General features: G+C 43.4%; 3 protein-coding genes and 1 pseudogene across 6 annotated transcripts; 3 read left to right on the top strand and 1 right to left on the bottom strand.

Annotated features, from left to right (window-relative positions):
• Positions 1-13,842: 13,842 nt before the first annotated feature.
• Positions 13,843-15,616, bottom strand: LOC147436433 (uncharacterized; annotated as a pseudogene).
• Positions 15,617-17,972: 2,356 nt separating this feature from the next.
• Positions 17,973-49,455, top strand: LOC147436430 (uncharacterized). 4 transcript variants are annotated; one of them, XM_086489336.1, is made up of 11 exons: positions 17,973-18,757; positions 18,907-19,026; positions 19,112-19,183; positions 19,322-19,697; positions 19,850-20,050; positions 20,141-20,190; positions 20,282-20,339; positions 20,465-20,620; positions 47,952-48,922; positions 49,020-49,121; positions 49,223-49,455. In XM_086489336.1, exons 1-11 carry the CDS (start codon positions 18,377-18,379, stop codon positions 49,265-49,267), a joined length of 2,532 nt encoding a protein of 843 aa, XP_086345462.1. In that variant the 5' UTR covers positions 17,973-18,376; the 3' UTR covers positions 49,268-49,455. The 4 variants fall into 4 exon arrangements, with proteins under 4 accessions (XP_086345462.1, XP_086345460.1, XP_086345463.1 ...); XM_086489334.1 differs by having other exon boundaries at positions 19,319-19,697; XM_086489337.1 differs by having other exon boundaries at positions 19,115-19,183; positions 49,223-49,454.
• LOC147436432 (uncharacterized) lies at positions 25,105-26,338 on the top strand. The gene is made up of 3 exons (XM_086489338.1): positions 25,105-25,389; positions 25,492-25,654; positions 25,747-26,338. Exons 2-3 carry the CDS (start codon positions 25,574-25,576, stop codon positions 26,095-26,097), a joined length of 432 nt encoding a protein of 143 aa, XP_086345464.1. The 5' UTR covers positions 25,105-25,389; positions 25,492-25,573; the 3' UTR covers positions 26,098-26,338.
• On the top strand, positions 33,552-37,749 carry LOC147436431 (uncharacterized). Its single transcript, XM_086489333.1, has 2 exons — positions 33,552-36,873; positions 37,429-37,749. The coding sequence occupies exons 1-2, from the start codon at positions 36,581-36,583 to the stop codon at positions 37,430-37,432; spliced, it is 297 nt and encodes a 98-aa protein (XP_086345459.1). The 5' UTR covers positions 33,552-36,580; the 3' UTR covers positions 37,433-37,749.
• Positions 49,456-71,871: the final 22,416 nt, after the last annotated feature.

Raw genomic sequence — 71,871 nt, 5'->3', positions numbered from 1 at the left:
ATGTGCATTCTTCTAGCCCTAAATCCAATAATAAGTTTCAAAGCCAAGTCGATGTGTCTTGTACTTTAAAGGCTCACTGCATGGACTTTGGGAGTTATTCGCTGACCAAAAACATTGTCCTTTTGAATTTGTCTGTAGCCATTTATTCATATCAGTTCTCGAGCGTGCTGCATGTATCCAACCACAAACAAGTTAGAACCAAGGGAGTGTTGAAAAATTGCCAACATGTAGAGAGGATTCAAATTGTCTAGACCAAAGGTCTCCCATCACTTTACGGTTTTGGACAAAGAAACCTAGACCAATTTGGGAAATCTTTCACTTTAGTAAGAAAATGTAGTGAAAATATTCGAATGGGTGACCTCTCAAAAGGTTTTCCTGATTTTCTACCAAAGGTCAAGGTATATTAAACCCAATTGACATACATATGTATATGTACTAAGGGGATTAGAAATAAGAACTTTGTAGGAAATTAGGAGAAAGAGGTAAGAAAACAACACAGAACAACAAGACCCCACAAACTTACACCTTGCACCTGAACATTTCAAATCCTATACCACAGAGGAACGTAAGGTTGTGTATACAAAGGCTCAAAGAAAACCTATCGATGGGAGCAATGGAGTCTATGACGGTCCAACGATAGTTAAGGAAATAGAGTTAGCAGATCCAGGAGAAGATTTTAAACTTGTTTTCATTGCCCAAGATCTAACCGAGATTGAGGAGTGTGTACTTAAAGAAATTTTCAAGGAATTTAGGGATATATTTGCCTGGACATATCATGATATGAAAGGTGTTCCACCTTCCGTGGTGAAACACACAATCTCCATGAATAGCATGGCTAAACCAGTTCAGCAACGACCCCCTCGATAACTTCAATCAAGTTTAATGGCGTGATCTTCGGTGCATTTGGATTATTTGGACATTGGGCAATCAAATGATCTATGCCACATCGATTATACATGAGTATCGGCATTGTAGACGTGCTCGCTTGATTGGTTTGCATTAGTGTGGCGTTCTTTTGTAGCCTAATAGGACACTCGGCTACACGATGTGGACCTCCACACTCATAGCATTGAAGAGGTGGTCTCTTAGCATTGTAATTGATATTTTGACCTCTTGCCGCAAGAGCAGTTACTTGATATACATGTTTGACTTGTCCCCAATAGTCCTCCATGTAGTATTGTGGACTTTCTTCAAGCACATCCATCCCATAGGCAATATTAGGATCTATATCTTCCTCATAGCCTTCCAAACAAGAAATAGATGACTCACAACCCACTTGATTCACAGAAGTGATTCTTGGATGTGGTGGTTGCGGTCCTAGCACTGGAGGTGGTAAGGGTGTTGTTTGAACAACATTTTGGGCCCTAAGGACCATTTGTTGTGTTGTTTGTTCAAGAGGTGGAGCCGGCATCAATGCAGGCACTCGAGGTGTGTTTGTCCATGCTAAGGTTGGTCTATTGGCCATCGCACCCTTAAATACTATGCAATCCTTAGCTTGATGACCATACCTTCCACATGCATTGCAATTCCCATTGAATTTTACTCTAAAAGTAGGGCATTCACTCGTACTATGCGGTCCATAGCATACTGAGCACCATTGTTGCTCCCTTCTTGGATACATATGATTGTTTTGCGGAGCACAATTGTCTCTAAGACTCTCTTGAATAGCCTTTGTGAGATCTGCTAAAGTTATCTCTGATATCTTTGGCTCCTTAGCAATAGGCTTTAGGGTCATGGCTGATGCCCTGATGCTTGCGAGCTAATAGATTTAGGCTCAACAGACACTCTTTCTCCTTGAATCATTAAATTATCCTCCAATTGGATCGCGTTGGTGGTGACTGCTTCCCAAGTGGTGATACCTCTAATGACTAAGGCATTGTAGATATCCTCATGTCGTAATCCCCTAATGAATCTATCAAGCAATTGGTTATTGTTGAAGAGCTTATTTGGATTACATCGAGAATTCAAATGCTTCAAGCGACTAATAAAGTCTCTCACCGACTCTCCTTCCTCTCGCTGGGCTTTCTGGAGCTGAGAGGCTACACCCCAAAGTACTCCCTCTCGTATGTATTCTTTTAAGAACAGTCTCCTAAGAGTAGGGTAAATCGTTTTTTCTTCCACCCTTAGGGTTTTATACCAATCCCCAGCCTTTCCACTTAAGGTTAGGTTTAAAGCATTGCTCTTATGTAGGTCATTGTGTTCTCCAAGAGAATCGCATATTTGTGTTCAAACACTTCGATATGCTTTCTCACATCCCCGTCTCCACTAAATTTTTGTGTGAGCTTGGTTATTTGTACTACCTGACTTCTAAGCTCTCTATCAGGTGTGTTACGCATATTTGGTCATTGTGTTCTCCAAGAGAATCGCATATTTGTGTTCAAACACTTCGATATGCTTTCTCACATCCCCGTCTCCACTAAATTTTTGTGTGAGCTTGGTTATTTGTACTACCTGACTTCTAAGCTCTCTATCAGGCGTGTTACGCATATTCTCAGCAATAGATCGACCAATAGCTTGAGAAAATGTTGCCAAGTCACCTAAGTGAGCAGGCACTGTGGGTGAAGGCGCTCCAGAGACTACATGTGGAGTAGGTATTGGCATTGGGATTGGCGCATAAGAAGCCCTTGGGTTCCACGTTGGGTACGATGTTGTGCCATGTGGTGGTCCAAAGTTCATATGTGTGGCCCTAGGCATAGCAGACGTCGGATTTGACATGCTAATGCTAGCCGGTATAGTCCCATGGAAATAAGAACTTGGGTGTTGTGGTTGTGGAGCATAGGTAGTTGAAACAATGGGAGGGGTAGGGACTACATGAGTACGAGGACCCATGGGTGTATACGATTGGTACACACTTGTAGGTACTGTTGTAGGCATTGAGCTACCATGTAGTGGTGCTTTACTAACAAATGAGGTCCATGGCGTGTTTCTCGGCATGCCCATCATTGGGGTAGGCATGGTAGCTGTGGTGTCATCAAGGGAAAGATGAGCTAGACTTGGAAAGGTAAAGCTATCACTTGTGGGCTCAGATTGCACTGAGATCCCTGGTGAAACAACGTATGGAGGATCCATCACACTTACCGAGGGAGTCTCCATTTGCGATAAGGTCGGTTGTTTAGCCTTTCCTGTATCCAAGAATCTCATGAGACCCGTTGAAGGCATGTTGATCCACTTGTTCTGTCTCTCTAACTCAATGACCCTATGGATGATCTCACAAACTCTTTGTTGTTGATCCTCCACACTAGTAGCGCCCATTGTGGATTGTAGGACTTCTAACCAACCCACGTGATAGGTGTGACCTGTGTATAGGTCTCTCAGAGTTTCCGTTTGTAGTTCGTACTCCCAGTTCTCATTTAGAAACACTCCATCTATGATTGAGGTGCTAGGAGTGTCCTTTGAACTAGATGCAATGTTGATTTCTAGCGGTTGGCCCTTAGCGGTTGCTAAGTCAGGAGCACTCGATTGCTCTCTTAGCAAAGATATTGACATAGGGGCTTTCGCTTTTAACTCTCTTCGTTGCTCCGCCTTACGTAAGCTCTCGACTTCCTTTTCCCTCGCTGCAAGTATATATCACTCAACCTCTTGCACTTCGGCAAGGCTTCTACCATCAGGTAATATGACCTCGGAGGAAAATAACTCTGAAGAGTCAGGAGGTGCAGTGAATGAAGTATTCACGTGCACATTCTCTAACGGTATAGAGTCTACGTTGTTCACGAATGGAGAATTTAGTTCCCCACCCCCCTCATTTATATCATTAGCTCCACGTTTGGAGCTAGTGGCTCTACTAAAGGTTTCCTTCAGGCGGCTAAGCACGCTCGGTCCGGACCGCGGGCCCATGACATGCATGTCTTGGCTTGAGCTATTGGGATTAGGCATTGGGAAACCCTCCATGACGTCGTAGTCAGAGGAAGAGTCACTAGCTGCTATGTTCCGGTCTTGGTTTCTACTACCTTGGGTCCCCGCGGAACCTAAAGTAGGTGGATATTGAGAACTCGCGTAAGTCGAAATTCTCTCTACCTGCTCCGTCTCTAGCACACGACCAAAGCACAGATGCATGTGCCTTTGACACCCTACAAGCGTCGGCGAATAACCTCGAAGGTTAACCGCTTACCTTTTTTAAGCGTCCGTTTTCACTCGTGTTTTTTACGTTTTTAATGTTTTTTAATGTTTGATTTTTTTAATTAAAGTGTGTGATAGCTCGAAACGAGCGTATCACTTAGAGGCTCGCCGTGTGCTTTACAGCACAATTTTCGGGCATCTGAAGTTCCGTTGGTCCTCAAAAAATCGATTTTTAGCTACGTGTGAAGCTAAAATTTGTAATTTTAAAAGGTGACTGAGGCCTAAGCCTGAGCGTGAGCTTGGGCTTGGGTATGGGCTTGGTTCTGGGAGATATTCCTGATCCCGGTCCTACCTTTAAATTTTTTTACTTTTTGATTTATTTATTTATTTTTTTAAAAAAGGATAAGGTCGTCGCGGCCTGCGCGAGAGCACACACACACGCTATCTACCTACTTCTAACTAATACACCTACTGTTACACACTAACACACTCTATTAGCTCTCACAGATCTACTTCCTATTTACTGTACACAAAAAACTAACAACCTTAATACACAGAGAATAAACACAGTACCTTTGAAAACTCCATGAACAAAGAAAACTAACAACCTTAATACACAGAGAATAAACACAGTACCTTTGAAAACTCCATTAACAAAAAAAATACACAGTATAACACAAAATCCTTCTTCTCAACACACACACCCTCCTTTCTTACCTTTCCTACAATTGAAATTGCACCACAAAAGAAGCACAGAGTGCCATTCAAGCTTAGTGTATGGCATTCCCCGACAGCAGCGCCAAAAATTTGTGTGTATGTCGCACGTGTCAATGCAAGGAACTTGCCGATACACCGCGTGCGAGCCACAAATGGCTCCAAGCACACAACAAGCCTAAACTAGTAAGCTCAAAGATGATGATGGTGTGTCACTCATCGCTCTACGCTTGCTTCGTGGAGGATTATTCGTCGCGAAGAAGAGGGAGACGCCGCTACGCCGCGCTCAACCGCCTCGCCGCCGTCGTGCCGTCGCAATGCTCGATCGCACTCTCTCTCTCTCTCTCTCTCTCTCTCTCTCTCTCTCTCTCTCTCTCTCTCTCTCTCTCTCTCGCTCGCTCGCTCGCGCGCGCGCACACACACACACACACACACACACACACACACACACAAGGAGATGAAGAAGAAGAAGATGGAGATGGAGCAAGAGCACTCTTCAATTGCACAAATGAGAGAATGAGTGAATTTTAGGTCTAGTTGACTTTTATATGAGCTCACCCCATTCACACTTGGGCGCCCATGCGTAGCCAACTAAACCCTTGAATGTTCCAGTTTGAGTGTGCCTCTCATTGGCGATCACTCTTACCCTTTTCCCTTTATCTTGAGATCTATGAGTGTCAACCGTCACGGCTCACGGACACCCTATCACCTACGACGGATGATTGTATTATTTACTTGGTAGAGTCAGGTACCGGGCTTGTCGGTCCCAATCATGAGATGCCAGGATTCTACACCATTCTCTATGGATCAGAGTTGTGTTGGGGGTTCGACAATGATGGTGCAGCTAAAGTTGGTTGATGCTATGAAGTGTGCAAAGCAAACCTATGTCTATTTACAAGTACATGCTAAAGTGGCAAAGAAGATATCAAAGTCAAGGGTAGGCGAAGGGCAGCGGATGTCTATGCTTTAGGTGGTTTTTAGACCAATATGCCTTGCCAAGGAGCCTATCAAAGGTGGCTAGTCAAAGTGTTTGAAGAGAAAAAAGAAAAGTGTCAGAGGTGGCCCTCAATGTGATCTCCAAGCCAATCCAGATGGCTCATCAATCGGAGCTACAAAGTGCAAGTTATGGCACTTTTGAATGTAAAAGTGGTTTGCAGATCCCTATCGAATCGGGTGATTGCAGATGGATGGCCAGAGTGGAATTGAATGCAGGGGTCTAAAGTGATCGATTGATCATGCATGTTAGTCTTTTCAGATTGGCAATGGAGTTTAAAAGACTGAATTATGGGCAATTAAACTTTTTTCAAGGGCTAGTTATGTGCCCATTTGATCGCCTTGGTAGGCGTGCCTTCAGGGATTTTTTTCAACCTCCCCACGAGGGTTTTTTGTAGGGGTACTATGAAATGTGAGAAGGCCACCAATAGTTATAGAGCATCAATTAGAGTTGAATGAGAAGATCTCATTTAAGTTGGTGGATAAGTGTGGCGATGAGGAGGCATATGGTTTGTTGCAAATTTTGGGTGCACCATACAAGGGCACGAGAAATTTCAAAGATGGAGCTGATGATGCAAGCTAAAGTTGGTGGTTGGGGCTTGCCATGGGATTTTACAGGAACTCCATCCGATAGTTATGCAGACATTGGGAGAAATTCAAAGTGGGGATAAAAGAATAATTTTTAAAAGCTTTGATGAAGGTTTTTTCTTATGTTTGGGGGTGGAGGCCTTGGGCAGTGCCACCTGGGGGTGCCAAAAAACCCCACATAAGGAGTGGGAATTGGAAGGTTCATAGTATATGTATAGAATTAAACACACACACTCCATAAGCATCCAAGGAGGGAGAGAGGGAGCTCTAATGGCTCCTCGCTTCACCTCCTCTCACGTGTGGTGGTGGCAGCTCTATGCGGGTGCTAGTTGTGGTACGTGGTTGTGGAGCAGTAGCACTATCGAAGCTGTTTTGTCATGTTGGTGTTGGAGCCGATTGCCGATGGTGGCATTGATAGTGATGACATGGCACTTTGAGCCCGCTAGGGTGCTTTCCCACGGGGGTGTCCTTGGGGCCCCTCCCTTTTTTTAATTAAGGATAAACGGGTGCTGCCCTCCAAAAATAGGGGACCTTATCCGTGTGAGACTATAAAAAAAAATTCCATACGCTAAAAAAGAAGTGGTTTATGTGCGACATGCAAAAAATTCGACACATGTTCGGAGAAGAAAGAAAGTGCTGAAAGAGCAACGTTTCGTCTCGTACAAGGAGCCCCCCTTTTTCCGTTCTAAACAGCAACGGTGCGAGCTCGAGGGAGGAGAGAAGAAGCATTGTACAACTTTTTGGTGAAGAAATCCATTTTTGTTTCCTCCCTATTGTCAATATACACGTCCCCCTTTCTCTTCTTCCCCTTTTCTTTACTCTATGGTGGTGAACGGCACCGTGTGTGTGGTTTTCAGACCGCATGTGGCGGTGTAGAGAGGGAGAGAAGTGTGTTGTGCAATGGTGGCATCTTTGATTGATGTATTGTGGGTATCATGCAAGTGTGGATCTATCATGGTGTACATATGCTCGTTTGTGTGCAGCATAAGGTGTGTGTTGTAAAAACCATGTCGTTTTAAAGGTCTTATTGAGTGGATTGGGGTGTTATGAATATTGTGGGTTATATAGAGGCAAGCTGTGAATGTTTTTGAGTGTGTTTGCATTCCCCCTCTCCAACGTGCACCTAACCATATGTTGCTAATATTTAAATGGGCACTCATTTGTATACACTTTGTAATGTTGTTAATTCATTTGTAATCATCCACGAAGCTTGAAGTATCCTTCCCTTGAATCATTCTAAATTTGTAAAGGTTCCTTCTAATGCTGATTTTGTTGATTTTTTGCTTGGTACCAAAACTGTCCTCTAAGATGGTCCATGCTTAGATGTCTATGGTGCAATTGTGCACATAACAATCGTGTAAAGAAGTGATAGTTATGCCAAGAGCTTGTTCATCTTTTGCTTGAATTTGTGCAATCTGAACTCTAATGAGTGTGCTTTCAAATGTAGATGGGTCAGCTACCCATGGTTTAAGAGCATACCACACTTGTTTGTGCATAAGGTAACCTCGTAGTTTGGCCTGTCAGGTGTGGAAACCCTCTCCATTGAAACATAATTGGTATATTTCCCAAGGGTCAAGGGCGAATCCCAAAGGGAAAGAGTGGCTCCATATAATGTGGAAAGCTAGAATACCTTTTTGGACTATTGTGCAACTCACCATGCCATGAGTGCTAGGCCACATGTCCTCACATGCTCACAGGGTGACGACTGTTGTTTATACAAGAGGTCATACCCATATCATTTGAGAGGTCTAAGCCAAAGGCCATAACCCAATAGGACATATGCTAGGCTATGTTCCCTCACATGCTCACTTGTCACTTCTGATTGTGGTAGAGGTGATTCCCATATTATTTGAGAGGTCTAATCCAAAGGCCATAATCCCAATAGGACATATAGTTTGTAATCTCACATGTGAGCATATATATGAGTATTCCACGGTCTAAGCATAGGAAGGTTGTTAAGAGGATCTTTCACACTAATTCAATGGCACTATGCATCTTGTGTTGTTTTATCCTAGGGGGATCAATGCCGCCACATTTACATGTTGTTTTGGGCTCAAAGTAGGCTATTTCTATGACACACTTTTGTGTCCACATGCATATCATGGTTGAGTGAGAAGCGGCCAACTTTGGCCACTTCTAGTTTGGGAGAGAGTGAGAAGTAGTGTTGGGCTTGCTCCCCTTTGTGGGTTGATCATAGTTTATGAGGCACGGTACTTACTTGTACATGAGCTAGCTATTCTTCATTACAACACTTACCAGGGGTATTTGCTATTGTACTATGATAGTGATATGTGTGAGCATACTTAGGACTATTGGGGCACAATTTTTCCTCACTAGGAGGTTTTTCCCTTTGCTTGTAAATAACCCCAAAATTCTAAGGCAAGCCTTAACTTTGTACATTGACACTAATAATACACTCTAAGTGTAGTGTGCTCTCAAGCTTCCCCTTCTCCGAGCTCCTGAGGTGGTCACTATTCTTGAGTATGCCATATCATATGCATTCAACACTCTAAAGATAACCCCCATATATATTTGTGTGTCATTAAATCTATGTCATATATATGTATACTTTTATTTAATAAATTACATCATCCATGATGTACTTGTACACATTTTAGCAAAAATAAACCACGATCTAGCCAAAACGTTCATGCAAACTACTTATGTACAACTAGAATATGCCAATGTTCTAATTGATACAATATCTAGACATGCAGGTCCTATGATCAAGCTCAAATGGTGCCTAAACTTAGACAATGACAAAAAAATAAACGATCTTGGCTTTGAAGCATGATCATAAAGAGACACGGTATCAATTGCCCAATCTCAGAAAAAGAAGAAAACAAGAAGGAAGAGATCGCAAAAAGCAGCGAAGTCAGACCCTAGTTCAAAGACCAACATAGGGACTGGGGACGACCCCGTATATATGAACGACGCTGAAGAGGATTTTGATTCAGGAGAAACCATGGAGACAAAAACGACCACTAAGATAGAAACCAACAAGGAAGATCTTCATGAGCCACAATGGCCAGGATCCAAGCAGAAGATAGGAACTTATCCAAACCCTACAAAGGACATTGAGCGAGTCAAGCAATTAAGGAGTTTGGTAGAAGATACCCAAAGGGATCTAGAACCAGCACCTAGGAAGATCCAGATTACAGACATCGCGTTCCCTACGCAACAACAACCTCACCAAGACCATAGACCCTTAGCCATCCTAGTGTCATCCAAGAAGAAAGTGACTTAAAGTCATGGGAAAGTGGGCGTACTCACTTCTTGATGGAAAGAATGTTTACAGAGGGACTACTTGATCCTATCGAAGATATGGAGATCCCATCTTCCCTACGTCAAGGGACTCAAGGCCAAAAGGTGCCGTTAAACATTGCGAAATTGATGGATTTCATGTCTTCAGAAGTTAGAACCAGCATCATGTCCAAACTATATAAAGACCCTGAGCTAGTCTCAGATCTTCGAGCCTTCCTCAATGGAGAACTAAAGTTTGGGCTACCACAATTTGCACAGATGGATGGAGCTGGGGAGATGCCAATAGAGGAAGAACACTTAGATCCACAAACCAACCTAGATGAGAATCTTGTTATAGAAATACTTGTTAACAAGTTGGGACAATACTTTGAGGGTGATGAATCCAATGCGACCATACCAATCACTACTAAGGGATTAATGTGAAGGGAATCCTTGATGGTGGCGCTGGGGCTAGCATTGTGACTAAAAATTGCTGGAAAACTATGGGAAGACCTCACCTTGCGACCACAACCATAGTAGTGAAGATGGCCAATGGGTCTATTGTTAAACCTATTGGGATGCTAGAAGATCTCAAGATCAAGGTCTTTGGACATAAAATAAGGATTACCTTCATTGTTATGGATTTCTCCAAACACACTATGGCATCGGAGATGATTTTAGGACGTCCTTTCATGAGGGAAGAAAAAATAGTGCATGACTGGTCTAAAAACCATGTCTACTTGCAGTTCCAAGATTCATTTTTACAACAGGAGAAAATATTTCATTGAAGTCAATACCTTTCTTTTGAGAAAACCCTTTTACCACAAGCCTAGACTTGTACCTTTTCTTCCCACCTTCTTCTTCCTTCAGCTTGTACACCCATTTGTTTTGAAGTGCCCGCTTACCTTTAGGCAACTCAACCAACTCCCATGTTTGGTTGCGATGTAGTGAATCCATCTCCACTTGCATGCTCTTCGTCCATTCTTCTTTGGATTCATGTTGCATAGCTTCTTCGTATGATTCCGGCTCTCCAGAATCTGAGATCAAGAGATGGTTGAAGGAAGGAACAAACCTTTTTGGAGGTCTACTTGCTCTTGTAGATCTTCGGGGAATAGGTTGAGGCTCCTCATTTGGTTGACGTTGTTGCACATTGTCACCGTTTGCAGTCCTTGAGTCTTCACCGTCCTCAAGCTCCATGTACTCATCACCTATTTCTTTTGTTTGTTTTCTTTCCAAGTAATCTTTGTACATATTTTGTTCGTTAAAAATTACATCCCTACTCCTTAAGATTTTACCATCTTCAGGATTCCATAGGCGATACCCAAAGTCTCCTTCTCCATAGCCAATGAAGAAACACTTTTTGGACTTTGCATCTAGCTTTGATCTTAGGGTTCTATCTATGTGCATGAAAGCCTCACACCCGAACACTTTGAGAAATGCATAATTCACCGGTTTACCTGTCCATGCCTCTTCTGGAACTCCCCCATCCAAAGCCGTTGAGGGTGACCGATTGATTAAGTACACAGACGTACTTACAGCTTCCGCCCAAAGCTCAAGCGGTAGGCCTGCATGTAGCCGCATGCTTCGTGCTCGTTCCATGATTGTCCTGTTCATCCTTTCCGAAATCCCATTTTGTTGAGGTGTCCTTGGGGTTGTCCTTTGCCTCCGAATGCCATTGCTAGCACAAAAGCTTTCAAAAGCTTGGCTGCAATATTTGCCTCCATTGTCGGATCTGAGGCATTTAACCTTGGTACCTGTTTCATTCTCCACAAAGGCTTTCCACCTTTGAAATATGGAAAATACATCGGATTTATTCTTCATGACATAAACCCATGTTTTTCTAGTCGCATCGTCTATGAATGTTACATAGTACAATGAGCCACCAAGTGATGGTGTACTTGCAGGACCCCAAACATCATAATGAACCAACTCAAGTTTTTTATTTTTTCTTTCATTTCTTGATTTTCGCATGGAATGAAGCCCCGGAATCTACTATCCAAGAATTAGACACATTGTCTAATGAGAGAATTAGAGCATCTTGCTCTACTTTACCTGCCACATTGGCCTCCGATGTTGGCTTGTTGTCTTGAGACTCTGTCTCCTTCTTCTTCTTGGACCAGCAATCCTTCTTGACGTGGCCCTTCTTGCCGCAGTTCCAACATTCAAGAACTGACTTTGTGCGTGACTTGCTCCGTCTTGAGCGATCACGACCCTTTTGGCTTTTGAACCTCTCCTTAGGCCTTCCTCTTGTTTCCACTGACAATGCAACACTTGATGATTCTCCTGTGCTTCTCCTTCATATTTCCTCGCTTAGGAGAACACCCACAACATCATCAAACTTAAGAGTATTTGTGCCAGAGATAGAATTATTTACAGCCATCACAAGGCTGTCCCAATATCTGAAAGTTGGATTGGGCAATGGACAATGTCCAAGGTGTGGGAACTAGGAAGATGTCATTCACCTCTTGATGAATTGTCCAAAGCTAAAGCCATTACAACTTAGTAAACAATGGATTTATAGGTTCAAAGCTATCTGGAGCTTGTCCATTCCAATTAAGCAATCAATGCTGAGTTGGCTAATGTTGCACCAGGGATTATGGATAGGGAAGAGAGCCTTGAAATCTCGATTGGGCAATTGACAATGTCCAAGGTGTGGGAATCGGGAAGATGTCATTCACCTCTTGATGAATTGTCGAAAGCTAAAGCCATTACAACTTCGTCTATTCAAAGCATGCTGAACACTACATCCACAACCCTTATCTGTTTTGGAATTGTTGATAGGATTCAAAGCATGCTCATATGTGAATTTCAAAGATCTTTGACTTGTAACAATTGGAGACCTAAGCTTCTCTTCCTGTACTCTAAGGAAAGGTTGGATATGGCTTACTCATGTAGCCTATTGTAACCCCTCTCGAAGGGATCGCCTCTTTCCCTACCTTTGAGGCCATGTGCTCTCCTCTTTCTCCTCTTTAATACAAAATAATTGTTCTTAAAAAAAAAACTTACATTTAGTTGAGCCGAAGCTCTCTTAGAAGGCACAGAGCAAAGGAAAACACTGCTAATACTCCCCTTGAAAAAAAAGCTAGGAGTACAAGCAGAAGACCTGCTTTAATCATCTTATCAAAATTCGTGTGCACAACAACGCCCCATTGCAAATGGATATGCAAGGAAAAGTTTAAAAGTGGCTTACTACTACATTGGGCTTCTACATCTACTAACATAATATGGTGAAAGGGGGAGCCCTTTACATGTCAGGTCGCAATCTGCGACCTGAAGGCTAAAGTCCAAAATGAAAAAAGCCCCTTTGCACGCGATAAAGAGGGAGAGAGGGGGAGAGAGAGAGGCAGCCTAAGGCTGCTGACTGTACTAGTAGATGTGTAAGGAAATAGGTTTGATCCTTGATTTAATGCTGAATTAAGAGAGAGAGAGAGAGAGAGAGAGAGAGAGAGAGAGAGAGAGAGAGAGAGAGAGTAAGAGAGAGAGAGAGAGAGCACCATTTGTGCTCCGGAGTCCGTCCCGACCAGTGTTCGGGAAAAATCAAAATCCCAACCTTACAAATCTCCCTTCCCTATAGTTTGCAACAGGAAAATCAAAATCTCAAGAGGGAGCTTCCCGTTTGTCCCAAAAGACATGAGTTTTTTTCCCTTTTAGCCAAAACAGATAGGGAACATTTCCTTTTTGAATCAAAGGTAGAGTTTCATTTTTAGTTGAACATTACTATAGAGTACTTTCACTTAACTTTCCAAGTGCTCAATTGGCAGTAGGAACTTATATTCAAGAAGCCTATAAAAACCTGAATCTCTTTTCATACATAAACCATTGGAACAAACCATTCAACATAACTTGAAGCTCCTAGTTGTTATAAAAATGCATTTACTTAAAAAATAAGCACCTTGTAAAATTTTTTAATACAAATCTTCATATCTTTTTTCATGCATTGCAAACCATTAAAAAATGAAGCACATAACATAACTTACAATCAATTTTAGGTACTATGAGAATGTCATTGCTTGCAAAGTAAGCACCTTACATTAATATGATATCCATGGGTATGCACATGTACAAAAAGAAGTCCTCCACCAAGAGCAATGTGCATAGGAGAGGCAAAAAGTTTGATGAAGTCAATACTTGGGCCCATTGGGCATCCACAAAAACTTACATATATGGGCTCGATGAAGCCGATATATCTCTTGGTCATCCACAAAAAGAGCCTTGCATCCACAAAAAGTGTCTTACATCCACCAATATTCATGCATCAAACATCAATGGTTGAGATCCCCTCTTGAGTGAAGAGGTGCCTACTTGTCCCACTTTTCCAAATCTCCATTGCATTAGAGAAGTCAAACTCATCTCTACCTTCAATGGAAATCACCATCAATGCATTCAAGCTCTCTATCTCTAATCGATTCCGCCATTTGTTTTTAATCTTTGTGCAGGCACTAAATCCCCGCTCACAAATTGCAATGCTACAACATTGCACGAGAGCAATTTGGCAAACCTTCAAGATGTTAGGAAAAACATCCTTCCAAATGGCATTATTTGCAAGCAATGAAGTCACTTCCATGAGGCTCATTTTAGCAAAATCAATACCCGCTTGGCGTTTGAAATTTCTAAACTCAACCTTGAAAGCCTCCCCATCAATAATAGGAGCAAAGAACATATTAGCAACCCTTTTGGCAATACCATAAAATAAAGAAATTGTATCACATTCATCATTTCCATACTCCTTGAGTAATCTCTCATGCATAGGGTGTTGAGCCGGAACCAATATTTTGATTGCATGCAAAGTGGAATTATCAACAAAGCGCTTTTCAAGGGATTCACACAACTTTTTTGCATACTTGAATTGAAAGTCTAAAGCATTTTGCAAATCCACACCTTCAACATCTCTCATGATTTTTTGCCCAAAAAACATGTCTCCTTTCAAGGAGGTCCGCAAAGCATACATATACCCATTTGTAGCACCATAATCCGGCATAATAGGGTATCCACCAATGCCCCTTTGAGCCGCATTCAAATCTAGCTCACGTTCATCCAAATACTCATCCTTGATACAAAGGATTGTACTTTTGACTATCCCATGGATGGTGGTCACATCCACATAGTCCTTTTGGAATCTCAAGCTTAAATCCGTTACCTTTTGCAAGATGTTGGCAAGAAAATGTAGAGCATAAATGCATTCAAAAGTGCTTAAAACATCATACAAATCTTTGCGTTCTTTCTCCAAAGCCACAAGCAATGCATCTAATGACTTGCATATCTTTGTTATGCATGCATGACGACTAAGCCATCGTATCTCAAAGATACGTTGCATTTTAATTGTTTCGCAATCAAATTCCTCTTGTAGGTCATTCAAAGCATCCCTTCGATTAGAACTACTTGGCTATTGCATTCACAAGTACATCTATTTTCTTTGCATATGCAATCTTCTTACTAGTATCACATGTGGCTAAATTTGTGCGGTGTGCCACACAATGTATAGCGGTTAACATTGGATTTACATTCTTCATTAGTGTGGCTACTCCCTTTTTCCTACCAACCATTGTGTTGCACCCATCGGAACCAAAGGCAATCAACCTAGAGAGGTCTAAATTAGATCTTTCTAGCTCAAGCATGATGGTAAAGATCCCCTTTTCCGTGCTATCCGTGGTGCGAATAATACCATAAAATGCATTACAAGGCATTGATCCCTCTTCTAAATAAGAAAGGTACATAACCATGTGGTGGTGAATGGAAATATCGTGGACTCATCCACCATCACACCAAACCATGGACTATGTTTGACTTTTTCTATGGTCTCTTGCATTATGGATTGTGCAATACATTGCACCATCTCCGAGCAAGCCTTATCATCATTGTAAAGGCTTGTCATAGACTTAACATCAAAATCCTTCATTAGAGCAAGCAAAGAAGGATACACTGCAAATGACAAGTTATTTCTACCAATAAAGTAAGCCGTTTTGAACAAATTGAGCAATGACTCCTCTTGAGTTGAATGCATTTTTTTCAAACCCTTTTGCATGGTCGGTTTTGCAAACACTTGTGCATTCCTTGCATCCCTATGGCATTGTGTGCGAGCATGGCTAAGAAGATTACTTGTTTTAAAATTCCTAGAACCTTTCTTGGAGTAACTAGATTTAGCATGTGGATAGTTCATACAATATGTGCAAAAAAGCCTCACCTTCTTGTCATCATATACAAGCCAAGGTTTAAACCGATCTAACCACTCATCTTGCCAAAGCTTTCTACGCACCTTTTTCTTATCCGACTCCACACTAGTATCTCTTGCATTCTCATCATCAACATCAATAACAATGGTAGTAGGTATCTTATCGGTTTCCTCCGCAACTCGTGGTCTTTTTGAAGCTATCTTTGTCAAGGTGCCGTATTGTTCTAAAGAACGTTGATGACTTTTGCGTTCCATGACACTATTTTAGAAGACAAACAAATAAGATTTTAGTAGCATTCAACAAGTTGCTAAGTTTAAGTGAATATGTTCAAACTCCAATAAAAGCTTTTAAGCAAAAGCTTACACTTCTAAGAAGAAGAACTAGTTTGGTGAAAGAAAAAGAGGCCATACTCTAGTGTATTTACCCTTAATCAACTAATAAAACTATGCCTTTTGTATAAACATAATATCCTCCTCACTCACCCTACACCATTTTACTAAGTGCCAATATATTTATTTTTTAAGTGTGCACTTGAAAAAAAGGCTAGTTAGTAGCTACAATGCATCTCTTCAATTTAGACAAAGATAACCCCTTTACCATACCCCCTCACATTCTCAAAAAGTGTAAACTGATTAATAGCTTAGTGATTGAAACTATCCCAGGACCTCCAAAAGGGATATGTCACGCTAGAGCTAACCAAGATAAAACTATGTAGTTGAGTAGCATTGAGAAGTTTTCAACATTTTTGGAACAATCCCAAAAGACCTCAAAGATGGGGTATGAACATAGGGGTAGTCAAAAGATGGGGTATGAACATAGGGGTAGCACTGTAGCTAGCACACCAAGCTACACCCTAATTGTTGACCATTACTAGTGCTTAAAAATCTTTATCTCCAAAACTTGTCAAACCTACATATGAAAAATTTTATAGGTAAATTGAGTAAACTTGAAGATTTTTACACTAGATTACGATTAACTTTCTTTAAAAATTTTAAGTTCTTATCTTCAAATCTAACATTTTGAGGTAAATCATGGCATTTGTAGGTGAGATTACACTAAACCTAGGTTTTTTTCGAGCACCGGTCAAGTCCATTAACTACTTCGTGGGTTGCAAGCGAAGCTAAATCTATAAGGCCTTGAGTTAAAGTTTAAATAATGTGTAAAAAATTGACTTAAACATTGATGTTTTATAATATGTATGGCTTTAAGTTTAAAATAAAATACCTTTAGGTTTTGAGTCTTGAGTATTGACATAGTTAAAGTTTAAACAATGTGTAAAATATTGAGTGTAAAATATTGAGTTAAACAGTGATACTTAATATTGTTTATGGCTTTAAGGTTTATAATTAAAAAAATACCTTGACAAACGATCAGTGGATTCTGGAGAGATTGACGCCGTCTGCAGTCGAAGTCTGGAGAGATCGAAGCTGCAATTTGCAATGCCCTGGAGTCGTGACTTGTATATACAAGTGAGAACACCAGTTCAAAGTTGGAACTTGGAAGTGACCCCCGAGCGAGGTCCACATGGCACATACATTATACATGTAACATAACTTAGTAAATACATAAGGTTCTAGAATCTAACTTCTAACTTCTCTATTTTATATATACATATATATATATATATATATATATATATATATATATATATATATATATATATATATATATTTATTTATTCAGTTCCTCTTCACTTGGTTATTAAACGGCACTAATCTTTTTTATGGATATTTCCATTAGGAGATTTTCCCCTTTCTTGCCCAACCTTAAGGCACGTTTCCCTTTGGGCCCAATTTCCACCTTGACGACCTGCCCTTTTGGCACCACTCCAACGGGCAAAACCATTTTCCCAACAGGGAGCTTATTAAGCTGAGACACATTTTTCCCGAACACTGGTCCCGACTCCAAAGCCACAAATGAACTCAAAATCGAGGATCTATCGGGAAAGTATTCCCTGTCGATTAGCAAAGGTAGGCAGAGCCCCAGCCCCAGAGGGAGGCGACAAGATGACAAGCACGGAGAGGAAGGTGTCGCCGCCGCGCTGTGGGGCAGGCAGCAGACCACGGCGCCAGGGCTGCAGGGCACGAAGCCTGGAAGGAAGCGAAAGTGCGGCATGGATGATGGAGCTTGGGAAAATAAAAGTTGAAGAACCACCTGGGCCCTGGCAGCACAAGCGGCTCGCGTGCAATTTGGTCAGAGAGTAATATCGTGAAAATCTTCACGCGGACTGCAGTCTGTAAGAGTACTACCCATGGCCCATGGGGGAAGTCTCTGGACCCCTTTGCCCCGCCCTTCATATTTAGCCCTCCGGCTCTCATCCCCCTTTGTCTCTTCGCCCTCCCAGATCAGTCCCAGGCTCCCACTGTCCCAAGCGCCCCTCCCCGCTGAGAGTCCTCCTCCTCCACTTGTACTTGTCAAGTCTGAGTATTTTATTTATGTTTAATAAGTATAAGTACTATGTATGTGTAATTGCATTCCTGTCAGACAATTCACACATCATAGGCTCCTGCATTCTGCATTCTTTCAATCTGTTCTCCCGCTTGACTTGCTTCATTGGCAAGTCTCCATTTGTTTAACCTTCTGTCGATTTCTCCACTTGGACAGCCACAGGGATGAAGCCTGGGCAATGCAGCCCAGCTGCTGCTCTCCAAGAATGTAGCAACTGTGCCGAGGCAGTTATCGTCTTCCCTCGGAGCAGCTTGTCTTCGCTGCCCCTCGAGAACATCGAAGAGGACACTCCCATGTGCTTGCCGCTCACTGTGCCGCCCCAACTTCCGCCAGAGACTCCGCAAGAGCCCATGGAGTTTCTGTCAAGGTCCTGGGGCATCTCTGCACTGGAAGTTGCAAAAGCCTTGAATCCAATAGATACCCGGCGAAGATTACAAGGCAGCGACAAGCCTGCAGGGGAAAAGGCCAATCTCGTAACAGCACCACTCACATTTGCATCAGCTATGACAGCCCAGATGGTCTTGGAGAGAATTATGTCACAATCGGTAAGGTGTTAGAATAACTACTGTAATTCTCGATATGGTAGGTGCGGGCTGTGTAGGACATGGTGCTGTTCCATTTGCACATGGCCTTTCATGAGCTATGCACACTCTCCCTCTAGTTTTCTGTTCATTGCTTCCTTTCTTGTAAGCAGGATATCTCGCCCTTTACTTCCAGAAGAAACTCGTACAGCAATGGCCCCATGAGCTTTGTGGGTGCTACGCTTGCTGGCGGAAGCCCTCCAGCGTCTCCAAGACAAGTTGATGATCTATCTGTAAGTGTGTTGCTTCTTGAGAACTTTTGCAAGCATCGTGCTTTGCGAGTGTTTTATTGATGTATAGAAAGGTATTGGTTTGTAGCAGACCTGGCTCTTGCTGCATCAGACAATGAATGCAGATGCTGGCTCAATGGATTGCCTCCATAATAACAAGGTATTACATTTGAATGCCCCATCCATATTCAGCTCTTGCACCCTGCCCCTCACTACCAACCTGATAATTCATTGCAAATTTTGGATATCTGACATTCTACCTTCTGCATACCTTACCAGTTTTTTTGGTATTCAGCAGTTTTGCCGGAGCTTCAGTGGAGCTAAGCCACCCGTCCGAGGAATGTCAGTCAAGAAGTGGCTCAAGGACATGAAGGAAAGAAAGAAGGAGACTCTTCGCGTGCAGAATTCTCAGGTGCATGCTGCTATGTCGGTTGCCGGTGTAGCCGCAGCTTTGGCTGCCATTGCAGCTTCAACTGCCACCACCTCATGTGAAGAAACCCAGAATAAGACAAGTGTGGCTGTTGCCTCCGCAGCTGCACTTGTGGCAGCACAATGTGTCGAGGTTGCGGAGAGCTTGGGAGCAAACAGAGAGCAGATATCATCAGTTGTAAGCTCTGCTGTTAGTGTGAAAACACCCGGAGATGTAATGACACTAACAGCAGCTGCTGCCACAGGTACATTGAGTGTTTTACTGCATAGAACAAGGGCTATGATAAAGCCCTACCTTGAACGCGCAGCATTGGTCAGATGAGACTATATGTAAGTCAAGAAATTGGATTTTCAGGCCACATTGCTGATTGATGTTTTCCTCTATTTTGGGCTGCAGCATTGCGAGCGGCTGAAACCCTGAAAGCACGTGCTTCTCGTAGTAGCATCAGTCATGCGACGGTCATCCCATACGAAAGAGGCAGCAGCAACAACTCGAATTGCAGCGGTGACCTGGCCTCTGAAGATGGCATTGAAGCTGAGCTTTGTGGCCAGGACTTTTTGGGAAGAGGATGCGAGTTCCTCAAGCGAACAAGGAAAGGTAAGGACTGCTATGGCAGGTCCTGTCGATCAAAATTGACAGTTTGGAATAGTTTGCTAAGACCGTGCATGCTTTCTGTGGCTATGGCAGGGGAGTTGCATTGGAGAATACTTTTTGTCTATGTAGACAAGAATTCTCAGGTGATTTGTGGAGCTTTTTCATTATTTAAGCATATTTGCCACCTTCGGCGACATGCTAAATTGCTAATCAGTGACTTTGATTAATAAATAGGTGGTTGTTAAGTCTCAGAGCAAATACATGGGTGGCACTATCACCAAGAGCAAAAAGCGTGAGTGTCAAGCAAGCATCTCTTCTTCGTCGTTTGTTCTTGTGTTTTGAGTTCGTCGTTTGTTCTTGTGTTTTGAGTGGTTGTATGCTAGCTGTACTAAACTGACGACATTCGTCTTCGAGCAGGCATGGTTCAAGATGTGATCGTGGAAATTCCTGCTTGGCCTGGAAGAGATCTTTTAGATGGGGCAGAGCAAAGGCGGTACTTTGGCATCAAAACGGACCATGGGGTTATGGAGTTGGAGTGCAAGAACGAAATGGATCATCGGCTATGGACAGAAGGTATCTCACGACTCTTGTTACGCACTCAAAATCGGAGGCCAGTGCACAATGGAAGACAGTCTTGAGTTTCTTAGCATTGCAATGATGCAATATCGGAATATCTCGGATGGGGTCCTTGTGTAAATTAGATCTATGGCATATAGTAGAGTGTCATCGCAACCATGATCTCAGCTTAACCTGTCATGAATCTGAGTTCGTGGCCAGTTTAAATCTTTTATGTTCATCTTATCATACAAAATTTCAGTCTGGATGAAGAGAAAACAGATATAGGCATAGTCTAGCAGTTGGTCAACCTTTGAGTTCGGCATCGGTGGAAGCTACTCTATAATACAAAGCTTTGAAGGCTTGTAAGGAAGCACTCATTTAGACCTTTCCGAGCCAAGTCTACAATACACAAGCTTCTGTTTTGAGGTTCACAAGCCAAGAACAGAGAAGCCTAGATTTGAAAGCAGTTGTGTGGGTGTAGCTGCCCGTGCATTTTCATCAGCTAATTTTGTAGATGTTTTACCTTATATTTATATATACTAGTACGGCCAGCGGCCTTGAAGGCCCCTTTTTTCTCTCTCCAAACTAGATAGCAAAGACACCTCTCTCTCTCTCTCTCTCTCTCTCTCTCTCTCTCTCTCTGTCTGCTAGATTGCCGAAGTGAGGAGCTATTGCCACGTGGGGGGGGGGGGGGGGTTGGGCGATCCCTCCCCCTATTATAATATAACTAGTATAGCTGGTGGCTTCGTTGCCTCTCTCTCTCTCTCTCTCTCTCTCTCTCTCTCTCTACCTACGTCACTGAGTTCTCGGAAGCTGCAAGCGACGCACGTCAGATGATTGAGCTTTTGACGCGTGGCGAGGGGGGGGGGGAGAGCCGGAATTCCCTCCCCCAGTATAGATAATCTATCTAGCTATTCTATAATAATATTATAGATAATTAGATAGATAGATTATCTATACTATTATATTATATTATTATACTTATTATTATAAAAGGGGGAGTGATTCTGCCTTGACACATGGCGCTTGCTCCTTGATCCGGATGGTGTAACTTGTGCCTCTGGCTGCTTAGCGATCACACAACGAAAGAGAGAGTGCGAGAAAGAGAAAGAGAGAGAGAGAGAGAGGCGGCCTCCCAGTATAGATGGAGATATCAGAGTCGTTGGGCTGGTTGCAAATGGAGTGAACTCTGCATGCGGAGGTGGGAAAAATGCTTGCCATTTGTAAAGGTTCGTCCTCTCTTATGTATAGTTCCAGAGGTACCAGCCATTGGAGCTTGAGTCCTCAAATCATTCACTCTATCTCTAGGCCTAACTTTAAACTAAGAAAGGAAAAGAGAGACGTGCTGACTGCTGAGAAAGAGAGAGAGAGAGGCGGCCTCCCAGTATAGATGGAGATATCAGAGTCGTTGGGCTGGTTGCAAATGGAGTGCACTCTGCATGCGGAGGTGGGAAAAATGCTTGCCATTTGTAAAGGTTCTTCCTCTCTTATGTATAGTTCCAGAGGTACCGGCCATTGGAGCTTGAGTCCTCAAATCATTCACTCTATCTCTAGGCCTAACTTTAAACTAAGAAAGGAGGCGGAAAAGAGAGACGTGCTGACTGCTGACTGGAAAAATGACACCTTATTGTCCGTTCTATCTATTAAGCAGAACAGAACAGTATTCTACACGTCTTAGCCTTTTGCGGACCACTCTTGTGCACGCTATCTCAGGGCAGAGGCAGACCGTCAAGGTACTGAAGGTATTTCCTAGCTTTTCTCTAATAAACATAGGCATACGAAAAGCTCATATTAGTACGTAGGTTGTGAAGTGGAATCCTAATGGCTCTAATGAAAACTCTACCTGAAAGAAAATCAAGGAAAACATAAATGTATAAAGTGCATTCAACCATCTCTATTTCTATGCACCCAAAAAATCTTTTGACTTTCCACCTCCATGGTCTTTCCATTTCTTAAACTCACCCTTCCGTCATGTACTCGAGATGTATTGAAAAAAATTTTAATTTCTCGAGATTAAGAAGACCTGTGACCTACTCGCAATAGCAAATAAACATCTCGATGAATACACTTTGAACTTTGAAGTGTTTAGAAGGCCTATAAGATCTCAATCATTCTTTGGTTGAGACTATTCTTCCATTTCTTTGAAACACTTCAAATGTACTCAAATGACATACCCAGATATGATATGATGATCTAAGTAGCTAGCGTAAACTCATTCAAGAACTCACTCTTCTTGCCACAAAAAAAGGCTCTTTATACCAATACTTGAGAAATCGGTTTACAAGTGCGTTATCTTGAGGACTTAACTTGAACTATTCTATCGTCATTAGTTCTCCTAACTGAGCTCTATTCTTTCTATAAAGAAATAATCCGTCGTCCCCTTGAATGCAATTAAAGTGTTTGTCAATTCAAAGGCCATCACTAAATACTTGGATTAACAAAAGAGTGGCCTTATGTATGTCATATGGGCTTGTGTGGACTTGATAAGGCAACTCGTACTAAAATTGTAGTCCATTGTAGATAATCAAAGAGATCTTTAATCCTTGAGACCGTGGCCTTGGTGAGTGTACAATAGTTTGCAAACATAATGATCCCCATGGGACCCAAATCCCTTGGGTGCTTTTTTCACATGTTATTACATGGTTCTATGCCATCTATGCATCCCCGTACGATAGAGGAGATACACATCAACATAGGACGAAGCTCGAAATTCTTAACAACCCTTTCGTTGGGGTTTGGACTATGAAAGTTTCAGAAGAAACTATGCCAATCCATGTTGACCATCATTCCCAATCTTGTAGACAACTGATAATAACTACTCCAATCTAGAAGCATGGATCAATCTAGGAGTCTAACACATTGCTTTAGTCCAAGAGTTTGCAAAATACTTTCATTGCCACAGTCACGTGGTTGTAAACTGGATGAACAAAGTGTTTGGGCTATACTTAGGTAAGTTCCATCAAAGTTTTCATAGATGATATTGGTTGGTATAGTTCTAGGGCGAAGCACTTGTCCAAGTTGAAGCTATGCTTTCAAAGGCCGTATGAGGCAAGAGGGCAGTTGAACCCAACAGGGCTCACTGTTGGGCCATGTGGTGTCACAGAATGGTTTAGAAGCGGATCCATAGAAAGTGAAGGCTTTGGTTCTAATGGAGCCTCCCACGAGTGTGATAGGGTTGGCATCATTCGTGCATAAGTTAAAATGTATGTCACGTTTTTTTTGGATGTTGTCTCAGTATGTTTATCCTCTGCAGAAGAGGGCTCAACAAGTAGGTGGATTTCAATGGGATGAGGAAGCTCAAGAAGCGTTTGACAAAGGGAAGAGTATTCTATGTGCATTGCATTTACTGTCTTGCGGACAGAGAAATGGAAGTGAATGGTCCGAGCCATTGCACAAGTCGGCACCATAGATTCCTGGAGTGGCTTGGGTTATCAGAAGATGCACAATAAAATGTTAGATGAGCAGTGAGAGATCATTGACAGAGCATTGGTCCCAATGAAAGCTGGGTGGCAACAGTTTGGTTGTATTATCATCTCTGATGGGTGGGGTGATATTCGCAGATGCCACATTATCAACATCCTTGTTTCCTCTTGCCTTGGTACATACTTTATACGGGTTGTGGACGCGGGCAAGGCTGGTGGGCGTATTTTCGTAGAGTTTATTTTTGGGCACATTTGGCAGACCATCAAGGAGGTCGAGAAGGATAATGTTGTACATGTACACTTTCTAGAAGCCAATGGCCATAGTTTGTAACTAGCAAGATATTGGTCATATAATGGTCATTGATTTTGCAGGTTGTCACACAGACAATGCATCTAACTGCAAGGCCGTGGGGGAGATGGTTGAGGCGGAGTTCCCTCGCGTAGTTTGAACTCCATGTGTTGCACATTGGTTTGACTTGCTCATGGAGGATATTGGCAAGTTGACTTGGGTACAGCCTATTGTTTCTGGTGCGTCGAAGATGACTACTTTCTTCCGCAAGAAACATCAAGCTCTTTCCATATTCAGGAGTCACAATACACTAGACATGGTGCTTTCCTCGAAGACTAGGTTTGCATACATGTACCTAGTACTTCAGAGGCTTTATAGGTTGAGGGATCCACTGTTGCAGACAGTTGTGGACCCTAAGTAGCGGTTGATGCTGCGCAGACTGAGCCTACCAAGTACATACAGAGGAAAGTGCTTGATGAGAGCTTTTGGGTAGAGGTGCACTCTTTGGCAGTGACTCTCTAGCCTCTCTATGTCCTCTTGCGTGTGACAGACATGGAGGGGTTGACTCTTGGCCTTGTGTATCATCTATTCATGTAGATGAGGCAACACATAGCAGCATGTACCTTCGTGACATCGGAGCAGTAAGTCAATGCATTTGAAAAATTGGTACTTGGAAAGTTGGATGTTGTATTTGTTTCAAGTCTTGGCTGTGAAGTCTTGTGAATTGCAGGCGGGATGACATCCTCGCTATTGTGGAGAGTAGATGGACGTTTATGAGTCGTCCTATTCATGGGATGGGTGCTATCCTCCATCCTCTCTACAAGACTCCAGAGATTTTTACAGAGAGCGGTTTGCTCAACTTGCGATCAGAGTACCTAGACAGGATGTCCAATGAGGACGAGCAATTGGACCTTGACAATGAGATGAGAAGCTACATGAACCATCTGGGACCGTCTTTCTTGAGGATCGTCTTTGAGGCAGGAAGCTACCAAGCTTCCCCTCACTTGGTGGCAAAACTATGGAAGAGCCAGGCTTCCAAATTGTGCAATCTTGCACTATGTATTCTCTCACAGGTATTCTAATTTCTGACATAAACCAAGCAGTGCGTACTACGCTCGGGTGTTTCGTGGTTTTCATTTATTCTTTTATCTTGTGTATGTGACATATGTTTATAGGATTGCTCAGCTAGTGCTTGTGAGCACAATTGGAGCGCCTACTCTCTCATATCACACGAAGATTCGAAGCCGCTTAAGCACTATGCAATTGGAGAAGTTGGTATGTTGTCGAGAAAACATGAAGCTCGTGCGTAGTTTTCATGCTTTGGGGTCACCCAAGCAGGTAAGTTTTAATAATAGATCAGTGCTACTTGAGTCAGAGTTTGAGAGACTCGATGTTAAAGTTAATACTTGGCTACTTATACTTTTGAGCAGGTAGATCCAGCTCAAGTGAAGATGGTTCCTGACCCTACTACACAAGAGATAGATTTTCGGATCAGAGATGAGCAGGAGGAGATTCTTCGAGAGCTTCATAAAGAGCTTGAGAGCGTGGATCGGTGGGTCACTAGATCACGAGCACGAGCCCTGGCCATCCCTCTTCGCCAGGAGGTTGCAGATCCAGAGAGAGCACGACGAGAGAGCATTCGTAGAGGCAAGCTGCATGTGCGTAGTAGTCGTGGTCGAGCGAATGAGGCATTGCGTCTCTTTCTGACTGCGGAGGAGGATGACACAGTTGAGCTGCTGGAGGCACGTGCTTCAGGAGATCCCACCATTGTTGAGCCATAGTTTGATGAGGAGAGCAATGTCTTGACAGAAGGAGACATGGCTCTTCATCTTCAAAGTCCGATAGGGATATTTGAGTATCTTGATTGCCATGTAGTATGTACTTTGCGACTGGTAGCATCATAGCATGCTTCCTTGTTTACTTTTTTATTGAGTTAGGACTCGTGCTTTGTTCCACCTTTGTTTATTATGGATCATTGGATATACTTTTTGTTTTATGGATTCTATCATTTTGGTATTTTTATGAGAATCGAGATTATGGTTTACCGTTTATGTGATTTGTTATTAAATTTCAAATGGGATGGGTATTTGTATTTGAGAGAGACTGAAGCTTTGAACTGCATCTGTTCTTGAATATTGCATACCGAGCAAGTGGTCAATGGTCAAGACTTAGGAGTCATCCCTCGTCGGTATTCGTGTGAAAGCCTCAGATGTGTTGTTATGAAAGCCTTGGAAGTTGGTTTGTAGAGCATTGAACTAACATCCCTGGACTCTGGAGTAGTACTTATGAATATACTATCAAGTAGAGACTGTATTGTAGGTTTTTGGTTTCCAAAAAAAAAAACCATACGAATTTTACGTACCTAACAATTGAATCCATTCGGTACTACGTACAGGACGTACCGAATATGTACCGTACCTTACGTACCTTTGCACCTTGGGCAAAGTTCAACCAACATTTTCCATAAAAGCTAATTGAGAAGGGTCATCTGGTGAACTTCACCTTTTAGAAGAAATTAAAAAAGAAGTGGACAGGGCCTTATAAGGTCCACCATGCTTTTTCCAACGGTACTTATTTACTCATGCGGATGGATGGTCGTTTTCTCAAGAACAGGGTAAATGGTGTGCGTCTCAAGCTCTATTTCGAAAGGGAGTTAGTGTCAGTGGTGCATCGGGTTCTAATGGAGGGGGTTGGGCAACCAACCTAAGCAGGCTTCTAATACACTAGGAATAAAACTATGTACATACAGTCGAGTTCTTTTGGGTTTTCTCATAGTGTGCTCACTCTTTGCAGTTTGTAGTGAAATAACAATCTTTTCTGGTTGAGCATGAATGCTCAACTAGGGGGTGGGCAATGATGGTGCAACCAAAGTTGGTCAACCATAGAAGATGGCATGGACATGTATGTGCAGGCTAGCAGAAGCATGGCAAAGGACATGAGCTGTTACAAAGATCTTGGGTAGATAGGTAGTAGCGGATGTGTATGGCTGATGCAGTTTATAGGCCAAGAAGGGCTAATTTGGGTGGCAGATGAAAGAGGTTCAAGTTGAAGTCTCTTTGCCTAGAAATGTAGAGCTTGAAGTGTTTAAGGAGCAGGTCCAGAAGGCTCGTCAAACGGAGCTACAAAGCCCAAGTTATTTGAGTTGGAAGGTGCAGTGTATTGCAAATCTGAGACAGACAGGGCAGGTGGTGCCAGGTAGTCCGAGGCGGTTTTAATGGATGGATGCATAGTGCTTGATTTATGGAGCTTGCTAGTCTTTTTGATGAGAAAGATATTAGCAAATGAAGGTTTTTCGAGGTCCAGTTATATGCTTGCCCAACTGCATTGGGAATCAGGCCATCGGGCATCAATTTTGGTTCGACCATGTTCTGGAAGGTAGATCACTTCATATGGGGTTGGCAGGAAGTCGTTGCTCATCAATCAGATACGCAGACGGAGAGTTATTACAGGTCCAAAGGGTGCCAATGTAGTGCCAAATAGTTTATTGCAAGTTTTGGCAGTCTCGACTGGTGTGCCTCGGAAAGTTGAAAGAGAGCAAGGATTGGAGGAATTGAAATCAAGAGGATGAACTTCCGGTAGTACTTTACGACTTGGCAACCGGCCTTGTGAGCAGTTCACTAGGAGAGCTTCAAATTGAGGGGAAAAAATATTATTTTTTAATGAGTCCTTGAGGCCTTTGGGAGGTCAAATGCATGAGGGGCTGTCACATGGCCGTCAATAGGCCCACATGTGCAGAGCAAGGCGGAACGTGAAGGCTTTATAGCCTGAACTGTGAGCCCTAATAGAGTATCAAGGAGAGAGGGCTTGTCTCTCCCCGAGGCTACGGAGCTTGCCCTGCGGACGTTGCGCAGGTGGGAGTGGTGGCCGTTGAGCGCTCGGTGAAGCTGGGTGGCGGCATTGGCCGATTTTGGCGGCGTGTTGACAGTCGGCAGTGGTCGGTTGGCCGCTAGCGGCATTGATGATATGGCACCCCTCAAGGGCCTGATCCCTCATCCCCCCCCCCCCCCCCCCCCCCCCCCCCCCCCCCTTTTTTGAGTACAAAGTCAAAGGAGCCCCCCCACTAGCGAGGTTGCTAGTAGTGCCTCGGGGAGGGGCTTGTGTGTGAGAAGGTGTCACCCCGGGTGCAGGTGAGAGATAAGAGAACCCAAAGGGCAAAGTGGGCGGCCGAGACGAGCGGCCAAGAGGGCAATTCAAAGCGGACAAAGCCAGGGGAGGAGTCGTATGAAGCATGTGAGAGAGAGAGAGAGAGTGGGAATAGAAGCTTGCCGATGTGGCAAGCCCATGCAAGGGTTTCTAAAATAAGCAGAGCAAGTGTAAGCAATGTAAAAAAATACCAAAATGAGCTCAAAGATGAATGTCCGAGCATATTAGGAACCCATTTTTCCGTTTTCTGGGCTTAGCCACTCCTATAAAAGGGGGTGCACACGATTTTGTAAGGGCTTTTTGGCCAATTGAAGGGCTTTTTTGCATTGTGAAGACCTGTAGACTCCGATTGTGGAGGTGTTTTGTGTGGAAGCTTTCCATTGAAGCTCTAGAATGGTTGTACTATCCCTCTTCTAAATAATACTAATCCATTGCCCCACTTCTTGGTGTCGTTTCTCTCCCTCCCCTTTTTTGCATTGTGAAGGCCTGTAGACTCCAATTGTGGAGGTGTTTTGTGTGGAAGCTTTCCATTGAAGCTCTAGAATGGTTGTACTATCCCTCTTCTAAATAATACTAATCCATTGCCCCACTTTCGGGTGTCGTTTCTCTCCCTCCCCTTCCTTTTCTCTTGCTCTTTGCGTGCATGTTGGTGCCTGCGGAGGTGTGTGCCCGGAGTGTAGTGTGGTGGAGAGAGGGCAGAATCGGGGTGTTGTGTGACTCGAGAAAAGTGAGTTGAGCCATTTGGGTGCATTCGTGCTAAGTAGTGGTTTTGCAGGGCAAGAGATTATTGTTTTGTGTACAAAGGGTGTTCTGTTTAGTGCAAATTAGCCGATTTGAAGGTGCTATCTGAGAGTTTAGGGGTGTTGTGGATACCCTGAGCTATAGAGAGGCATTTTATTGTGTGCTGGGTGTGTTCCCCGTTCCCCCTCTCTATCGTCCAAGAGCGGAAATCAACTTTAGAGTCCAAAGTACCAAATAGGAAGCTAAACTAATGAATTTTAAAGTTGAACCAGAGCTAAAAGGCGTAGGGCACTAGCACAGATCTTTCCAATGCATTGAAACCTAAATTTTGCATCCCAGACATCATACGTGTATAATGTCTGGTGGGCCTTTTTACACATGCACAAGAGGATTTTTCCACACCAGCCTCTTCATCATGTTCATTACAACTCACATACCAAGTTTCATACAAATTGGACCATATAAAGCCACCATTTGGTCAAAAAGCGCTAAGTGGGAGTCCTTGAGAAAATTATGGTCTTATCCTTAAAAATAATGCTCCAAACTTAGGGAAACTTCACACAAGGCATGCACATAGCATATACATCCTATTCCCATGCTCACATTTTAGTTTTTCAAGAATAAACATCATACGCATATGATGTCTAGACGTGCTAAATAGTGACCTAGTCAGCATTTTTGTTATCCAAAATTCAATATCATGTCGCAAATAGCCTCTACACCATGTTTGGTATGGAATGGCATGTTTGGGTCAATATACACTTCATTTTTCAAATTCAAGGGCCACAAATACCTTTTATGGCCTTGGGTACATGAGCACTTGTCCAAATTCAAATCTGAACACATCAGAGTGATGTAGAAATCATGAGCAAGCTATAAATCCGGTCTGAGAAAAAAAAAAGCCAACCTAGACATCATACGCGTATGATGTCTAGACCCCTTAATTTGACATGATGTAGTATTTTTGACAACCCCATCACTTTTATTACATCTTTAAGAGCTTGCCAGCAAATCTTCATCATATTTGGATATCATTCGACCTATTTTCACCCATATAAAGGAAATCTAAGCTTATAAATCCCATTCTTTCAAGATCATCCAATTGCCCTATAGAAAGCAAGCTCTTTGTAAGTTTGGACACATGTCTAACATTCTGCAACACAAAAGTAGTGCCATTATGCATTTGAAGTTTCACATCACTAATGCCAATAATGTCAAGCTCATAGGAATCACCAAGCTTGACTATGCCATGCATGGATGCATAAGAGGAAAACCACTCTCTATGCGGCATGACATGAAAACTTGCACCAAAATCAAGAATCCAATTTTGTGCATAATCCTCATCCTGTGCAACCAAAGCATCTGGAGTGAGATCTGAAGTGAAAATGAGAACATCTGAGGGATCTGTTCTCACTTCTGTATGAATATCTGTTGGCATAATGATCATAACTGGAGAAGGAGAATCCTCTACTGTAGTGGTAGGTATGGGAGACTCAACCACATTAAGCTCCTCAATCTTTATCGTACTTTTGCCTTTGCCAGAATTACCCTTTTGCATGTTTTTTTGATCTCTTAGGAAACTACGAAAATTCTTTTTGTAATGGCCCTTCTTGTGGCAATAGTAACACTCGACATTTTGGTATTGCGGTCCTCTACTTGAGTTCCTGTGTCTGTTAGGACTACGAGGATTTCGCTCTCTACTTTTGCTTTTGTATTTGTTCCTGTCACGGCCTCTTGCCTTCGTTGAACTATCAGCCATATATGCATCTCCATGACTAGCAACGTAGAGAGATTTACGTCAAATCTCTTTAGTGAGCAATGCATTTGTGACATCATTGAACACTAACTTGCCATTCAGAGGAGTTGAATTGCTAATGGTTGTGCAAAAGATGTCCCATGAACTGGGTAGAGAGCATAACAAGAATATAGACTTGAGTTCGTCGTCAAACTCCTTAAAGCCATGAATATCAACTGACTGAACAAGAAGTTGAACTCATTTAAGTAAACTAGAAACTGTGCTACCTTCTTTCATGTTGAGCTTCATAAGTTGTTTCATGAGAAAAACTTTGCTGGATGCACTTTTGCTCTCCCATGCTAAAAATAAGCTATCCCAAAGTTCCTTGGTTGTTATCTTTCCTATAATAGTGAAGAATACTGACTCGGCTAGATGTAGAAGTACTATAGCCATGGCTCTCGCATCCAAAAGCTTCCACTGAGCTTGTGTATAGTTATCATCCTCTGCACGCTCTTTCAACGATTCTGATAGGGCTTTGTTTGTCAAAACATCTTTCATACGCTCTTTACACATGGTGAAGTTACTGCCATCGAACTTGCAAATGAAATACTCCTCCTTCTCTGAAGAAGAAGCCATCGCTGACACGAGGGTTTGAGATGCGCCAAACTATGGCAAGAAACTGCAGAAGTTTGGACAGAGTAACCTTTGTATCGGGAGTAAAATTTCATTCGAAATAGGCTCAAAAGTGCCAACAATGAAAGTCACGACTCGCGGGAAGGACATCCGGCAGAGTCTACTTTGTATGAGGAGTCAAAACCCAGCTCAAAATATGCATGAATGTGCCAACTGCACTATCTGGGCATCTACTACACAAAACCACTGTTGTGTGACCGCCAAATCAACGTCAAAAGCATATGAAACCGTCCAGATACATATTCTATGGCGAGGGTACCGTAAAGGGGAACTCCAACTACCTATATCACCGAAGGTGTCTCAACATTCAAGCTCACCCCAGCTCAAAGAAAACCTCACATTATCCACCTTCCAAAGGATATGGCAAACACAAATGGACTAGCCACAATTTCAGAAAGGGCTCTTCCGGTCCGAGTCTCAAAAACGACCGGGAAAAACTGTCAGAATAGCCCAAAATGACTCCACACGTAGTACAGTGGGCAGTGTCCCGCAGTACAACGTACATGAGTAAACCGCGCTCAAACAGGCACCAAGAACTGCTACATGCAATAAAAGTTATCCCTGTAGGGATATTTGCTCTCAAAAGAGCTTAGTAGCACTAGGTGTGCTCACACCAAAAATGCATCTATCAACGCATCTATCCGCAGAGAAATTGCTATCGAAATGACTGTCAAATCACCATTGAAAGCGTTGTGTCTAGAAACCTGAAAAATCTGTGTGTAAACCGGTTGAAAAGCTCTTGAAAATTCCCTTGTAACCTGTAACCTGCGTGTCGATGTCACTATGTGCTGATTTCTGCCGTCGGTAAAAATATGCTAGTCGAACAGCTGTCTGGTGTCACTCCTCTATGGTAGAGGTACCTCACCCGTGCGTGTGGCAAGCATAGCTGTCGATCGCGAAAAAAAGCCATCCACGTTAAACCGGTGTTGTGTCGGATATCTAAAAATCCGTCGCAGTGTGTAAGGATGTTGAGCCGATGCGCTAGAAATGGTGTCGAAAATAGATGTGCCGATGCAGAGCAATAAATTGCTAATGTCGTGGAGCCGAAGCTCTCTCTCTCTCTCTCTCTCTCTCTCTCTCTCTCTCTGTGCCTGAGAGTGATGTCAATGTCGCCTTCCGTTGCCGGACGGAAGTGGCTAGCTGAGTATCCACAGACGCCTATGCTCGAAGCCGTTGTCGAGGAAATTTGCCGAGGTGGAAGTCGAGGTCAATATCAATGCCGAAAAAGCACACAGTGTGTGTGTCAAAATCGGAGCGTCCGGAGCCAATGTTGAAGAAACTATAGAGTTTTTGCTTTCCCCTCTCTCTCTCTCTCTCTCTCTCTCTCTCTCTCTCTCTCACACACACACACACACACACACACACACACCTCAGTCGCTTGCTCGCTCTCAAGCTCTCCTTTTAAGCTCAATTTGTTTCAAGCTTTTAAGATGTTGTCGACCCACTGCCGGCCCGTGAGAGGCTCGACCACTGCAGGGAGAGATTGTGTCAGCGGGGTCACAGGTCGGTGTGTCGAGGGTCAAGGCTGTTGATGGACTTGGGGGGGGGGGGGGGGGGGAACCTTGCACACCAAAGGATGTTAAAAGTTCACTATCAAAAAAAAAAAACGAATTCTGCTCTTTTGAGTGCTGTCCATTTCTGTAGGACCTGGCGAGTGTGTGTGTGTGTGTGTGGATGCCCTGCGAGAGCTTGGGTGCTGCTGCCTGTGTCTAGCCTGGCAACAATCTCACGGCCTGCTCAAACCCTCCAAAGACTCTCGATGCTCGGCATATACCCTCGCTGTCTGTTGCACGACAATACGAGTGTGTGTGTGTGTGTGTTTTTTTTTTTTGGTTCTCTCTCTCTCAGCGCTGCCTTCGGTCATTGAGTGTGTGTGTGTGTGTGTGTGTGTGTGTGTGTGTGTGTGAGTGAGAGAGATGGTTCTCTCTCTCTCAGCGCTGCCTTCGGTCATTGAGTGTGTGTGTGTGTGTGTGAGCGCACGCGCGTGCGCCCCACCACCATCACAAGCTCCAAGCTCCCGGTACTGTCCAAAATTGTCAAGCTTGCAACCCAATTGCTTGCTTGTCTTTTGTTGACCATCGCTAGTGCACCCTGATCCAGTCAACCCATCGACAGACCAAAAGCAGGAGCATGAAGAGGATATGAGATTTTTTGGACAACTACTTGATGCAAAATACAACGGACATCGCCAAGATGTGGCATATAGTAGGTTAATGATAGTTTTCAAGCCTTGATAATCAGGCAGCTTATGAGAATTCAAGTTAAATGGATATCATCGATTATGGAGGTGGATGGTCAGCTATGTAATATCCTTCGTGGCCTTCGGCTCACTTCAAAAGAGGGGAAGCGGTTATCGCATGAAGGAATATGGCTATTAGAAATTTTTCCGACTCAAAAGGATTGGCATGGGATGGCAAGCTGGTGGGGTTTTGCCAGGTGTCGGCGATCAAGTGCAGTCAAGGACGCGTGAAGCAAAGCTAAGTACGGCGTTTTTTTTAAAACTGTAAAGCTAAGGTCAACAAAAACACGAGGAGGTTATTACTGCAGGAAGGGGACGTCGATTGCATGGAGATGTGCCAGGAAAGCGCGCCATCTGGAAGGAGAAGGGGGCGTGCAAGGAAGGAAAGAAGTGCCATCTGTGTGAGAGAGGGATTGCATGGAAGCAAGAGGGGCTCCATACCAGGGAGAAGGCGACCAGCTTGCAAGGGGGGGGATTGCCAGAAGGGGCAGCCCGTCATACAGATGGTGGCCATGCAGGGGATCTGGAAGGTCGCCAAGGACCAGTAGGGGAGGAGGGCCATTGGAGAAGAAGGAGGAGGGGGTCGCCAGAGGCGGCGCCACTCAGGAGGACCAAGTTGCAAAGGGGACAGGGCCGCCACCTGGAGGTGAAGGGGGGTTGCAGTTGTGTACGGGCCAGTTCTGCCGAGGAGGGAGTCCGCCTGCTTGCAGGTCAGAGAGGAGGCGAGCCGAGAGCTGGCGGGCTGGTGGACGTGGAGAGGTTGCAAGATGAAGGTGGGCATATATGGGCTACCCATAGCAAGGTGCGGTAGAATTTGAAGGGACGAGGTCGAGCCAGGCCTAGACCTATTTGGGGTGAGAGTTGGTAACGCTGTTTGGAGGAGGCTATCATTAGAACCCTCATAAGTGTGAAGGCATCAAGAGAACACTACAAAGAAAAGGACCGTGAGCTGGAGACAGCTTGGCTTGCAGAGTTGAGAAGGGGGACCCGTGAGGAGCTTGGAGAAGCTGGTGTGCAAGAGCGACGTCTGCTGAAGGATCTCGGAGGGTTGAGGTGATGAGGATGGCCACTTGAAGAATCGGGTGAGCACAGATCGGATGAAGGTAACGCTAGAGAGAAGCTGCAGTACTCTATGGGTGCTCATGCACAAGGGGTTTGAGGGGTTACTGTAGAAGGCTGCAAGCGGCAATAGGGTGTTGGAGGTCACCGACGAGACAGGGTGGGAGGTACATGGCTATGAGGTGATAAGGAGGGATTCCTATCAAATAGAAGGAGAGGGCGATATTAAAAAAAAAGAAGGTGTTGCCTTTGTTTATTGCAAGCAGGACCACATCAAGGAAACCGAGGGATTTGAGGGCATGTTATATGGTTGTCAAAAGTAAGAATCCAAACACTGAAGGAGGAGGGCCGCCATACACATCCTCGTATTTCACCACAAACTTGCAGAATGTTATGCCAGGGAAGGTCTTTTTAGTGTGATCCATCATTATACCTGATCTAGTTTCATCAAGCTAGCTTTAATCTCCCCATGCTCATTGTTTAATAAATACCGTTTTCTCTCTCGCTCTCATATGAGTCTATGCGTGTGTTATGTATCCCAGTGGTTTTGGGTGATGAAGTGGAATGCAAAGGGTGTAAAGCTTGTTTTGGTGATGAAGTGGAATGCAAAGGGTGTAAAGCTTGGGCATCTGAAGTGAGTGGAGACTCCCTATATGGCTGTGTAAATGCCTTGAGGGCAAAAAGCTGGGATCAAGCTTGAGTCTACCAATAGTTTTGAGGTGTTTGAAGGGGTCGAGATTGCTTGTCGTGATTGCTTATATGTGAATATATGGTGCTTTGAGGGGTCAAAGGTCAAGATAATTGGTTGTATGCTTTGCGACCGGATGTATACAGTTAGGGTTGGTCGGGTTCGGGCTTGGATAATAGTCGTTTGCAGATCGGGAATCTAGGTGTGTGTTTACTAGGGGATAGGGGTGCTGTGAAGTCACTGGGCTATAGAGAGGCATTCAGTTTGTGTGCCGGTGGTTTTCCCATTTCCCTCTTTCCATCTTGTGGTGCCCCCACTGAGGATCCACCGATTGCTTCCTAACAAAGTGTTCGTGAGTCAAGATGAAGCAGGAGTTTGGTCCGGTGTTCAAAGGACATGAAGATGCTGACAATTGGATTGCCGATTTTGAGCTATTTATGCTGGCAGTATTGCAGATGCCAGGTGATGAAACAAAGCTCCGGACTCTACCTTTGGTGCTGCGAGGTAAAGCAAAGGTTTGGTTCGATGGCTTAGAAGATGCACGCAAGCATACTTGGATCGGATTTCGTGAGCAATTCTTACAAAGGTATCGAAAGGTGGTGTAGGTCTCGGAAGTAGATGCAAAAATTAAAGGTTTGCTGTAGGAAGTAAGTGGAAATCTTTTGATGCTTTTGTTGATAAATTTGAAGCTTATTGGGGGGATTTTGCGACTGCTACCCAAGCAACCAATGCGGGATATTTTAAGTTGGAAAGGTTTCTAGCCTGCTTGCATCCGTATGTTCGTGAGAGAGTGGATTATGAAGATCCAAGGACCTTTGATGAAGCCGTCAAAGTCGCTAGAGCAAAGAGTCAAAGATGAAGAAGATGGAGGGAGGATTGCTACAGTGAGCAGTCACCGTAGAAAGTGGATCTAAGCCCAAACAAATTGATGAGCATCAAGAGGTAAAAGCTCTTTCTTTTTTTGACATGAATGTGATCAAAGCACGTGAAGCCGATGCCAGGGTAGAAAAGGAAGAAGTGCAATTCAGGTCTCAAAAGATACAGCGAGGCATATTCAGAGTGCCACCTAGTTTGCTTCTTCAAGAGGACGAGGTGATAGAAGATCTTAAAGAGGAGGTGTCAGTTCCAGAGCCAGCAATGGGGAAGGTAGCAGAGGTGCAGGAATCGGCAAGATCAAAAGAGGAGTCCGACAACTCTCATAGCTCCATCTGCAGTTTGGACACAGATAGCATGTGGGAGACAGAATCCATCTCTTCTAGGTATGAAAGTTATGATGTTTTTCATGTAGATGAAGTGGAAAAAAATGTATGCGAGTTGCCTGTCAGCCAGCTAAAGGTCGAAGAGAAGTATAGTGTTACACCTTGTGTGAATTTGCTAGTCGAGCAGCCCTATCGGGTGTCTCGTGATGGTGAGTCCCTATTGGAGGAAGAGGTATGGTTTGATTGTGCATCAGACCTAGTTGAGAGCAGGTTTTGGAGGGTGACTTGCAGGAGCTAGGAACAGAAGGTGTGGTAGGTCAAGTTGATTTGTCTATGCAGGGGGTGGGGCATTTGAAGAACAGGTTGTAGCTCTAGAGGTCATGTTCTTGAGTATGAAAAGGTGGCCTTGGAGCCGTTTTCGGAGGGTTTGGATATAGGTTTGCAAAGGGATCAGGTTTGCTTGGCCATGCAGCAGGTGGAGGCAAATGGCAGGGTCTTGCTATTTTATGTGATGCTATGGGATACATGTGTTATTGGAGGTTGCTTTACATGTATTTTTGTATCAGTTGCGAGGATTTTTTGAAGTGGACTATATTATGGAGGGTTTTGTACCAGATGACATGATAGCGGCTTATGGTACCGGTGCTTCAAGTGATCGTACATATGCTTATAGTGGGCACGAAGGCTCATGGATGTAGGCTGCTATAAAGAGCTATCAAGGTGGCCCGTTTTTGGGATTGCACATGCAAAGAGAGGCTTCAATGTGCATATTTTACAGGTGGATGGCCACGGACAATGTTTTACTTTTGATCCAGGTGGAGCTTACACTATGATTGGGGAAGCTGTGAGCTTTCCATTGATCCTGGCGGATGATGCAGTAGATGCTATTCTCTCTATTTCTATTCTATTTAGGTAGCCATTATATCATTTTTCGTATCCAATCTATGAAGCTATTTTATATCATTCTCTCTATACAGTCCTATTCTACCTAAATAATGTTGTGGTTGAGCATGAATGCTCAACATGGGGGTGGGCAATGATGGTGCAGCCTGATCTAGTCAACCCATCGACAGACCAAAAGCAGGAGTATGAAGCTTTATAGGAGGATATGAGATTTTTTGGACAACTACTTGATGCAAAATACAGCGGACACCGCCAAGCGGACACCGCCAAGATGTGTGTGGAAGATGCGGCATATAGTAGGTTAATGATAGTTTTCAAGCCTTGATAATCAGGGAGCTTATGAGAATTCAAGTTAAATGGATATCATCGATTATGGAGGTGGATGGTCGGCTATGTGATTATGGAGGTGGATGGTCGTCTATGTAATATCCTTCGTGGCCTTCTGCTCACTTCAAAAGAGGGGAAGCGGTTATCCTATGGAGAAATAGGGTTATGAGAAATTTTTTCGACTCAAAACGATTGGTATGGGATGCCAAGCTGGTGCGGTTCTTTCAAGTGTCGGCGATCAAGTGCAGTCAAGGACGCGTGAAGCAAAGCTAAGTAGGGCGTTTTTTTTAAACTGTAAAGCTAAGGTCAACCAAAAAACGAGGAGGCTATTACTGCAGGAAGGGGACGTCGATTGCATGGAGATGTGCCAGGAAAGCGCGCCATCTGGATGGAGAAGGGGGCGTGCAAGGAAGGAAAGAAGTGCCATCTGTGTGAGAGAGAGATTGCATGGAAGCAAGAGGGGCTCCATACCAGGGAGAAGGCGGCCAGCTTGCAAGGGGGGGAATTCCAGAAGGGGCAGCCTGTCATACAGATGGTGGCCATGCAGGGGATCTGGAAGGTCGCCAAGGACCGGTAGGGGAGGAGGGCCATTGGAGAAGAAGGAGGAGGGGGTCGCTAAAGGTGGCGCCACTGAGGAGGACCAAGTTGCAAAGGGGACAGGGCCGCCACCTGGAGGTGAAGGGGGGTTGCAGTTGTGTGAGGGGACGGGCCTGTTCTGCAGAGGAGGGAGTCCGCCTGCTTGCAGGTCAGAGAGGAAGCGAGCCGAGAGCTGGCGGGCTGGTGGACGTGGAGAGGTTGCAAGATGAAGGTGGGCATGTATGGGCTACCCATAGCAAGGTGCGGTAGAATTTGAAGGGACGAGGTCGAGCCAGGCCTAGACCTATTTGGGGTGAGAGTTGGTAACACTGTTTGGAGGAGGCTATCGTTAGAACCCTCATAAGTGTGAAGGCATCAAGAGAACACTACAAAGAAAAGGACCATGAGCTAGAGAGAGCTTGGGTTGCAGAGTTTAGAAGGGGGACCCGTGAGCAGCTTGGAGAAGCTGGTGTGCAAGAGCGACGTCTGCAGGATCTCGGAGGGTTGAGGTGATGAGGATGGCCACTTGAAGAATCGGGTGAGCACATATCGGATGAAGGTAACGCTAGAGAGAAGCTGAAGTACTCTATGGGTGCTCATGTATAAGGGGTTTGAGGGGTTACTGTAGAAGGCTGCATTAAGCGGCAACAGGGTGTTGGAGGTCACCGACGACAGGGTGGGAGGTACATGGCTATGAGGTGATAAGGAGGGATTCCTATCAAATAGAAGGAGAGGGCGATATGAAAACAAAAGAAGGTGTTGCCTTTGTTTATTGCAAGCAGGACCACATCAAGGAAATCGAGGGATTTGAGGGCATGTTATATGGTTGTCAAAAGTAAGAATCCAAAAACTGAAGGAGGAGGGCCGCCATACACACCCTCGTATTTCACCACAAACTTGCAGAATGTTATGCCAACGAAGGTCTTTTTAGTGTGATCCATCATTATACCGATCTAGTTTCATCAAGCTAGCTTTAATCTCCCCATGCTCATTGTTTAATAAATACCGTTTTCTCTCTCCCTCTCATATGAGTCTATGCGTGTGTTATGTATCCGAGTGGTTTTGGGTGATGAAGTGGAATGCAAAGGGTGTAAAGCTTGGGTATCTGAAGTTAGTGGAGACTCCCTATATGGCTGTGTAAATGCCTTGAGGGCAAAAAGTTGGGATCAAGCTTGAGTCTTACCAATAGTTTTGAGGTGTTTGAAGGGGTTGAGATTGCTTGTCGTGATTGCTTATATGTGAATATATGGTGCTTTGAGGGGTCAAAGGTCAAGATAATTGGTTGTATGCTTTGTGACCGGATGTATATAGTTAGGGTTGGTCGGGTTCGGGCTTGGATAATAGTCGTTTGCAGATCGAGAATCTAGGTGTGTGTTTACTAGGGGATAGGGGTGTTGTGAAGTCAGTGGGCTATAGAGAGGCATTCAATTTGTGTGCTGGTGGTTTTCCCATTTCCCCCTTTCCATCGGTACAGACCAAAGTTAAATTTCGCAAGGTAGGTGTTGTGTGTGTGTGTGTGTGTGACCACACACACTGCCAAAAGGGCTCTCCAAGTTTCCTATTAGCTGTAGATTGCTCCCGGTTCTGTGGCTGCGCTTAGCAGGGATCCCCCCTTTGTACCTGATTCTGCTTGCGTTCCGGCTTTGCCAATTGATGGATGCTCGATTTGCTTCTCCCAATTGTTTGCTGCAAGTCAATTTCCCCCACTTGGTTCTTGATGCAGGCCTCCTTGCTTTTCTATTTGTTGCTTGTAAATGGCTTCAATTCCCCCCAATGCTCACACGAGCTCCAATTCCTGCTCCAGCTCTTGATTGAAATGACTACGAGCTCGATCTCCTCGTTTCTCAACGAGTTCTGTAGAGTTTCAAGCTTTACCTAGCCAAGCTTTCCAAAACACGATAGGGTCACTGCGTGCGTGGTGAGTTGGGGCTCAGGGTCAGATGCCCTGAGCTCTGATACCAATTGATGGGTGCTATGGTCGAGTGTGCAAGAGAGGCAAGCATGCAAGAGAAGGGTGAATTGGGGAAGAAGAAGGAGAAGCTGCACAACACAGTGGGTTAGTGGAGAGGAAAGTAAGAGAGTGATTCAACCCTCTCACTTTCTCTCCCTATATTGATTAGGGAAAAGAAAATGAGTAAGGGTGGTTTCCCACGGCCACCTGGCCTATATCCCAACATCATTGCCAATGGTGTATGTTTGTGGAGTGGAACCAATAGATTTACATGTAGAAAACATAATGGATATAGTGTGATTGACTATATGCTACTCTCCGAAGCCATCATGTATCACATAAAGAGTTTTATATTTGGCCAATGGACCCGAAATCAGACCATCGGACCTTATGTATTGACCTTGCATGTGGAGAAGCAACTTGTTAACCCTCACACACATTCCTATCACTTACGACGGACATTGTATTATTTATTGGGTAGAGTCAGGTACCGCGCTTGTCCGTCCAATAGAAAAAGGGTAAGAGTGATCGCCGATGAGAGGCGCACTCTAACTGGAACATTCAAGGGATTAGTTGGCTAAGCATGGGCGCCCAAGTGTGAATGGGGCGAGCTCATATAAAAGTCAACTAAACCTAAAATCGACTCATTCTCTCATTTGTGCAATTGAAGAGTGCTCTTGCTCCATCTCCATCTTCTTCTTCTTCATCTCCTTGTGTGTGTGTGTGTGTGTGTGCGTGAGAGAGAGAGAGAGAGAGAGAGAGAGAGAGAGAGAGAGAGAGAGAGAGAAAGAGACAGAGAGAGAGAGTATGATCGAGCATTGTGAGGATGGCACGGCGGCGGCGAAGCGGTTGAGCGCGGCGCAGCGGCGGCTCCTTCTTCTTCGCGGCGAGGAATCCTCCACGATAGCAAGCGTAGAGCGGTGAGTGACACACCAACGTCATCTTTGAGCGTACTAGTTTAGGCTTGTTGTGTGCTTGGAGCCATTTGTGGCTCGCACACAGTGTATCGGCAAGTTCCTTGCATTGACACGTGCGACATACGCGCACATTTTTGGCACCGTTGCCGGGGAATGCCATACACTAAGCTTGAATGGCACTCTGTGCTTCTTTTGCGGTGCAATTTCAATTGTAGGAAAGGTAAGGAAGGAGGGTGTGTGTGTTGAGAAGAAGGATTTTGTGTTACTACTGTGTATTTTTTTTTGTTAATGGAGTTTTCAAAGGTACTGTGTTTTTTCTTTGTATAAGGTGTTAGTATTAAGGTGGTTAGTTCTGTGTAATGTAATGTACAGTAAGTAGGAAGTAGATCCGTGAGAGCTAATAGAGTGTGTTAGTGTGTAACAGTAGGTGTATTAGTTGGAAGTAGGTAGGTAGAGTGTGTGTGCGCTCTCACGTAGGCCGCGGCGACCTTATCCTTTTATTAAAAAATGATAATAATAAATTTTAAAAAATAAAATAAAATTTAAAGGTAGGACCGGGATCGGGAATATGTCCCAAACCCAAGCCGAGACCCAAGCCCAAGCTCACGCTCAGGCTTAGGCCTTAGTCGTCCTTTAAAATTACATATTTTAGCTTCACACGAAGCTAAAAATTGATTTCTTGAAGACCAACGGAGCTTCAGGTGTTCGAACGTTGCGCTGTAAAGCACACCGCACTACAAAAGGCTCTTCATATTAGCGACGCTCAAAAAAAAATTTTCCGGCGTCGCTATGAGCGTCGCTATAAGCGTCGCTATGAGCGTCGCAAATTTATTTGTAAATTTGCGACGCTTATAGCGACGCTCATAGCGACGCCAGCTGGAGTAAAAGAAATAACCGAGCGCGCCCAAAAACTCAGATCTCAGATCTGAGTTTTTCGGCGCCCTCAATCAAAGAGCAGGTAACGCTCTCCCTCACTCTCTCTCTCTCTCTCTCTCTTTTCTTCTCCACACACACACACACACACACACACACACACGAGGAGAGGAAGGAGAGCCAGGTATGCTCCTTCCCTCTCCTCATTCTCATGTTCCCTTCCCCTCTTTCTCTCTCCCTCTCTCTCTCTCTCTCACACACACATAGTGTTTTTGAGAGAGAGAGAGAGAGAGAGAGAGAGAGAGAGTATAAACAAAAACAAAAACGCACACACATACATAAACAAAGAATGCACACACACATTGAGAGAGAAAAAGAGAGAGAGAGCATGCATAAACAAAAAACGCACGCATTGAGAGAGGAAAAGAGAGAGAGAGAACATGCATAAACAAAAAACGCACACATTGAAAGAGGAAAAGAGAAAGAAAACATGCATACGATCCAAAAAAACGCACACACATTGAGAGAGAAAGAAAGAGAAACTAAGGGAGCGTCGTAGGAAACTAATTAAAATTAAAAGACCTAAAGATCTAGCCGACGAGGAGTTGAACTGAAGACCTATTATTCAAGAGGGAAATGGCATAATCAATCTATCATACTTGGCATGGGTGATAGAAAGGTTATACCATTTATCTCTTTTTATTGGCACACACATCCACACATGCGCACACACACAGGAAGAAGAGAGTTATAACGTCGTAGGAAACTATCTTAAAAGACGTTAAAGATTAAGTTATATGTAGACTTACATTAAATTAGATTTAGGTTTATTTTTAATTAGATTTACGTTTATTTAAGCTAGATTTAGATTTACGTTATATTAGATTAGATGCGGGTCTCCATAGACTGCGATGCCTGCATGAAGCGGGTGAAGAAAGCCCTCAATGGAATATAGGGTATTGCTGCCTTCACTCATGGTGGGCTCCGTCGATCCAAAAGTACTGGTGAAATGTCTTCAGAAGATAGGGAAGAAGGTGGATCTTCAGGGCGACAAGAGTCACTACATCCCCGACACAATGACCATCTAAACAACCTCTAGTCATTAGACTTACGTTAAATTAGATTTAGCTTTATTTTTAGTTAAATTTACGTTTATTTAGATTTACGCTTATTTACGTTAGATCGAGTCCACGCAAGAATTACTTACGGTTTAGGGTTTAGAGTTAGACGAACAGTGAAAAGATCTACTGTGAAAAGATGTTAAGATGAAGTGAAGTGCTACAGCTAGAGAAGAGGCAAAGGGATTTTGTCCACTACATGCAGTATCATGTAGACGTGGGTGTGTAGATTTCTTGTACCCACAAATATAGGTATTGACCAATAAAGACGAGATTATAACCCGGTGGTTCTGATCTCCGTGCACCTCTAGACCGAGGTGTGCGGGGATTGGACATGACTAGAGAATGTGAGGTAAAGAGAGAAAGAGAGAGAGAGAGAGAGAGAGAGAGAGAGAGAGAGAGAGAGAGAGATAAGACGAAGAATGCCAATAGAATATTAAATTTGTTGTCCAGGTTATAAGTTTTTTATCCTCATTATGAGTAGCGACGAGGATGTGGGACCGTCCAACCGAAACACCTATCTCTCAACGAGGGTCTTATGTCCTTGTAATCAATGCAAGCATGCTGTGCGACGGACAAGACGTGTTTCTTTGCAGCACGTTCGCGAATTTGGCGAGTTCGATCCATCTATTATAGATCGAGTTGTTGCCAATTATAACTCGTCGGACTCTGACGCTGGCCAACAAGCAGCAATCTTGCAACCCAATAGACGTATTCGCAGGCGCTTTGGTCAAGCAGCATATATGAGGCCACAAGATGTACCCTCTGACATCTCGGGGGATGATCATGCAGAGCACATTCCCAACGAGGCAATGTTTGAGCCCGAGATTGATGAAATGATCGAGACGATCATGGATTCAGAAAGGCTTATCTATGATGATATGAAAAGTGAAGCCGATACGTCATTGTATAATGGAGCACGTATGTCTAGATTGAAAGCACTCCTGGTTCTTCTCAACATGCAGGCAAAGTTTGGATGGAGTGACACTAGCGTCACACGCTTTTCAGGTGATCTATTACAATTAGTTTACTTTAATAGAACTCTAAATGTATAATGATCTGATAGATTTTTACACGACTGTATCATATTTTTATGTTGTGTAGATTGCTGAAAGAGCACATTCTACCAGCTGACAATGTGATGCCAGATTCCCGAGATGAAGCAAGAAAGATTTTGCGAAACTTGGGGATGGATTACAATTCTATCCACGCTTGTCCTAATGACTGCATTCTTTTCAGAGGGGAATACACAGACATGGAGAAGTGTCCGAAATGTGATTCCGAAAGATATCGAGTAGATCTCCACGGGACAAAAATTCCACAAAAGGTTTTGCGACATTTTCCTTTGCTTCCTCGCATCAAGCATTTCTTCGAATGTAAGTCCATGGCCGCCCTAGCATCATGGCATGAGGAGAATAAATCTTCGGATGGTGTGCTACGAATTCCTGCAGATTGCGCAGCCTGGAAACATATAGATGGAACATGGTCGGATTTTGCCAGGGAAGCTCGAAATTTGCGATTAGGCCTGGCTATGGATGGCGTAAATCCATTTGGTCAAAGATCAACATCTTACAGTGTATGGCCCGTTGTCATCGTCAACTACAACATTCCCCCGTGGTTGACTACGAAGAAGGGGCACCTATGGCTAAGCTTGATTGTGCCAGGGCAATATAAAGTGGGGAATATGGATGTGTATCTTCGTCCACTATTGGAAGAGCTACAACAATTGTGAATTGGCATAGAGGTGGTGGATATGAGCCGACACACAGGACGACGGAATGCTTTGATCAGAGGTATTCTAATGTGGACCATGCATGACTATCCCGGGCTAACAGAATGCTCAGGTGATCTATTGACACTCCTCACTCAGACACTGTAAATCTTGTTTTTTCCCATAGTTGATCTATTATCATGTGTATACATGCAGGGCTTCAAACAAGCGGATACAGAGCATGTGTCACATGTGGACCTAGACTGAATGCACGTAGGGCACCCTCACTGAAGAAGCAAATCTACGAAGGTCATCAAGCGTATCTTCCGGAGAATCATGTGTTACGCGACGGCTTTTTGGGAAGAGAGCCACCAAGGATGTCTGCACAAGCATGGTTAGAGCAGAAGGAGATGTGCGATGACGGATTGCCTCCAGGGATGAAGAGACTATCTCTATGGTATGAGTTACCATACTGGCCCCGACTCGTGATCAATCACTTGCTCGATCCAATGCACATATTCAAGAATGTGGGTAATCTACTATGGGACCATTTGACCGGCAAGAAAGATACTTTGGTAGCCAGAGTTGACCTTAGAAATGTGGATCGTATGGAGCAATATTGGCCGCAAACAGCGTCTGATGGATCGATAAAACTTCCTAAAGCACCATGGATTTTCACAGGAGCCCAAGAACGCAAAGTAAAAGAGGCCATTCGATCTTTGCGGACCCCCATTGGCGTAATGCACTCGCTCCGAACGTGTTTTACTAAAAAGGAAAGCTTACCGGTTTGAAGTCACACGATTGGCATAAAATGTGTCAGGTACGTTCATAGTGGACTTTAATATCATTGCATAAAATGTGGACTTTAATATCATTGCTGCACATACTTTACAGTTTATTTTACCGGTTGCCATTGAGGGATGTTTGTCTCTCGACATCCGTAACACAATCTACAAACTTGCAAAGCTGGTGCAATGGATCTCACAAAAGGAGATCGACGTAGACTCCATACCATTCGCCAAACTAAATGCTGCGGAGCTTGTGTGCATGTTTGAGAAACATTTTCCTACTACAATACTAACCATTCAGGTGCATCTTCTTGTTCACATAGTTGATGAGGTGGAAATAGCTGGCACAGTTCATTCCAGATGGATGTTCTTCTTAGAGCGTTTCATGAAAACGCTTAAGGGATATGTGCGTCAAAAGGCACGTCCGGAGGGTAGCATGGCAGAAGGTTGGTTGGTAGCAGAGTCCCTAGTGTACATTGGAGAGTGGCTAGACGGATTTGATAAATCCCGGGACACGCTATGGCGAACCATAGATGATGAGCGCATATCTGGGATTGTTATGTGCAATCTCGGTGTTGAGAAGAAGATGACGGAAGATCTAGAGGCTAAAATCAACCGATTTTGCATGCTTCACAATCCAGTGATGCAAAAGTGGATTTCACAATATGAGGATGCAAAGCAAGAGCGACGAAGGGCACGAATCGAGTGGAGACGGGGAAGACGACCACCGATGCACTATCCAGCGGTTCTGGAGAGCCTACCAACCTTCATGAGCTTAAGATGGTTGCACAACCAATTGAAAAGCGCACAACAATGCGGTGACGAAGTGACTGAAGAAGAGTGGGAGTACTCTCGGGGTTGCGCGACCAAGGTAAGTTTGCAATGTACGACTAGCAAGTGACTTTATTTATAAACGTTGGAACGGCCACTCATAATCTTTGTTCGTTGTAGTATAAGTCATACACAGCAGCATGGTGTAAAGGTCGACATTTTAGGGTGGAACGAATCTACAAAAAGCGTTTTACTCAAGATTGTGGAATCATGGCAAAATTTGAACAGTCTAGTCGACGACGTTCCTCTGATGCAGATCCCGTGGTGGCGGAACTCACTTACTTCGGCACGCTGCAAGAGATTTTGAGGATCGATTACAGAGGATTTTTTGTCGACTTGTTCGACGTGCAATGGTTCAAGATAATCATGGAGGGTCGAAACGCTACTGTGCGTAGAGGAGAGTCTGGTTTTCTTGAGGTGGATTCTACTAAGAAATGGACTGACCTAAGAGACACTTTCGTACTACCCGAGCATTGTGAACAAGTAAGTATATAAATAGTTAACATCCCCCTTTTACAAGTTATGTGTTTGAAAGCTCTCATGTAAGTTATGTGGCTCTGGCAGGTAGTATTTCATCCTACAAAGTCTACATCAAACTGGTGGTACGTCATAGAGGTAGCCCCTCGTAGTGCAAGGACGTATGAAGGCTACCATGTACCAATCACAACGACATCAATGGAGGAGATCAGAGAAGATGCTCAATCAGAAGCCGCTGCGGTGGTGCCAGACGAGCATCAAGATGCTACTACTCTATATGGGGTGCATGCAGAGGAGCTACAAAATGAAACAGAGGATATGTGTTTAAACGGAGAGCTCTATATAGATATAGGAAGTTATGCTGAGTTATGCGAGGATGAGAGAGAGATCTCTTAAAGCCACAAATATTGTATTTGAACAATTTTGCTCCGTGCTGTAAAAGCTCTGGCTCTCTAAGTAGCTTCCATGGTGTATAACGCTCTTTTCTACTCGCGCTCACATCTTTTGATTGAAAATTCTGAGTTTTCGACTTGCCTCTTTTATCACTCGATTCATTGCGTCATTGTATTTATATGCGTCATTACGTCATTGTATTTAATGGTCTTTGCGTCATTGTCTACTCTATTCATTCAATATTAAGTTTAAATATTCGTGTGTTTAATGCAGGTATGGATGATGAGGAGTTTCTTTCTTCTTTGTCACCGCAGCAGAGACAGTGGTACGTGGAGCGTCATTGCTCTGGCGCATCATCGCGCGTTCCTACACCATCCGCATCTCCCTCTCTTTCGGAGCATTCGGCGCGCTCCGAAGCTTCGGCGTCGACGAGACGAGCGTCACACTCGTCTAGACACCGGCGCTCTAGTGGTGGCGGTGGCGGTTGTTGTGGGGATTCCGCCACCGATGCCTCCACACCGCCTCGTGTTCGACGAGGCTCTTTACCCTCCCCTTCTTTGCCCGCCCCCACACCAGCCACAGCATCGCCATCTACGCCAGGTTTTGCACGGCTGACTGTTCCTAGAAGCTACACACCTCTACCTACTCCGCCGAGAGCCACCCCACTCGACACTCCTCGCTTCGGCGCCCAGACGTCGGTGGAGACACCTGACGTCCGTACCCCCATCGACACGCCGCTAGAGACCCCTGCCGGGACACCCAGGTTCACGCGTCACCGGCCAGAGGGCTTGCCTTACTCCGTCGACATCAGCGGCGGCATCATCATGGATGATGACGGCAAGAAGGTGATCTCGCGCATGCGTGGTCTTTGCTCTCGGCTGTTTAGACACTATATACTAAACAAATGGAGTGAAGTACCAAGTGATTTAAAAAACAGAGTCATCAGCATACTTCATGATGAGTTTCCCGTTGCAACACGGGATCAGCGCTTCAATGAAGACCTGATGAAGATTCGAATGCGCGAATACTGCAAACACAAGCGTTCCGAAGTGCAAAAAGCAATCAAGAATGGGTGGAATAGGCCAGATTGGCTGGCCAAAGAAGATTGGAAGAATGCGAAGAAAGCAGCGCGCGAGAATCCCGACAAGTGGAAGCAACAAAAGGATGCAGCCAGAGCGCGAGTAGAGGCAGGGAGCTCGCACCACTTGGGGAGCGGTGGATGGGCATCATTTGAGGCCGATTTTGTAAGTCTTTTCACATTGCTCTTTATGCATGTTCGATAGTTTAGGGTTTATGAGTTTTTTAGTTCTAACATAATGAAATCTTTGTATGTTTTGACAGTGGTCGATGACAGGACGTGATCCCACACCGTACGAGGGCGAGTACGCAGGCAGGAAGGGCTTAAACGCCCTGATGGACATTCTCAGTTCTCGCGGCGGCATGGTTAGTATTAGGGTTTACTCTTTTTTATTTTTTGTATTGTTTTATAAATGTCGTTATATGTTTATATTTACTGAAAACTGTCTTATTGTCTTTTTTTGCAGAATCCGACAGATACGCCGCTTGGACGCGATGAGACGTCTGATTAGACGACGTCAGTTTAGCCGTAGCTAGATAGCATTAGTTTAGGGTTTCTCGTAGCTTATGTATCATGAGACGGATTTTATACGTCTTTTTGAACCATGTATATTATTACATTTGTCACCACAATTCCTTTTGCCAATCAATTCTTTATGCCTATGATGTTGTACAATTGTCATTATTACATTTGCCAATCAATTCAGTTTGCCTATGATGTGTACAATTGTCAATTTTGCAAACAATGCGTCTTGTGGGTGACTATTTTGGGTCTATTATCTACTTTTGCACTTTTTTTAAAAACTGAATCAAGTACAATATGGTTGATGGGTGGCAGGGCATTCAATGCCCTGCCACCAAAAAAATATTCTCTCAGGCGTCTCTATAAGCGTCGCTATTTATGGCTCTGTAGCGTCGCTATATGCGTCGCTATACTCTTCTGTGAGAGCGTCGCTATAGGCGTCGCTATGAGCGTCGCTATATAGCGACGCATATAGCGACGCTCTCGTAGCGACGGTTTTAGCGACGCCGGGGGTTATAAAAACCCAGTGTATTTCCATCGCTAACAGCGTCACAAGAGCACACAACCTCTTGTAGTGCCGCAATCCTCTGAGTGATACGCTCGTTTCAAGCTATCACACACTTTAATGAAAAGAATCGATTATTAAAAAAATATTTTTTAAAAAAAACATTAAAAACGATTTAAAAAAAACACGAGTGAAAACGAACGCTTAAAAAAGTAAGCGATTAACCTTCGAGGTTATTCGCCGACGCTTGTAGGGTGCCAAAGGCACATGCATCTGCGCTCTGGTCGTGTGCTAGAGACGGAGCAACTAGAGAGAATTTCGACTGACGCAAGTTCTCAATATCCACCTACTTTAGGTTCCGGGCCCTCGACGGGGACCCAAGGTAGTACAAACCAAGACCCGAACATAGCGGCTAGTGAGTCTTCCTTTGACTACGACGTCATGGAGGGTTTTCCAATGCCTAATCCCGATAGCTCAATCCAAGACATGCATGCTATGGGTCCGCGGTCCGGGCCGAGCATGCTTAGCCGCCTGAAGGAAACCTTTAGTAGAGCCACTCGCTCCGAACATGGAGCTAATGATGTAAATGAGGGGGGTGGGGAAGTAAATTCTCCATTCATGACCAACGTAGACCCTATATCCTTAGAGAATGTGCATGCGAATACTTCATTCATTGCACCTCCTGACTCTTCAGAGTTATTTCCTCCGAGGTTATATTACCTGATGGTAGAAGCCTAGCCGAAGTGCTAGAGGTTGAGCGGTATATCCTTGCAGCAAGGGAAAAGGAAGTCGAGAGCTTACGCAAGGCGGAGCAACGAAGAGAGTTAAAAGCGAAAGCCCCTATGTCAATATCCTTGCTAAGAGAGCAATCGAGTACTCCTGACTTAGCAACCGCTAAGGGCCAACCCTTAGAAAGCAACATTGCAAGGACACCCCTAGCACCTCAATCCTAGATGGAGCGTTCTTAAATGAGAACTGGGAGTACGAACTACAAAGGAAAAATTTGATCGACATATACACAGGTCACACCTATCAGGTGGGTTAGTTAGATGTCCTACAATCCACAATGGGTGCTACTAGTATGGAGGATCAACAACAAAGAGTTTGTGAGGTCATCCATAGGGTCGTTGAGTTAGAGAGACAAAACAAGGGGATCAACATGACTTCAACGGGTCTCATGATATTCTTAGATACAGGAAAGGCTAAAAATCGACCTTATCGCAAATGGAGACTCCCTCGGTGCAATCTGAGCCCACAAGTGATAGCTTTACCTTTCCAAGTTTAGCTCATCTTTCCCTTGATGACACCACGGCTACCATGCCTACCCCAATGATGGGCATGCCAAGAAACATGCCATGGACCTCATTTGTTAGTAAAGCACCGATACATGGTAGCTCAATGCTTGCAACAGTACCTACAAGTGTGTACCAATCGTATACACCCATGGGTCCTCGTACTCATATAGTCTCTACCCCTCCCATTATTTCAACAACCTATGCTCCACAACCACAATACCCAAGTTCTGATTTCCATGGGATGATACCGGCTAGCATTAGCATTTCACATCTGACATCTGCTATGCCTAGGGCCACACATATGAACTTTGGGCCACCACATGGCACAACATCGTACCGAACGTGGAACCCAAGGGCTTCCTATGCGCCAAGACCAATGCTAATACCTACTCCACATGTAGTCTCTGGAGCGCCTTCACCCACGTTGCCTTCTCACTTAGGTGACTTGGCAACATTTGCTCAAGCTATTGGTCGATCTATTGCTGAGAATATGCGTAACACGCCTGATAGAGAGCCTAGAAGTAAAGCAGTACAAATAGCCAAGCTGACACAAAAATTTAGTGGAGACGGGGATGTGAGAAAGCATATCGAAGTATTTGAACAAATATGCGATTCTCTAGGAGAACACAATGACCTACATAAGATCAATGCTTTAATCCTAACCTTAAGTTGAAAGGATGGAGATTGGTATAAAACCCTAAGGGTGGAAGAAAAAACGATTTACCCTACTCTTAAGAGACTGTTCTTAAAAGAATACATATGAGAGGGAGTGCTTTGGGGTGTAGCCTCTCAGCTCCAGAAAGCCCAACGAGAGGAAGGAGATTCGGTGAGAGACTTTATTAGTCTCTTGAGGCATTTGAATTCTCGTTGTAATCCAAATGAGCGCTTCAATAATAACCAATTGCTTGATAGATTCATTAGGGGGTTACGACATGAGGATATCTACAATGGCCTAGTCATTAGAGGTATCACCACTTGGGAAGCAGTCATCACCACCAATGCGATCCAATTGGAAGATAATTTAATGATTCAAGGAGAAAGAGTGTCTGTTGAGCCTAAATCTCTTAGCTCGCAAGCATCAGGGCATCAGCCAATGACCCTAAAGCCTATTGCTAAGGAGCCAAAGATATCTGAGATGACTTTAGCAGATCTCACCAAGGCTATTCAAGAGAGTCTTAGAGACAATCATGCTCTGCAAAACAATCATATGTATCCAAGAAGGGAGCAACAATGGTGCTCAGTATGCTATGGACCGCATAGTACCAATGAATGTCCTACTTTTAGAGTAAAATTCAATGGGAATTGCAATGCATGTGGGAGGTATGGTCATCAAGCTAAGGATTGCATAGTATTTAAGCGCACAATGGCCAATAGACCACAACCTTAGAATGGACAGACACACCTTAAGTGCCTTCATTGATGCCGGCCCCACCTCTTGAACAAACAGCACAACACATGGCCCCTAGGGCCCAAAATGTTGTTCAAACAACACCCTTACCACCTCCAGTGCTAGGACTGCAACCACCACATCCGAGAATCACTTTTGTGAATCAAGTGGGTTGTGAGTCATCTATTGCTTGTTTGGAAGGCTGTGAGGAAGATATAAATCCTAATATTGCCTATGGGATGGATGTGCTTGAAGAAAGTCCACAATACTACATGGAGAACTATTGGGGACAAGTTAAACCTGTATATCAAGTAGCTGCTCTTGTGACAAGAGGCCAAAATATCAATTACACTGCTAAGAGACCACCTCTTCATTGCTATGAGTGTGGAGGTCCACATCGTGTACCCGAGTGTCCTATTAGGCTACAAAAGAACGCCACACTAATGCAAACCAATCAAACGAGCACGTCTACAATGCCAATACTCATATGTAATCGATGTGGCATAGATCATTTGATTGCCCAATGTCCAAATAATCCAAATGCACCGAATATCACGCCACTAAATTTGATTGAAGTTACCGAGGAGCCATCACAAAGTACACATGTGGTACCAGTAAACGTACTCACACGATCAATGCTCCAAAAACAAAATTATATTCTTGAGGAAAGAGACACGGCATCAATTGCCTAATCTCAGAAAAAGAAAAAAACACAAATGAAGAGATCGCAAAAACCAACAAAGTCAGACCCCAGTTCAAAGACCAACATAGGGACTGGTGACGACCCCGTATATATGAACGACACTGAAGAGGATTCTGATTCAGGTGAAACCATGGAGACCAAAACGACCACTAAGATAGAAACCAACAAGGAAGATCTTCATGAGCCACAATGGCCAGGATCCAAGATGAAGATAGGAACTTATCCAAACCCTACAGAGGACATCAAGCGAGTCAAGCAATTAAGGAGTTTGGTAGAAGAGACCCAAAGGGGATCTAGAGCTAGCACCTAGGCAGATCCAGATTACAGACACCGTGTTCCCTACGCAACAACAACCTCACCAAGTCCATAGACCCTTAGCCATACCTAGTGTCATCCAAGAAGAAAGTGACTTAAAGTCATGGGAAAGTGGGCGTACTCACTTCTTGATGGAAAGAATGTTTACAGAGGGACTACTTGATCCTATCAAAGAAATGGAGATCCCATCTTCCCCACGTTAAAGGACTGAAGTCCAAAAGGTGCCGTTAAACATTGCCAAATTGATGGACTTCATGTCTTCAGAAGTTAGAACCACCATCATGTCCAAACTATATAAAGACCCTGAGCTAGTCTCAGCTCTTCGAGCCTTCCTCAATGGAGAACTGAAGTTTGGGCTACCACAATTTTCACAGATGGATGGAGCTGGGGAGATGCCAACAGAGGAGGAACACTTAGATCCACAACCCAACCTAGATGAGGACCTTGGTTGTCCTAAATGAATGAGCAACCAGCTTTGATTTCTGAATCAGGGCCGTTTGAGAACTGGCCCCGCCGGCAGATCTTCAATCATTCCCAAAGCTTGGTATGCTATTCTTGTTAGCATTGGCCCTGCACTCATGTAACTTTTGTTCTTCGCCGAGCCTTTCAAATTTGCTTCGACCGGGTTCTCCAAGATGTAAGAACCATAATTGCAACGGATGGTTCTATTTTCAGTTGTTGCTAGAGCCATGATCACTGCGATGTGCAGAATTGGCTCGGTGTAACGAGGAGGCTTTTGTACTCTGAAATGCTGAGAGATTAACCTCATTGGTAATTCCAGCTCACCGTATATCATGTCACTGTATTTGTACTTGTTTCCTTTTGCTTTGATGAATGCCTTCTCGTTATCCAGTGACTTGGTCTTTGCCAGCAAGTCGTGTTGCCCTGGAAGGAAATGTAAAGCTTCGTTGATGATTTCTTTTGTGATCTTTACCTTTACCTTCTCTCCATCCTTGTCAGTGAGCATCGCTTTCCCATCGTATTGTATCGAGCTCATGAGCTCGTGGGCCCTCATGTAGTCTGTTTCCCATGGCTGCAATCTGAAGAACTGCTCCAAGTGCACAGCCCGCACGGCTTTTGTGACCTCTGGTCTTCGATCGAGATTCCATATTTCTCGTGGCATGATAGTCGTCTTTACCATGTCACCCCATCAGCATCCCTAAACTTCGTGATGAAAATGTGAGCAAGGATCTGAGCTAGTATTTCCTCCAAGATGTGAGCTTTTTCATTTGTAGTGAGCTCATCCACTTCATATGGTGCAGCTATCCACTGCCTTTCTTTCTTTTGGCGAGGCATTCTATGTCAGTAGAATCACAAGCTGTCAGGATTTTCCTTTCGCAACCAGTAGCATTTAGACTTTTAGTAAAAAGCTGTTCAAAAGTTAAAATTGATCATAACTTGAACAAATTTCATCCATTCTTGTCCATATTTCACCAGTGGGACTAAGAAGACTAGAGCTGACTGATTGAAATGTGAGCCAAATTTGGGCCTGAGGTACACCGATCGCGATCGTAGTACAGAGGCCAAAATGAGATCTGACCACATGAGTGGTTTGCTGATAGCTAGAGGGTCGTTTTGGTCCACTCTATGTTTTATTTGAACCACTTTTGAGTTTATAAGTCCCAATTTTGGGTTACAAGGGAATTTTGGACTAGACTTTGATTTTTTAGGGGTTTCTGATGTCCAATTGGCTTGAAACTTGATGGGTGACTTGAACTAGATGTGTACAAGAGATTTGTTAGGTTTTGGTCAAATTCTGATGTTGAGGTACACCGATCGCGATCGTAGTACCTGGGCTTTTTTGGGTGAAAACTGGATGGCCTTGGTCCCCTATGCCTGCCTAGCCCACTGATGATTTATTTTCAAGTTTGGACATTCCCTTCACAAGTTGGGACAATACTTTGAGGGTGATGAATCCAATGCGACCATACCAATCACTACTAAGGGATTAACTGTGAAGGGAATTCTTGATGGTGGCGCTGTGGTTAGCATCGTGACTAAAAACTGATGGGAAACTATGGGAAGACCTCACCTTGCGACCACAACCATAGTAGTGAAGATGACTAATGGGTCTATTGTTAAACCTATTGGGATGCTAGAAGATCTCAAGATCAAGGTCTTTGGATGTAAAATAAGGATTACCTTCATTGTTATGGATTTCTCCAAACACACTATGGCATCGGAGATGATCTTAGGACGTCCTTTCATGAGGGAAGCAAAAATGGTGCACAACTGGTCTAAAAACCATGTCTACTTGCACTTCCAAGATTCTGTCATTCGAGTGGATCTTGTGACTGGTCGAGCACATCCTCTAGGAAACAGGTTTGTAATTGATCATAGATCTGACACCATAGTTCACTCGGCCCCATTGCAGTATTGTTACACATGTAAAGCAGACACTGACGTTGGGGAAGATTCTCCTTATATAGATGTACTACCTGGGATGATTGAGTCAGACAATGTGGATTGGGTCCACCTAGCAACAACCATAGACACTTGGGGAAATAGGGGGAGAACCTGGGTAACACCTGAGGGGAGACTCATCCTCATGTAACAAAGGAAACATATAAGTGGGTCCCTAAAGCTTCTTTAGCGACCATAGCTAGTGCCAAAAAACAGAAGCCTTGTAAGAAACGTTCCATTCTCCCCAAGAAATGTAAAGAAATGTTGCGTTGGATTCCTAAAAACTATTTGAAGCCCAAGGCTACTATGAAGGAAATGAGAAAATCTGGGTGCCAAAATGTAAATTGTGCTCTTACTTGTCACCGGGCCCATGTGAGCTCAATCCTGTGGCTCTAAAATAAATTGAAGATTGCAGAAAGAAAAAAAATCACGGAATGCTACACACCTGCTCCCGAGCTAGTTTGGGTACCAAAGAAAGAATGATTTGTTCCACCTAGCCTCGGGGCAGTCACTTATCAAAAGATCCCTATATCATGTGCGTTCAAGAGGTAATTAATAATACCCCAATATACATACTATACTTACACTGTGAGCCTATTTAAAAAACCCCCACCCCTTTCTAATGTATACATAAAAGTATACATTTTTATACATTTTAGTCTTTTAATAATCCTCTCCGGTTAACTCACGTGATATCATACACATTCTAAAAAGTGACCACCCTGGGCACCTAGCTCAGGGACATCGAAATCAAATGAAGCTTCTTGCTCTTTGTGTAGTTCCTATATGGAAATAGAAGCTTCAACACAACCTTCACTTACCATTGTACATATCCATACAAGCAAGAAAGAGTTTGCACCTCCCGTTGTAAAGTTCACCACCTACAACAATGTTGCAAATAAAATCATGGGAGAGTAGCTTACCACCCTTGCAAAACTAGATGAAACGCATAGGGCGGTCAAAAACTATTGGTTAAAGCCTTCACCCATAACAACTTGGAACAATTGGTTTCAAAAGGTGACGACATCATTTCAAAAGGTATGATCTACCCAAGGAAGGGGAGAGTGTTTGCTTACAGTCATCATTCACTCACTCCCCTCTTAACCTTCTTCCCTGATCTCTCAATTTTTCAATCTTAGGGAATGTATATATAAAGCCTTATACTTATAAAAAACAAAAATAATAAAGAGCAAGAGCAATTAGCAAACGAGTATGCACAATAAAAGGCGAAACATTGACTAGACCTACATATTCACAGCTGGTACACTGAAACAGAAACCTATGTCATCAAACACCTTTAATCCTTATCACTCGAGTGATGGAGGGTAGATAGAATTAGTACGATAGGAGTGTTTCTGTTTTAGAGTTTAGTGATTAGCAAAGTTCTTTCTTCCCACTGATGTGCCTCCTAGAGGTATTCTTTGTGTTTCCTCGTGTGTACAGGAACGTGTTGCTATAGTTAGGATTTGGACCTTCATGGAATCTTTCTCTCGTTCACACTTCAAATCAAGCGCAACCATCAACACAAACAGGTGTTTCTTGTCTAGTAGCATTGCCCCTTATCTTTTTTCATCCATGTTTGTCTGCTTTAATTGTGATTGATAGCATAATCCAGCACATTTGCTTAGTATCAAACATTTAACTCAATGTAATTTTTGATCATAATCACTTGTCTAGGTTTAAAAATCAAACGGTCCGACTAAGCTAGTTTGACCAAGCTAGGCGTTATAGATCTTCTCTTAATACCATGGGAAATGCCTTTCTAATAATCTATGGTTACTTAGGTTCTTAATCCGATTTAGGCAGCATTGTGTGAAATGTACTAGGGCTTTCTAGTGGGCTTGACCCTATTGACCTTTAGCTTAAGTATTATAAAGGGAGTTTACTAGTGTGATGAGCCTGGGAAGGGTAACAGTGTTATATGACCCCCCAAAGTTACAAATTTAAAATGCTGAAAACGAACAAACAAAAAATCAAAGTGCCACAATGTAAAATCTTAAGCTGGAAGAGAAATCTCAACTTGATTTGGTACTTCACTCACATGTATTGCCTATGGTACTAGAGCCCTAGAGGTTACCAGTGTGGGCGCTTTTCCTTGAAAAGCAAAAAACCCAAGGCATACAAAATAAGCACACACATCAAAATTGAATCACTATGAAAAGACTTTGGGGGGCCAAAGAAAAGGTAATCAGTCAGGCAATGATTTCATGAGAAATTCCTTTTATTGTAGCTTAACTACACGGTCTTCTAGGTATAGCCTCTAGTCAACCCTCGAACATGAAATACTTGGCTTTCGCAATTAAACAACTTAATTGAAGCTTACCCATGGTATTAATAGTCGATCTCTAGTGCCTTTCAATCGTTAAATTAGCGACCTCAGACTTATTTAATTTTTTACCTTTACAATTGTTTATGCGTTTGATTATATTGCAATTTAATGTTTATTTTGCTGACAAAAGGTTTAAAATTCTGTTATCAATCAAATTGTTTTCCTACAACTGCATATGCTTTTTAATTGTTTATGACAATGCAATTACTGCGCCAATGTTGTTTGATTTTGCAGTGTTGACTGAAGGAGGCTAAGGACATTCATCTCAAAAGCTCTTCCACCTCAACGAACAAGCTTCAACTCAATAGATTTCGATGGACGGAATCTACATCAGGGAGGGGGGCATGTTAACCCTCACGCACATTCCTATCACTTACGACGGACATTGTATTATTTATTGGGTAGAGTTAGGTACCGGGCTTGTTGATCCAATCGGAAAAGGATAAGAGTGATCGTCGATGAGAGGCGCAATCTAACTGGAACATTCAAGGGATTAGTTGGCTAAGCATGGGCACCCAAGTGTGAATGGGGCGAGCTCATATAAAAGTCAACTAAACCTAAAATTGACTCATTCTCTCATTTGTGCAATTGAAGAGTGCTCTTGCTCCATCTCCATCTTCTTCTTCATCTCCTTGTGTTGGTGTGTATGCGTGAGAGAGAGAGAGAGAGAGAGAGAGAGAGAGTGATCGAGCATTGCGATGACGCACGGCGGTGGCTCCTTCTTCTTCGCGGCGAGGAATCCTCCACGACAGCAAGCAAAGAGCGGTGAGTGACACCCCAACGCCATCTTTGAGCTTACTAGTTTAGGCTTGTTGTGTGCTTGGAGCCATTTGTGGCTCGCACACAGTGTATCGGCAAGTTCCTTGAATTGACACGTGTGATATACGCGCACACAACTAAGCATGATAATCTCAACCAAAGGGAAGAAAAGTTATCACTATGTATGGATTTCAAACAGGCACGAATGAACATTGAAATGGTTGAGCAAAACTTCAATATGACGCATCATTGGAAACTAAATGGGAATCTTTCAAGAAAGCTATTTGTTCTTGTGTTGAAGAATTCTTTGTCATAAAGCATCGCCATGGTATCACAACAAAGATAAAACACGCAAAAGGTGGTTTGATAAAGAATGTCAGGATGCTCGAAAGCCTTGATAAAGCTTGATGCAACTATGGACAAAGACGACTATCAAAGTCATTTGCATACATACAAGGCATTGATTCAAAAGAAGAGAAGGTGGGAAGTAAAGCAACAACTTTTTCAAGCCCAATAAAAGGCACCTGCATGTGGAAGATTTTGGAGAAACTTAAGGGGCAAGCTGGTTGAGAATTTTGGTAACTTGAGTCTTGTGAATATGTACACACATTGTAAGCAATTATATGAGCAACCAAATGCTGAGAAAATGTCATTTTATGGTTCACTTCCATGTATGTGCTCTTTTTTTACTGTTGAGGATGTATGCGGTGGGCTTGAAAAGTTTGCCACTTGCAAAGCAGGAGATCTTCAAGGTATCAAGCCGGAGATGATCAAATGGACGGGAGATTTTACCCATGAGTGAATGTGTGATATTTTCAACCTTGCACTTCAACATGGTATACCTTATGATTGGAGTACTAATTGGGTTAAGCCTTTGCATAAAGGAGGAGATGTAAAGAATGTAAACAACTACCGGAATATAATGATTGGGTCTCTTATGGCAAAGTTTTTTGGGTGCATAATGGAGATGAAATTGAGTGATTGGGCTGAAGAGAATGACAAGTGTGCAAAAGAACAAGCGAGTTTTCGTCGATTCCATAGCACCATTGATCATCTTGTCACTCTTCGTGTTCTCAGTTGAAAAGCAAGCGATTGTATTGTTATTTTGTGGACTTTAAGAAAGCCATTGATATGATTCCACGTAACAATTTGTGGAGAAGGATGGAAGAACTCCAAGTGCCAAGTGAGTTTATGCTTGCAATTTCTCGAATCTATGAGAAGGTCATGTGTCAATTACGCATGGGAAGAACAATTTCGGAAATTTTTGTAAGCACTATTGGGGATAAACAAGGATGTCCGTTCTCACCAACTCTCTTGGTCTATGTATTGATCAATTGGAACAAATGGTACTTGACTTTATGCAAGAAGAAGGCATTGAAGAGCTCACTATTTGCAATGCGATAATCATGCTTTTGTTGTATGCGGATGATGTAGTGATTCTAGCACACACTTTAAAAAATGCACAAAAGCGTCCTTGAGAACTTTTGCTCGCATAGTGGGCTGATTGTGAATGAATCCAAAACAAAGGTTATGGTTGTGAAAAGAGAAGCCATGCATTGTATACAACAATATACAACAATGAGATACTTGAAGTTGTTGAGAGATTTAAGTACTTTGCCCTTGGGCTCCATCCAATCACAAGTGTCATGAATGTGCTATGCGTCGTTTGGAAGCGGAAAAGAGAGCATATTATGCATTTGAGAACATATGTAATGCAAGAAACATCAAGTGTTGGGTTCTCAAGAAGTACCTTTTTGATGCATTGGTGACACCAGTTCTTCTTTATGGAGTTGAAGTGTGGGGTGGGAGCATCTCAAAGTCTACTTGGAAAGAGTTTGAGAATGTCCAAAAGCGTTTTGTTACAAACTTTCTACAAGTTAAGACACAAACACCATATATGCTCCTACTTCTTGAGTCGGGACCTCTTCCAATTGAGGTTATGGGCATGGAAAGGGTTGTGGAGTACATGATAAAGATGCGTCAAAACCCCTCACATCGACTTCTTACAATTTCATGTGAAGTAAGCAAAAAAGTTCAAAAGACGCATAAAAGAAAGATCTTGAGCACGGGATGGATGCAAGACATAAAGAAGTGGTTTGGGAGATGGGATGTATTACATTTGCTACATGATGCTTCAATTGAATCTCAAGTGAATGAAGCTTTTCTACAACGTCAATATATTATGGCTTGGGAGAAATCTGATGGATCACGCTTCTCACATTACGCCACTCATATTGCCCCCAACTACAAAACCATGTTCTTCTTTGAAAGAGGAAACCGTACTTACACTTACATGCTTGAGTCTATCCCCTTGTCGGCGATATGCACTATCGCATCCATTCGGCTTAGCTCCCATTCCCTTCGATGCGAGACAAGGCCTTGGGGAAATGGAGGAGATTGAGATCGATTGTGCACATTATGCTCATTGCAAGCTCGAGAGTCTGAGTACCACACACTACTAGAGTGTCAGCTTTTGGTCACATTATTCGAGCTTGCTTATCTCACACTTTCAACCATGACTTAGACCTACACACTTTCCTCTCCCAGCCATAGTGTGGGCTCTCCATTGCGACTCTCATCACCACAATTTTTGGAGCATCGAGAGTCACTCATCAGCCATACACATGCCAACATCACATGTAACTTTGGTCCCATAGGTCATATTTGACCTCCAGGATGATAATAAAATCTCTCTCTCTCTCTCTCTCTCTCTCTCTCTCTCTCTCTCTCTCTCTCTCTCTCTCTCTCTCTCTCTCTCTCTCTCTCTCTTCACCCCCCTCCCCTCTCGTCCCCTGTGGGAAGAACCCTGTAACGGAATTAAGCTAATAAAATTGATTGTAGCGAAATTAAAGTGATTAGTAAGACTTTCATTAAGAGAATTCCTAATAAAGATAAAGAGAGAGCTTGATTGAGAATAGAAACACAAAAATTACACCTAGTTAGCTTGGTATGAACAATACATGTAAAAGAGAGAGAAATTGCGAAATTGACAACACTTGAGGACCGCATTTATTTGGAGCGGTCCCCCCTCCAAAGGCTTTTGTATTATATGTTCTCCCATGAAGAGAGACTTGGTACAATACAATCTTTGTGCTCCTTAAGGCCTTTTTGATGCCATGAAGATGGAAAATTTCATGCACCAATGCTATGCCCAAAGCAACAATTAACTTACTTGCAATAGACAAGAACTTGTCCTCGGCCTCAATCCCAAAACCTCAAACACCTTCAAAGGTGGAGAGAGCTAGCAAGGAGTGAAGGAAGTGAAGAGGAAGAAGATGTAGCATGTGAGAAAGAAGTATTCTCCTGACATATCATCAGTCGTAGAGCATAGCTTAGCATAGTAATGAAGAGGGAGAAGATCATATAAGCATGCTAGAAGCTTGGATCTTGCTTGGATTTGAATTCCATAGCCAAGAGTTGTTGGTGTAGTCTCTCTACTTCTCAAGCTTGGAGAAGGAGTCGACTTTTGCAACACATGCATGTGTGTAAAAATGAAATCTTGTGAGCTAAAAGTGAGAGAGAGAAAGAGATCGACCTAGCTTGATTGCCCTAGCTTGAAGCTTATTGGCTCAAGCCTCGTGCTAGCAAATGAGAGGTCTAGTTCATTTCAAGCAAGGGATGTAGCATTGTGACAAGTGTCCTTATTACCCTTTGAGAGAGGGCTTACTTCATTAATTAAATGAAGCTAAATTCTTATTGGCTCTCAAGATCAACTGGCCAATAGGAATAAGCTTACACATGGTCTGCTCAATTCTCATTGGACCCCTTGGTAGATTGTCTAATAGGGATAAAGGAGATCCTAGTTCTTATTGGTTCTTTTAATGGCCCACCCAATAAGGTTTACGCTTGTTTTTATAAAGCTTAATTTTCATTGGTCCTTCACATTGGCCATCCAATAGGATTCAAGCTTCATTAGGGGCAACCTGTCTAGGGGCCTGACAAGTGTCCTACATGCCTTATGTGAAAGGGAGCTCTTGTAGTGTGTGTGTGTGTGTGTGTGTGTGTGTGAGAGAGAGAGAGAGAGGGCTCGCCCCATGCGAATGTCCACTTGGCCACTTGCATCCACTTGGTGACCATAGTCCAATTATACAAAGGTTTAAAACACCTAGCATAGGCAAAAGACTATCCCATTGGTCCTAGGTCTAAAGGCTTTTAACACTAACCTTTGGGGGCTTTGATGAAGCTTAACCTAAGGTCTTTTCAAGCTCCATTAAGTGTACATCGCTCTTTGGTAGACCTATCTCCATTTGGACACTTATTGAGATAAGCTTATCTCTCCTCTTGGTCCCCTGTTGAGAATAGATCTAGCAACACATATCCATATTCTAACTCTTGTTCCCTTTATCTTTCCATATTAAATGATCAATTTAGTATGAGAAAATCATTTGGGATAGGTAGATATTATATTTTATGACATGTCCCTGCTCTCTCTCTCTCTCTCTCTCTCTCTCTCTCTCTCTCTCTCTCTCTCTCTCTCTCTCTCTCTCTCTCTCTCTCAATTTTTCCCTTGGCAAATACACCTCAATCAAACATCCTCATCACCATCGCTTTTTGCTCTTGTTTTCTCTCGTATGATCCTCTGACTCTCTCTCTCTCTCTCTCTCTCTCTCTCTCTCTCTCTCTCTCTCTCTCTCTCTCTCTCTCTCTCATATGTTGCCCCTCCATTGGGGATGGCATACCAACCAGACTTGATTTAGTATTCATTACTTTCTTATTGATGTGACACCTCAACAGCCTCATACTCTCTCTCAAGATTAATGCTAACAAAAAGAGAGACAAAATGATTTATAAACCAAGATAATCCAAAACATCTTTGCCAAAGGTCCAATCCATATCAACTTCGTCAGCTTCAATACATGGAAGAAAATGTGTCACAAAATTATACAATCATGGGGCTTTATTGTAACATGTGTGTTCACAGCTAAGAGCATCATAGACATCTACTTTTCTTAGCACGGGTTATGTATGAACATGTTTCCATTTTGGCTCGATCCAAGCACTCTCAAGAAAATGAAGTACAAGTGCTTGCAAGCCAAATAAGATTTTTTCTTGGTCTCTCTGTCGATGAAATCAGGGTATGTGCAGCAGGGCCCATCCTTGATGTGCACCTCATACAACCCCACATGTTCGTCTACTATGTGAGACTCAACCCGGTTGAAGACTTCATGTGCTTTGTCGACAATGCATTTCCCTTCAATCACCTTATCCTTTAAACAAAGAGCCATACCAATTTTCTTTGCAGCCTTCATTGAATAGGAAGTACGAATTTGACTCTTATGCCATTTCTTAGTATTGAACCACTGCTACCTGCTTTTGTTGAAGCAGAAGAGGACTCACCTCCACCCCTAGGAAGAGTCCGCATTGTAGTTGCACTCATTTGATCTTTTCCAGTTGTCTCCACTTGAAATCCTCCTTCGAGCAATATCTCAACTTCTTCATCGGTGAGATTTGTTCCTAGATCAACCGACAAAATTGTTGGAGGAGGAGCTAGCCTTGGTTCTATGTTATGATCCACCACATAGCAATGAATAACATGTCCGGGACATAACCAAAACCGTTGTTTGAGTAGCCCATTTGGATGTTTTCTATACCCCTCAAAGGATGGTGCAAGAGTCCCTTTAGTACATGCCACTATATTTTGTCCACATCTTTTTTCACCATTGGGGGTGCCACTACATGCTACACGACTGCCAAGAGGGGCTCTTCTGATTGCTCACATAGCTTCATTGAATTTTCATTCTAAAACACAAAACTTTGTCTTCTCTTTGGAATTCTCACTCCCATCTGGTACCCTTCAATTTTCCATGAAAATGATCTTCCTTGGCCTTTCGTGTGTTGTGCAGTTGCATGTTTTTGCATTGTACTCTCATCTATGTGTTGATTCATCCTCAACATCAATCACAATCGATTTCCCTCGCTTTTTCCAAAACGTTTCTTTGTCTCCTTCAAGCGGGTGCGAGCCTTCTACATGGGTGCTTCAAATGTAGACTCGTTTATGAAGTTGCGGAGTGGAGCGTGGATCCACACACACACACACACACACACACACACACACACACACACACACACACAGATACACAGAGAGCTTACACAGTACGCAGAGAATCGTTTGAAGGGTTATCTCCCAAAACCTTATTATCCACAAAAGTACAATTGAGTATATACAAAGAGTTAGATGTAAGTGAGTTAGGCGGGTGGCTGGCCATATCCGTATAAGAGGCCACGTGGGCTTTAATCCCAACAACCTCCCACTTAAAGTCCAATGTGGCACTTTAAGTAACTGTAAATCTATACATAAATGCAAAGATTTACATGGTTGCCATCTATCCAATGCCCAATAACTCACGACAATGCACAAAGCCCTCTCCTGGAAGTCCCTTTGTGAGTAGATCAGCAGGATTGTCCTTGGTGTGGATCTTCAGTAGTTGTATCTTCTTGTCTTCAAGTACTTCCCTAATGAAGTGATATTTCACATCAATATGCTTAGTCTTCGAATGGAACACTAGATTCTTTGCCAATTATATAGCACTTTGACTATCACAATATAGCCCTGGCAAATCTGCTTTGATTCCCAAGTCTGCTACCAATCTACCAAGCCAAATAGCTTCTTTGCATGCCTCATTTGCTGCAACATACTCAGCTTCTGTAGTAGACTGCGTAACACAATCTTGTAATCGAGATCGCCATGATATGGCACATCCAGCCAATGTAAAGACATAGCCTGATGTAGATCTCCTCTTATCCAAGTCTCCTGCATAATCTGAGTCAGTGTATCCTCTGACACTCAAGTCCTAACTACCATAGCATATGCGCATACTCTTTGTATGTTTTAAGTATCTCATGATACCTGTCACTGCCTCCCAATGTTTCTTGCCGGGATTTGACATATATCTGCTAACCACTCCCACTGCAAATGCAATATCTGGACGTGTATCAATCATTGCATACATCAAACTACCCACTGCAGACGCATATGGAATCTTATCCATTTTAGTATTTTCTCCCTCAGACACAGGACAATCTTGTTTGCTAAGTTTCACATATGGTGGCAATGGAACACTCAATGCCTTTCCCTTCTCCATATTGAAACGTTGCAAAACCTTGTCAATATACTCTGTTTGAGATAACCAAATCAACTTCTTTGATCTATCTCTCTCAATGCGCATACCAAGTATATGACTTGCCTCACCCATGTCTTTCATGTCAAACGATTTTGCCATCTTTGACTTCAAAGCTGAAATTTCTTCCAAGTGTTTGCCAGCAATCAACATGTCATCCACATACAAAATAAGGAGCAGCCAACTGCCATCCTTAGCCTTCTTTGTATATAGACAGTGATCGAACTCACTACGTTTGTAGCCTTGAGAAAGCATAAACTGGTGGAACTTATGGTACCATGCCCTTGGTGATTGTTTTAAGCCATAAAGACTCTTTTACAACTGGCATACCAAATCTTCCTTGCCTTTCTCAACAAACCCTTCTGGCTGCTGCATGTAAATTTCCACATCTAAATCACCATGCAAGAATGCTGTCTTGACATCCATTTGGTGCAACACCAAATCCAATATGGCAACCAATGCAAGAAAGCATCTCAATGTAGTCATCTTGACCACTGGAGAGAAGACTTCATCAAAGTCAATGCCTTGTTCTTGCTTAAAGCCCTTGGCAACAAGCCTTGCTTTGTACTTTGACTGACTATCATGAGCGGTGATCTTATACCTGTAAACCCATTTACAAGGTAGAGCCTTTTTACCTTGTGGTTATTTAACTAGCTTCCATGTCTGGTTTTTATGCAGAGTTGTCATCTCTGAGTGCATGGCCAACTACCATTTTTTTGAGTCAACCACTTGTAATGCTTCCTTGTAACAAGATGGTTCTCCGCAATCTGTGAGCATGACATAATTTAGAGATGGGACATAACGATCAAGTGGTTTGGAGACATGCTCAGAATGTCTCACCACAACTGATTCTACCTCTCTAGCCACTATAGGTTGTTCTTGAGCCTGACCATGTTGTCTTGATGTGCTAGCACTAGGTCCATCTTCCCTGAAGACAACTCTTCTGATCTCCTTTGTCTTCTCTGGCTTAGCGTGAAACTTGGCTTCATTGAAATGCACATCATTGCTACGAATAAGTTTTCCGGACTCAGGATCCCAAAGCCGGTAACCCATCTCACCCGATTCTCCGTAGCCAAGAAATATACACTTCTTGCTCTTTGGTTCTAACTTATTCCTGAAGTCCTTAGGAATATGGCTATATGCTTCACAACCAAAGACTCTGAGATGCTTATACGAAGGTGCCTTGCCTATCCATAACATCTCGGCCACTGCACTCTTATCCAGAACCCTACTAGGAGACATGTTGATCAAATGGATTGTTGTAGCCACTGCTTCCGTCCAAAATCCATCAGGCAACTCAGCATTTGACAACATGCTTGTGACCTTCTCTTGTATGGTCCTATTCATACGTTCTGCAATCCCATTCTGTGAAGGATTCTATGGTGCAGTAAGTTCCCGCTTAATCCCTTTTGCTTCACAAAAGTCTTGAAAAGCTTTGGAAACGTACTCTCCACCATTGTCAGTTCTCAAGAACTTCAGCTTCTGACCACTCTGATTCTCCACAAGCTGCAAGAATGTCTTAAAGACCTTGAGCACCTCATCCTTGTGATTCAAGAAGTAAAGCCATACTTTGCGAGAATAGTCATCTATGAATGTACAAAAGTCCGCTGCTCCCCCTAGTGACAAACTAGGCATTGGTCCGCATAGATCACTGTGCACAAGAGCTAAACGTTCGTCCCTACGATTTCTCTTTGATCTGTGTGGTTCCTGTGTTTACTTACCATAAACACAATGCTCACAAAACTCGAAATCATGAAATGAAAAACCAGGCAAATAACCATAATGAGAAAGTATTTCCATTCCTCTTTTTGACATATGTCCCAGCCTACGATGCCACAATGACACACTTGGCTGCTCAATCACATTAATTACATGGTTTTTAACCTCTGAAACATGTAAAGTGTACAGAGTTCCTGACTTGCTGCCTTGTGCTACAGTCATCGAACCTTTGGAGATCTTCCAAGCGTTGTTCCCAAAAACTGTCACATAACCCGCATCATCCAACTTCCCTGTACTTATCAAGCTCTTTCGGATTGCTGGAACATGTCTGACATTCTTGAGCCATAAAGAAGAGCCATTCTGAAACTTCAACTGCACATCTCCCACTCCAAGTATGTCATAAACCTACTCATTGCCAAGTCTGACATAATCTTTAGTAGTCACATATGATGTAAATTACTCTTTGTGCGGAGAAACATGTAAAGATGCCCCTGAGTCGATAATCCAATCACTCATAGCATGTCCATTCTCTGCAGTCAAGAAAACAGAATCAAGATTGCTTGTGAGGAAGATGTCACCGGCTGCTATACCAGAATCACTGTCTGAACCAGATCCTGTGACATTCACCTCTTCAATCTTCACTGAACTCTTCTTTTCATCTTGCTCGGAACTCTTTGTTTTGCCTTTTTCTTATTTCCACTTCGTACAATCTCTCTTCATGTGACCCTTCTTGCCACAATGGTAGCATTCTATGTCATCCTTTGACTTCGAGTCACGAGACTTACTTCGGTTTTGTGCCTTCTTACCCTTCTTCTCTTTAAACTGTTGTCTCCCTCGAACGACCAAAGCACTATTGCCTTTGCCTTTGTCAATGTTCTTCCTTTTCACTTCCTCTGTGAGCAAGCTGCCTTCTACATTGGCACTTGTAAGACCTTCTGGCATGACAGGATTACTTAGCGTTGTACGAAAAGTATCCCAACTGTCTGGCAAAGTGATCAAGATAAACATAGCCTTCACTGAATCTGGAAAGACTATCTCCTATGCTGTTAACTGGCTGAAAATTGTGTGAAATTCATTGAGATGATTAGACATGGTTGTCCCTTCCTTCATCTTCAAATCCACCAATTTCTTGAGCCAGTAAATTTGAGAAGCAGCACTTTGTTTCTCGTACATACCACATAGCTTTTGCCATACGCCATACGCTGTAGTCTCTTCTGCTACATTGAAGTAAACATTTTCTGCCAGTGCCAGCATGATTGTGGAACAAGCTAACTCGTCAAGCTCTTCCCACTCATCTTCAGCCATACCTTCTGGTCTCTCCCCTTTGAGCTTCAGTGGCTTCACTTGTTTTTTCTGCACCAAAACCTACCAAATCTGCTTCTTCCAGAATGGAAAGTTTGTGCCATCCAGCTTCTTTATGTTGTAAAGAGTCTCACTTTGAGAAGATGCCATATCTGCCAAACTGTTTACTTCTGGGAAAAATCCGATAGAGTTTCCCCTGTACTCTGTACACAATAAACAAGCTGTAAACAACAAGCTGAACACCTCTCCTCAGGAATTGTCAGTATTTTGAAAAAATTTGACAGAGTCTCCCCTGTAAACTGAGCTCTGGGAACCAAAAGATAGCTCAAAAAACAATCATAAATAGTTGACCAGTGACAAATCTCTGTAATATGCTATCCTGTAAGCATGCACTGTCTCTTGTCTGGGCGATGACAGAACCTGTATCTGTCTCAAGATTGAACCCTGAACAATGCCTCAACGGCCTAACGCATAAGATGAAATCCAGTGTCTACACAAAGTCATACATCCTATGGGATAAAAGTCGCCGAAGAGGATGCGTGTAGAGAGGAACTCCAGCAACCTAATCCACCTCACACTGGGTAACCCAGCCCCGAGTGCTTGGCTTCAAAAAACCTCACACACGACCCTAACAGATGGCTCAGCAAACTGCCCAAAACTAGCATACATCCTACAATAGACCAATCACTGTCCTATGACCGCTGCGACGGTCTGTCTGCTAGCGTGACTCACAACTAGCAAACCCACAATCACAATACATCAATCTGCAATACATGCCAGTGGTGTCAAGCTGTCGTATGGCCACACCTCCCCTGGAACCTGGCAAGCACAAGAAGTAGCAATGCAGACTGTAATATATATATCTGATGATATATATGTGTACCTGGTCTATAGATGATGCTTTGAAGATGAATGAGTGATGTATGTCGATGCCGAGATTGATGTCGACCACCTCTTGCTTGCCAATCTACACAAGACGGGTTTCTTTGCGGCTGAAACCTATCTTCTGATATAGTGCTCAGAACGAAATTTTAAGGGCATAAACGACTTTGAAAGGGGATAAAACCCTAGGTCACCTGGTGGAAATGCTTCCGGCATGCCGAGTGCGAATTTCCAAGCTTCGGATCCAGAATCTTCCAGAAAAGTACGTGCGCGCGTAATTACGCAAATACGCACTGAACCAAGCTCTGATACCAATTGAAGTCGCGGAGCGGAGCGTGGATCGACTCACACACACACACACACACAAATACACAGAGAGCTTACACAGTACACACAAAATTGTTTGAAGGGTTATCTCCCAAAACCTTATTATCCACAAAAGTACAAGTGAATATATACAAAGAGTTAGAGGTAAGTGAGTTAGGCGGGCGACCGGCCATATCCGTATAAGAGGCCACTTGGGCTTTAATCCCAACACTTTACTACTCTTATCAACTGTGTTGGACTAGACGAAACTCTTTCCTTGAGTCTAACTAGTAAAGGATCCTTTCCAATATGTTTACCTTGAGAGTAAGAAACTGTCTTTGTGCTTTGTAGTATTGCATTCGCCATATCTGAAGTACATGCGTCATACAATGAGATTTTTATTTTGAATTATTTAGTTGCAAGCCAGCTCCCATGCTTACTCTCGGCCAAGTTGGTTTTGGAGTGTTTGCCCTATCAGCACTTCTCTCTATTGCTATTGAGGCGGTCCGGGGCGGGCAACAAGAAGAGCAACCTCTAGACACCCTTCAAGGCTCCCGTGCTGCTCAATGGGGCTGGGGCACAACACAACACAAACCAAAACAACAAACCCACAGCCAAATCCCAACTACACAAGGGGCACCACCTAGTTTAAGAGCGAACTAGGACGCAAAAGAGGAGAATCGTTAGAGCAACCCACAAACAAGCAAGGAATTTACACTAACCCTAACACCAATGGAACACTTTCACACACTAAAACACGAGAGAGAGAGAGAGAGAGAGAGAGAGAGAGAGAGAGAGAGAGAGAGAGAGAGAGGGAGAGAGATAGTGCTCGGGCTGCTTTGAAATGTATCGGCAACGATCAAGCAAACACAACTATATATTTAAGAAAGAGATAGAAAGGGGAGGGGGTGCTTGTTGCATTAATACCTTCTTACAAATCTGTCATGACAAATCAAAGTGAGATTAGTATTTGTTCAACATAGCTTGCGTAAATTTCACCACAACACATCACAAGAAAAGCCACCCCCAATCACTGTCTTAAAGCCAGGGGAGTCCTCTCCACCCTGTCGCCCTCTTACAGTATGTGGGATTTATGGCTAGATTGATGACAACACCAGAGACAAGCTATCAAGAACTTAACAAAAAACACCAAGACGCTTACGCATCATTGTTGTCCATTACTTCACGTTGGAAGGGAGACAAAGTATCCAAGTTTAGTCCAAATCCACCCTCCTTGATTCAACAAATGTTGGGCTTACACTAGTAGGAGAAATGATAGATTTCCTACTCTCAATTGAATGATCACTCTCTCTCTTACAATGGCATAGAGCTCCCTTGCTAATCTCCTATTACAACACATGCACATGCATAAGACAATGAGCTTCCACCCAAGAGCTCCTTCTAGAGAGGTTGAGCTTGGCTTCTCAAGCTATAGCATAGTGCTCTTGCTTATGGCTCCCCCTTTTGTGCTAGCCACACCCTCCTTTTATAGCAATTTTGAAGGCTAGGGTTACTCCTCTAACCATGGTTGGGTTAGATTTTCAGCCATTTATCTAATTTCTTTTGCTTG

This window comes from Adiantum capillus-veneris, chromosome 18, assembly GCF_014529385.1.
Source record: "Adiantum capillus-veneris isolate H3 chromosome 18, ASM1452938v2, whole genome shotgun sequence".
Classification (NCBI taxonomy): Eukaryota; Viridiplantae; Streptophyta; class Polypodiopsida; order Polypodiales; family Pteridaceae; genus Adiantum; species Adiantum capillus-veneris.
This window is presented reverse-complemented; position numbering and strand designations above follow the sequence as displayed.

Bases quoted from the DNA above. Each gene is read 5' to 3' on its own strand.
- LOC147436430 (XM_086489334.1), top strand. From the start codon at position 18,377: ATGAAGCCTGGGCAATGCAGCCCAGCTGCTGCTCTCCAAGAATGTAGC. The intron at 19,698-19,849 runs GTACATTGAGTG...TTTGGGCTGCAG, and splicing joins AACAGCAGCTGCTGCCACAG to CATTGCGAGCGGCTGAAACC. The intron at 20,051-20,140 runs GTAAGGACTGCT...TGGCTATGGCAG, and splicing joins CCTCAAGCGAACAAGGAAAG to GGGAGTTGCATTGGAGAATA.
- LOC147436432 (XM_086489338.1), top strand. From the start codon at position 25,574: ATGCAATTGGAGAAGTTGGTATGTTGTCGAGAAAACATGAAGCTCGTG. The intron at 25,655-25,746 runs GTAAGTTTTAAT...ACTTTTGAGCAG, and splicing joins CTTTGGGGTCACCCAAGCAG to GTAGATCCAGCTCAAGTGAA.
- LOC147436431 (XM_086489333.1), top strand. From the start codon at position 36,581: ATGAATGTGATCAAAGCACGTGAAGCCGATGCCAGGGTAGAAAAGGAA.